The 65,478-nt window shown below is 38.8% G+C and overlaps 1 protein-coding gene across 1 annotated transcript; it reads right to left on the minus strand.

Moving 5' to 3' along the window:
* Nucleotides 1–1,924: 1,924 nt before the first annotated feature.
* Nucleotides 1,925–41,641, minus strand: LOC139739978 (uncharacterized). Its single transcript, XM_071650576.1, has 3 exons — nucleotides 41,110–41,641; nucleotides 14,608–18,644; nucleotides 1,925–2,071 (listed from the first exon to the last, which is right to left on the minus strand). The coding sequence occupies exon 2, from the start codon at nucleotides 18,602–18,604 to the stop codon at nucleotides 14,639–14,641; it is 3,966 nt and encodes a 1,321-aa protein (XP_071506677.1). The 5' UTR covers nucleotides 18,605–18,644; nucleotides 41,110–41,641; the 3' UTR covers nucleotides 1,925–2,071; nucleotides 14,608–14,638.
* Nucleotides 41,642–65,478: the final 23,837 nt, after the last annotated feature.

Genomic DNA, 65,478 nt, shown 5'->3' on the forward strand with positions numbered 1-65,478 from the left:
CTATATCCATCGATATCATGGCCGTCCGGGTATAAATATTAACATACTCTGAAGGTTGCGTTGAGTACCTGCAGCTACGGTGATGTGCTTGTTAGCCGTGACAGTCTCTTGAGGAGACAGGCCTTGATGCAGGCAAGGGACCCACAGTGGGTGTAACGCTCGCCTGCCTGCATAATATGTCACTTTCACTTTCGGCAGGTCCAACCGCCACAGACGTTTCCCGCATTCAAACAGCGGAAGACTTTTCCCGGAGATTAATAATGCAAGTCTGGGAAAAATTCAGAGCAAACTTTTTAACAAAGAAGATGGGTGAAATGTATTTTCCTTGTCCTCCTTCCATACATAAAGGTGGTTTCTAATTTGATGGATTTGAGAGTTCCCTTCATTGGGGATAATTCCTATGAACATTTTCAAACTCCAAATCAAATCCCCAAGTTAATTTAGGGTGGCTCAATAAGATGAGGGCACATGTAAAAGTAAAAGTTTTAAGAGTCTGGCGAGACTGGGCACATCTTCACTCCATGCATGCTTGCTACATTACCTTAGGAAGTTTTCAGCTTACCTTGTTTCTGGAAAATCTTTGTCATCTTTATTTTACACTCGACGGAAAACATGATCCGGAATTCATAAATGTTTGCATGATAAACCAACTCTGCAGAGCTAAACTCTGTCTGTTCCTATTGAAAATTGTGCATGCAAAGAACACACACAGGTTTAAGTAATGATCCTTATCTCTCTATTAGTGTGTAATATTTTGTCAGTGTTTTACGTGTGCTTCACAAATAGGTCTCAATTTCAGCAATGGTAAGTTCCGATATGCAAGGAAAATTTGAGGTTAGACCAAAAAAAAAATCCAACTTGTTTGCTTTGACCATGAAATCATCCACTGACGTGTCGTAACCGATAGTCATAATTTTGTCACCATCTTTACCTGTTCAGCGAATCCTCCTAGAAAGACTGATTCAGTGAGGGATATCAAAGCCAGGTTGTGGTGAGCATTGATTTAATCCACTTATGGCGCCACAAATCAGCTCCTAGAAACACTGGCTACAGGTGATAACGAGACTACGGCTGCAAGAGTGACAAACACCTGTTGATGTCCAATGTGTGGTTTTGCATTGAGTTTTTGGAGTAACCTTGACCTAATGAAGTATAATACTGTCATAGCAGCAAAAGGCCCTGTCGTATTCACACTAATTGATGCCATATTCCATGCCATAACTTCATTGACAGTTGCACTAATCATTCCGTAAAGTAACATTCCTTTAAAGTGCAAAAGGTAAGCCAGGAAGTCTTAATTTCTCTACATTCTTTTCTTCTTCTGTGAAAGTGCAATCAAATTTTGAATGAACCATGAATGCATACATGCCATTAGATGACAATGTTATGATTGCTTGGAAGTACATACAAGCGGATTTCCTCATCACACACATTTTACAGTTAAAGAAAATTGAACGTGTATAAAATGTTCACTAGCAATTCATGAACAATCACAGTATAGCTGCAGTTATCGCCTAGGAAATCAAGCAATGCAAAACGGAATTTGTTTTTTTAATATAATGTTAATTGTGCCTGACACAGTATTTTTTCTCTCTCTTCCACTCAACATCACATCATGCAAAGGGTACTGGAAATAATCGTTTTCAGCCAAACGCAACAGGTCCAGAGAAGATAGTGGAGAATCATTTGAGCATTTACCCAATGCTTTCTTAATACATCAAACAAAAAAAGAATGAACAAAAAGGACTCCCAGCATTGCCCGGTCAGCTAGATGCCCGTTGTGGCCATAACTTTTTTGGCGGTCTGTTCGTCCACTCCACTTGAGAGCCGGTCAGTTCGGCCCAGGTGTGCATCCCACGGTCTTGACTCACTTCCCCCCATCCAATCCTTGTCCACTCACGAGAACGGTGACGAGTGTCCGCTACAGGCTGTCCACAGGTCGTCCGAGTCCACTCCCAAAACAGGAGAACACGCGGGGGAGATCAGGGGGCCAGCAAAGATCCAACGCTGAGCTAGCCGCTGCTGCATTCTTGCACCGAAGGCAACCGTTTGCATAGATCTGAGAGTTCCACTGAGCAAAAGAAAGAGGGGAGATATGGAAGAAGTGAAAGGCAGGTTTAAATATGACTTTACATTTTAACTTCATGCCTACGGAGACTATGCCATTTCTCTTCGATCGTTCAAGCTACAATGTATATTGAAGAAAACCCTATTTTCATCAGCTTTGGACCTATGTGACCCGCTGCAACATAAGGATCCGAAAGTCGGGGAGGAAAATTTTCTGACAATGGCATGACATTATTTTCTTACTCTTCTACAAAAATGTCATATATAGCACAACTCATAAAAGTACTCGGTTGCGGAGATATCAATGATTTTATTAGCGCATGTCAAGTGCTTGTGGAAATCAAAGTTTCGAGAAAAACGCCTTCAAAGTTTTCCTTCTGACGCTATTATGATCAAGGGGAGGCAAGACAGTTTTCACGGCTTGACAGTAGAAGGTATACTCCTAGCGACCTCCGCGATGACGACTAATCAGCAATCAGGATGCCACACACTGACCAATGAGATCACTCCTTCGTTGCTAGGGGCGGAGTCTAGCTGTGGCGCTAAATCCAAATCTTCGGACACGTTTCTACGTTGAAAGTCAGAAAATCATAGCCCAGAAAAAAACTGATTTCTTGCCTTTCCTTTGATCATTTAGCTTAAAATTTCGGCAGATGATAGGCAAAACATTAGACTACAAAATTATGCCAAAAACAGAAATCCGATTGTTTTGACCAATTTTGATGATGTGACTTCAAACTCGATTTTCTTGGCTCAGCCGAGCGACTTTAGGATCCTTTTGTTGTAGCGCGTCACATATTATAAACTTTGCCTTTGATAGTTCTCATCTCATAAACATCTTCATCCCATTCATTACAAAGTGAAAACAAAGTGAAACAGGCATTGCATTCATGACATTTGACCTTGTATGGAGCTGATTGAAATCTTTCAGACACACTACAGACATGATGTAAGACTGGAATAAGACGGACGCTCATGCCGTTTGACAAAATGCACAGTTTGGCTGGCAGGGATAGAAGCGTCAGGTCTGTGTCAATGGGCAAGGGGCAGGGTACAGGCTGTACGCAATACTTGCTCGCAACAAGTTCTGATTGCCAAAGGCAAACAGGCAGGGGGGTTTAAAGCATTTCACCTGCAATGAGTTGGAGTAGGACCATGAGTATGAGAAATATAACATTTTGAGTGAGAGAAAAACTCACATACAAAATGCACACATGATCTAGATGTGATTCACACATTCTGCAATAAATGGACGTCACGTAGAAGCAACCTCACTGAAATTGTAACCATGTCATCTAGAATAGTTCTTCTCAACCGGTGGGCCAAAAGTAAATGAAAAAAAAAAATCACATTTGATCTATCTAAGTCTTGAAAAAAAGAATTGCAGAAGCTTTAATAAGTGGGTCTCGATTTAATAGAAAACGATGAGAAGCAGTGATCTACAAGTCACAAGATAGAAGTTTTGAGGTCAAGAGATGAGATAATACTTGAGACACGTTCTGCACTTGTAAAAATGTTGCAGAAATAAAGAAAATGAAGAACGATTCAGAAAAATAGCAGCAATATCACGGTATCAGTTCCAAGGAGCTGCTTGAAATGGATCATAGCTACGAGGTTCAAGGTTGATCTTGATAGGAGTCAAATCGCCTATCAAAAATAAAAGATTTTGAAGATCCACGTCACTGCTATATTGTTGGGTCCTGTCATAAGCTTGTGGGGGCAAAGTCACTGTGGGAAAGCGAGGATTAACTTGCCTAAATCTCTTCCGCGACATCAACATCGACCCCCTCCCCCCCCCCCCCCCACCAAAAAAAAAAAAAAAAAAAAAAAGGTGAGTGCTCCCTTCCTCTTTGGTGCGGTCAGCGAACAGGTGAACTACAAACCACAGGCCACCACTAAGACCGGGATCATTGTCTTTGGGAAGTGTGACCTAATGATGTGTTCAGAGCACAAGTCATTGATGTGGCCAAGGCAGGGCTTTGACGGGACTTTGTCGATCGCCATTGACTGGGGTGTGAAGCTTGTATATAGCCATCTGGAAGAGGCGTGGCTATGTCTCCGTGTTTTGAGAAAATAGATCAATTTAATACCTAGCGTATATACCATTTACAACACAAAATTTTAGACGTAAAATCCTTTAAAAAATACAAAATAAAATAAAAATGACACATTTTTTATGTGAAATATTTGAGATTTACTTCCGACAGTCACTGAATGCGAAATATCATGGAATTCAAAGGGTGGACAAATGACATATCCCAAAAAAGCACTTCACCACACTTTGACTGTAGAATAGATCAGTATATTTGCAGGCCAAATCTGGAAGGTCAATATCTTCGTGAGAAGTCCATAGAAAAATACAAATCTTGAATACATTCAGCATGATATTGTGATACATTGGTATACAGTATGATTTTTCAGATCAACCAAGAGTAAATAAGTAGAACAAAGTTCATGAAATAAACAAACAAATGGCATCAAATAAAGACAAAGTGAATGATAATATTCACAATATAATTTTTGCTTGAAGATGTGATGGGCAAAGATGCTTATGAATATTCCTACTATGATTACTACAAGTTGTCCTGATGATAGAATAAAAACTGATGGGGGGGGGGGGTTGCGGCAAGTTAGCTTTCTGATACGCTCCCCTGGAGCATGTTCCCATTATGCTCTGTGACCAGATAGGCCCTTGGCAAGCCAAAATGTCAACCCCCGATTTGAGGCAAGATGCCCTGTGACGTAGAGCTAGGCCTCATCATTGACGTTGCGGCAGCCATCGAGTCCGCCAATCAATCAATTTCCAATGACGACATGTTGAACGCAAGCCAGGAAATTTGCTTGTCTTAATAAAACAAAAACGGATGTCCTCAGACCTTTGTCTCAAGTGTGACGTATTTCAGCATTTTACTGGCACACTTCCTTTCAGAGTAATGCAGCCACACCTTCTGCGTAGGGTGACACATTCGAATGAAGTGGTCGAATTGTGGCAAATTCTCTGATGGCGGTTTTGCATGAGCGGGAAGAAATTTATAACGAGTCCCGGCACAATATAATTCAATGGAACACAATCGGAACCACAGAGCAGCCATGGGTGGAAATAGTCTACGTAGTCTATTGAGGAAATGGCGTTATTTGGGGGACTGGAACAAATTTCAGCAAAAGTTCACCCACTTTCGACTCATACCATAATTATGATGCACAAAATATAATGCACACTTTCCTACAATTAATGCAAAACTACAATCACATGATGTCAAATGAAGTCTATGGCATTATCACCATCATCAATATTTGGTCACAAAGTTAGCTCTTTTGACACAGCCTGGTAGCATTTAAGGCTTCTATCAATCCCCAGCCCCCCCCCCCCTTTAAAAAAAAAAAAAAAAATCTGATTAGGTTTATCCATTAAAAATAAAGACAAGACCAAGATAAATGAACCTTACATTTGTGTGTTATTGTGTATCCATCTGTTTTCCCTGATTTGTCAATCTTCTACCTTTCTACCTATCTGTCAATCAATTCCTTTCCCGTATTGCTATCTTGCTTGTTCTTGTCCCAAAGCATCAAGAAAAAAAGGAAAATCAGAACCGTCAATCACAGCACAGATATACACGTATTACTGTAAACGTTGATATATTTACATGATTAATTTTTTTGCACTGAATAGCTCAAAGACATATTTGCAGGTTCTTGAATTAGCGCTGCGCAATAATTACTTCCTTGGATATAGAAACTAATGCATACACACATGCGCTCAAATGCATACCTGTATGTAGACCTATTACGTATTGTACTAGGGCACGTCACGCACGTGCACACACACCCACACCCACACACTCATACCACGGAGGCATCACTGATGAAGCACATGATTCATCCTGTTCAAAATGTGCAGAGAAAAATGTGAAGATACTTTTGTAAGTTATAGAATTCGCGCTATTAAAAAATACATGAAAATTAATGTTTTCAACTCAAACATTTGTGCATTTACAGTATAATGTATTAAAATATTAAAGTATGCATTAACATGGCATTCAACCATGCTAACTTCTGTGTCACCTGGAGTTTTCAAATTTGTAAGAACAACAACAAAAAAAAGACTCATCTCCCCTCAAAAATTATCTCAATATTCTAAAACAAGGCAAACAAATGAAAAGGCAAAGCAAAACAACCCAAAACAGAATGGCAAACATGTCCACCTCATTTCAGTTCTGGACAACCCAAAAGTTGAATGAGTTTGAAAGTTTACTTGCCCCACTGGGCACCCTGTGGGATAATTTAATTTGGATCACTGGATTAGATTACTCCCCAGGTAGAACAGTTTACTTCCTGCTTGCATCAGACACTTCTCTCTGTGGGAATTCATTAACAAGGAAGTGCCTGCTAATTGTGCAGTAAAGGGGGTTTTAACACTTACCAGGAACTCGTTGATACTGTAATGGTATTAAAACATGTTTCTATGCCCGATTCATACTATAAATTACTGTGATTTTTCTGTATGAGCTGAATGCAAACTTACATGTGTTACAAAACACATGATTGTCTAAAAAAATGCTGATTGGTCAGTTATATCAAGGGGGAGTTTTCCAGTGAAGCATTGCTCAGTTCTCAGTGCATTCTTGTAATATCTAATCATGGTCTCCCCCCCCCCCCCCCCGACACATACTGTAAAATGAGGAACGTTCGCGTGCATTTTAATTTCGCCAATTTCGCAAGCGCCAAGATTCGCGAAATTAAAATGCACGCGAAATTTCTTGTCGCCACTATATATGCATTGAACGTCAGTTGCAATTCGCGAAAATTTCATGCCACATAAAAGGCTGTCGGCTCCAGTTCGCCAAAAATTTTGTGCCACGAATGTACATGTTTTACAGTAAATGAGGAGATTGGATTTTCACTTTCATCTTGGTGCATGCATAAATGCGTACAATTCAAGACAGAGAGAAGACTGGTTGATTGATACTTAAAGATGTTTCTGACTCTGAGCTGTTGTGTAGAATGACATCAGAGTGGTCTGCAGTAGCCAGGAAGGAGATTCATTTTCTCTGTAACTCAGTAACTCTTAAAGGACAAGTTCACCTTCATATACACGTGGAATGGGTGAATGCAGCAATATTAGAAGAACACATCAGTGAAACTTTGAGAGAAAATCGGACAATCCATTCAAAAGTTATGAATTTTTAAAGTGTCTGCTTAGTCACTGCTGGATGAGAAGATTACTACAGTGTATGATGTCACATGCGTACGACGAAACAAGGAAAATAAAAAGAGAATTTCACAAAACTTAGTTTTTTTAATAAAGTGCACATTTCTTCAACTTGTTACTGATGTATATTAAGGGTAATATTATTCCCCCTGCCTTCTGAAAAAGAGAAGACGAGTATTCTTTTGTTATGCGAGAAAAGTGAAATTTATGTTAATTTTGCTTTCAACTTTCTTTATATCGTTGTACATATGTGGCATCACGAGCTATAGTAGTCTTCTCATCCAGCAGTGACTGAGCAGAAACTTCATAACTTTTGAACCGGTTGTCCAATTTTCCTCAAACTCTCACTGATGTATTCTACTAATATTGCTGCATTCACTCAATCCACATGTCTATGAAGGTGAACTCGTCCTTTGACATGTTTAGAAACTTGATCTAGAAGTATGATTATAATGTTGAGTTCTTCTCAAGCCCTTCCCATTCTTTGTCCCTGCCTACCAGGGTACTGTAAAACGAGGAATGTTTGCGTGCATTTATAATTTCATGAATTTCACGAGAGCCACGATTCGCAAAATTAAAATGCACGCGAAAGTTCTTATTTACACTATATGCACTGAATGTTAGAGGCAACTCGTGAAAATTTCATGCCGTGAAAAAGGCCGTTGGCTCCAATTCGCAAAAACTTCATGCAGCGAAAATATCGTGTTTTACAGTACTCATTTTCAACTACCAGCCATACCATAGATTGGGATTCCCCCTTGATTATTTAAAGGTGCTGTTTACCATTGGGAGCAGTGATTTAAAAAAAAAATGTTTGAGTTATAACATTTGCTGCATATGTGAAGATTACAGTAGTTGTATCACAAAACATCCTACGATATAAAAATTTTGCAATGAAGCCTACAATATAAGGAGATATCACTATTTTTCTGAGTTAACCATGACTGTAGACGGTTTAGTCTAGAAACGTTACTATTTTACCTATTGTTCTCATTTTGTATATTTAACAATTACTCATTATTGATTATACTGATTAACATTTTTACATTGGTTGTTTCTATCCCTAACTCCCATTTTCACATTTTAGAACTATTTTTAGAACTATTTTAGAACTATTCTTTTTTGGGGGGGGTTTTGTTTCATCTTCAAATAGTAAATAATATGCAGTTCATGGGGTCTGTTATGCTCCATTCTGAGAAAAAGCTATTTTTGCGAACGTGCCCTGCGAATTGTTGAAAAATTACAAATTCATATAGTGGCAAGCTGTTCAGCATAATTATGTGATGTTGCATTTATGCTTCCCAAGTAAATATGGCTAGAGAGAATTGCTGATCGTAAACGTGATCTGCGTTAAAGGGACATTCCAGACGATTTTCATAATTTCACATCATGTAGTACATAAATCGACAACTCCCTGTATACCGTAGATTTGTGGAATTTATTGTGGTTCTTGAGCAGAGAAACAATACTTTGAAAAACCTTAAACAAATTACACTGAACAAGGATGATGACATGGAAGGTTCACATATTTCAGAAATGATAGCAGTGTAATTCCATAACAATACCGCTTGCTTGTGAGTTCACCTGTCTGTAATCTATGCATGCCTTATTCTTTTGTTCTGCTTCCTTGAGCCCCAACTCATGCATTCTTATGGTGACTCTGCCATGTCATCATCCTTGTTCATTAGCAATTTGTTCTATTTTTTGAAAATATTTTTATTCTTCATCCCAATTATCACAAATTCTGAAACTCTGTCCTCAGTATAACTAATTCATAGTTGTACAAATGTAAAAATCTGAGAATCACCCGGACGTCTCCTTTAAGTTTATGCTTCCCCAGTAAATGTGATTAGAGAGAATTGCCCATTGCAAACTCACTTTTTTGTGTTTTGATTTTGCGTTTCAAAACAGTGTTAAATATCAAAGTGAGTCTAGCCTCAACCATGTTTGGCAATATAATCAAGTTTCAAACACTCATTGTCACCATATATGGAATGTAATGTTGTTGTCAATTAACAATAAAAAAAACCAACTTACTACATACTCATCCCTCCCCCCCCCCCCCCCAAAAAAAAAAGAAATTGTACCTCAGTCTGCAGTATTACACAAACTATATAATACTGGTCATAAAAAAAGCTGATGAGTCAATGTGGTGCATCATACATTTCATATAAAAGTTATGACCAGCTCATGATGAGGTTAATCTAAATATTTTCTTTGCTCCTTTTTATGTGGACATTCGATGATTTTCACAAATATTTTGCTTTCTGTGTTTCTTTGGTGCTGGTTCACATACAAACATGTAGCAATCCTTCTCATTGCTTTGTTCTACCCTCTACAAATAAAGTACATCAGCCTCCCACACTGAGCTCAACTTTCATATGAACCTCTTGATTAAACCGACTTCTTTATCCTTTCCCGTCTAACATCCAGTCACGCTCATTTACACTATCACTAAAATAGAAATATCTAAACCATTAATCACACAATTTCTCACAAAAAAAAAAAAAAAAAAAAAATTCTCACACCACATGGAAACATGACTCCGGGCTTGTAAACAAGGAAGCTCGTAATCTCCCGAAATTTGCGCCGTCAGGAAATCGCAGCGAACTGTCAGCAAACGAAAATAAAACGGAGCCCTAAGCCCGGCTGATCGCTGACAGAGGAGGGAACCCACCCTCTCAAACAACCGGGAATGGAGCCCTCTGACTCACTCAACAAAAATTTGAAATAGCATTGTGTTTCTTGCTTTTGGGTGTCTATATAAATGACAAGATATTAACTATGTGATGAGTCTCTGGAAAATTATCTGTGGTCCCTGTTAAATTCTCACCCAGAAAATTACTCAACTGCATTGTTGCTTGATATTAAACACATTGCACATTTAAAATGTCAAAGAATTCATTTTTTTTTTAGAAGACCCAATACGAATATCAAATTTTTTAACATCCCTTCATCAAAATCAAATATTATACTTTGATGATTTTGTGTATAAAAATGGAATGACAACACAGAATCTGTAAAACTGGTTTTATATCTTTGTTCATGAAAACAAGACTACTGATACTATTGTCATGGAATTTTTCACTGAGAACTTATAGTTGTGTAATTCCTTCAAAAGTGTATGTTACCATTTTACATCCTTTCCCCTTTCCCATGGTTTGGCTTGTCAAATTATGTCAGTTCGTCCAAATTTCTGCTTCAGGAACATTTCTCTTGGACAGTAAGCTTCTGCTTTAAGCACCTTCTTTGGGATCCTGTCTTACATATTGTTATTTATGTTTAGAGGCTTTTTAATTTCTCAAGTTTTCATACAAAATTCCACTCTCGACAATTTCACAGTCACTTTCTCACGGTGCTAAAATCGTCGAGCTACAACAGTTGAGTTATTCAATGTCATCATTTCACTGTGTCAAATTCATTGACAGTACAAAACTTGAAAAGGAAGTGTAATTCAAGCATAGGAGGATATCAAAACCTTCAGTGAAGTACTCCTCTTCAAAGAGGAAAATATGCATAAATTTCACACAAAAGTTATGATGGTAAGAGTGTCCAGGGAAGCTACTGATGAATGGGATTGTGGAACAAACAGCTCTTAAAACCAAAACACAACACAGAAAACATACAATCAATACACACACAGACACACACACACACAGACACACACACACACACACACACACACACACAAAACCCCACAGTGATAAACATGGCCCTCTTCCCATTCAGTCAATCTAAAGAAACAAAAACAAAGTATTAAACATGAGGAAAGAGTTTCAAAAAGGAAGAACAAAAGAGAGCATGACAAAGCAGAGATGAAAGAATCTTACTGCAAAAGAGAAAACATTGCAAACAAGAAGAACAAGACACTAGAGACACCAACAGCACAAAGGATCAACAAAGGAGAAACTAGCAAGAGAAACTGAAAGTCATTCTTTAAGATGACAAAATTACAGACACTTGAACTATATCATCCCTTTGATGCTAAATACAAAAGCGGCAGAAGAGTTACAAATGACAGGCATTAAAACCCCTGAAGAATTCCTCCCATGAAAAAGTGCAAAGATAACTCTCATTTCCTCAACATGGATAGTAGCAACAACAAGGGCATCACACCAACGGGGAAAAAATTGTTTGTAATATATATGTGAGTCCGATACATAATTCAAAACATGCATATTTAGAGTTACAGTTCGCATGCTTTTTAGACACCAAAATCAAGTGTCCTTACCAACTGTTAACTCGAGACAACATTCAACACAATAATTGTGTCACAAACTTGATAACCTGTCAATCAATCAAACATTATGCTATGTTTACACCATGTTCCCAGTGGCCACAGCAGCCCCGTTTGCCTGAAACGTAGTGCGCCATGGGCAGGAGAGATATTCTGCTTTTTGTTTTCCCTCCTTAATTTTAATACTAATAGTCTTTATATTCATTTAAGTCCTTCCTCTAAGGCACATTTCAGCTATTAGACACCATTCTCACGGTGTCTGGTCAGGCTAGACTACTCTCATGAAGAGGACTACCAAAGAAACAAGCTAATTTTGGTAGTGTCTGTTTATAAAGAGTTCCTCACAATGAACAATTAATAAAAAGGAATATCTTAAATTCTCCTTACCATGGACTATTATGGTACTGTATTTCAACTCCAATAGGAAAATTCAAGTTATTCTCTACACATTGAAGGATACACACTCATCTCAGAACTATCTAGTTTTATAATACATTATATTTGCTTCACATTCTCATTGTATTGTATATTTGTTGGAAGTACTTTACCCTGTAATGCTGCCATCGTTAGAATCAGAAAGACTGAAGGCAATATTCCACGAGACAGAGGCAGGCATGTATTCTTTCTTAAAGATGAAATTATAAATTAATCCATGCTTAAATGATGTTATGAGCTTGCCCTACCAGAATGTTTTACATTTCCCTTGAAAACAACCAGTACATACAGGTTACAAGTGAACTACTGTTGTCATACCCCACTTTAAAAATACCCTACTCAAATGGGAAATTGAATAAAAATCACCTGCGTCTATCAAACCCTACTTGAAAATACAGGTATATATAATCTCTTTTCCAGTAAATCAAAATCTAGTATGCTTTGAGTAAAATTGCCAAGCAGGCTCCAGTTTCAAATGTTTTTGCCCGAAATTGTGCTGTAGAAATGTGCAGACTGACAGTCCAGGGGGGAGGGGGAGATATCTGGCATTGACAAGCTTTTTTTGGATTGCCCTCTGTCTGGTGTTGGTTATTGATACTTCTGGGGTCAGACAGGGACCAAGTTCCATGCATTCCACACTTTGACATCTATTCTTCTACATTAACAGCGCAAAAACACAGGCCCCCTGCCATGCTTTAGGCCTTTGCATACAAAATGAATTCCTCACCTATTTTTGTCTTTTACATTCCCATCTGTTTTCTTAAATAAAAACAAAACAAAATGGATGAACCAGCCAGTCCCCGCAGGAAATTAAATGACAGCCTCCAACAGACATCTTTGCAATTATTGTTCAAACATGAATGTCAAAATGCCAACTCAAGATGGCTGCTTACAACACTACTAGGACTTATTAGAAATGGTGGAATATGCCCGGTATGGGAGACGATCTACATTGTACAGGTCCCAGGGGCCATCCAAACAGTTTGTAAATATAAATACGTGAGAGTTTAACTCACATGATTTTACGCCTCTGTCTACACTCAATCACAAACCACGATATCTGTCAAAACCTCCAGCTATTTCAAACACGTACAGTGCTGTGTGTCTCAAATGGCACAGATGAACATTTATAGTCCGCAAGAACTCGCACAGGCAGGGCATTAACATGTGGGCACATATCATATTCCTGGATTCATGCTTAGAAGACTCATGAGTAATAGCTGGAGAGCTCTATAGAAAACAGCAAGACGAGGAGCTACTGATACAAAGTTTTGCATCGCAATTCTGTATCCATGTTGGAAAAAGTAATCCAAGTAAGAGTTCTGACACTTGGACAACTTTAGGAATTATTTTAGGATATCAGCATGAGAAGCTCTTATCTCAAAATCATAGGAACATACCTTGGGAAACTGAAAAAGATAAAGCCTGAGTCATACCATATAATTTGAAATAAAGCTCAAGAGAAATAGGTTTTTTAGATCTCTTCTACAAAATGTGCTAGAACCTTTTACCAGTAATCCACTAATATATGATTTGTACTATTCCTGGAAATTAGTTGCATGACAGTGTTCTACACATCAAAGAACAGAAAAGATATGAGCTCATGAAACGAAGGAATTTTAGATCTTCTTTTTTTTTTCTTTTTAGTCTTGTGCTGGTTTGGGATTCTTTTTTGTTTCTCCTCTTGCATACTGTTTTTAGATTGGTGATGAATGGCTCTACTGCAATCCAACAAGCAGATTTCACTCTGCACCTCACTGTCAGCATACAATAAAGTTTATATTTGAAAAATCAATGCAAATACTATGTCTGTTTGAATATCACACTACACATTGTGCTTCATGAGTAAGCTCAAACTTCTATAGCACATGACTGCTAGAGGCATATACTGGTGGCCCTGGTACAAAAGTATGATACAACCCATGACCACGTAGCAAATGTTGTGATATGTCAGCTCAACCAAGAAGCTTTTTCTTTGTTCTCTGACACTGCCAAAGATGACTCTAGGATTTAATCTTATTAAATGGGATATCATCTTTATGGTCAGTTACATGTATGAGAGTACTGGTCATCCTTTGAGTCACTGGAAACCTTCGGCCAAAGACCTGGATCATTCTGTCATCAAATGCTGGTATCATGTTAATGATGAATGTTTGTACACCTGCTCTCTCTGCTCTCGGTCACTCACCTTCCAAAACTTCACCATCACATACAATGTATGCCAAGGAACAAACTACTTTAGATTGTAAAAATTTATATCTTCATCTCCATGTATCATGCATTTACTGTGTGCATATGAATCAATTATGGCAAATCTGACTCAAATTTGACATTCACTTAATACTGTAATAGTGGAAATTTTTGTACATTTGTGACAACATGAGTCTAGCAAAAAAATAGTACATTATTAATTTTTTTGCTCGGTGTATGATTTATATACTACTACAATTGTATTTCACATTTTGGTTCTGTGGAATTAAGAACATGTGACATTCATCCTATCCAACCAAGTTAAAAAGAAATACTCCAGCAAAAATTTCCACTTTTACATTATGTGAGTTTTCTTTGTTGGGTTAGCCTACTGTAAAATTGCAATATTCAGGAAGAATTTACATTTATAAGTAGATTATGTGCAAGTTAGTACCTGGGTGATACTCACAAAGAGGTATGACTTAGGGCAGCACCAAACATCACGAGACACTCTGCTTCCTGGCTTTGGTGCACTGGCAGAGCCACTTGATGACACGGGCGTTCTTGGTCACAATCGACATGGATTGGTCCGGGAGCTGCTTGGTAAATTTCCTCAGGTTCATCACGCCGTCCTCGCTGACGTTGCTCGTTTCCGACATGGCGTAGGAGGTGTTGGAGTCGTCGCTCTCAGAGCTCTGCAGGGTTCTTGTTCGCCACACATGCATGTCATGAAACACTTCCTCCTCGTCATAGATGTGGGGCTTGCCAACGAGCTCCAAGATGGCATCCTCCAGACCCATTTGGTCGAAGAAGCTATTGAGCTCGCTAGCCAGAGTGGCGTTGCTGGGTTCAGACTTTGAGCGATGCATGGCTGACTGTGTGTCTGCAGATTCACTGTCACCATCAGTTGCGGCATTCTGGTCAGTGCCAACAGTCTTCTGTTGACTGCTGGGTAGGTCCAGCTGAGCCTTGGTCTGCCAGAACGATTTCCTTGTATGCTCCTCAGGTATGACGTCTTCATCACTGCTGAAGTTTTTATTCCTGAAGGGACGGGCATTGTAGGGTTTCAAGTGTTTTACCTTACCACGTGACACACCCAGCCCACAGTCATCAGACCTTGAGGAAGTGTCATACTCTCCCTTAGCCACAGCATTTCCAGAAGATGAGGTCCCACAACGTTGCTTTACATCCGACAGTCCTTCGCGGGTAGCGGTTCTGTAGTCATGTGTTGGAGATGTGTCTAAGTCCGTGCTGACTGATGCTTTTCTGAAGTCAAGAAGCTTAGAACTTTTCAGCGCATCACCAGAACGAGCACCTTGGATATCCTCAGAAGCTGGTTCTCTTTTAGAGCCACTTGAGGGTTTTGGTTGCAGAGAGGATTCATTACTGTAAATATTAGACATCTCAATATCATCGTACACACCCTCCATTTGTTTGCCATCAGTTGATTCTATCTCATCCTTGGGAATACCTTCGTTCTTTTCACTTTCCTTTGGCACAACTGCATCTTCCCTAACTCTTGGAATTTTCTTCTCTGCAGGGGCACTGTCAACAGTTTGAGGTATCGCATGTGTCCTTGGAGTGGCCAATCGGATAGTATTATTGCGATCGATAACTATTGTTTCCTCAACTTGATCTTTATGCCAGTCTGTATTGTACTCAACCACATCATAATTCAGGCACAGTGGAGTGATGGAGACCTTTCGTGTGTTCCTCTCACTCTGTTTATCTGTCGTGTCTGCAGAAATGCTTGTATCGTCAAAACTCACTTTCTTCTTCAATTTTCCCGAGTCACATGATTCCTTGCTTGGAGATTCTCCACCGCTTTCATATGCTTTGCTCTGCTTGAGAAACATTTCAAGCTTCTTGCTCAGCTCCTTCTTTTGTTTGTCATGGGGCATGGTGAACCGTTCGCTGGAAGACGGGTCCTGATCTGTTGACAACCCTTTCTTGACTTGGTCATCATTGGCTGATGGCAAAGACACACTCTCTGATAATGGTGGCTTCTCTGCTTTCTTGCTAATGTCATCCAAGCTAAGAGATTTCGCATGGATAGGCAGCATGAGTTTTAAATTTTGATCACTAGTTGGGTCTCCTACCCTTCTGGTCTCATCTTCCTCATTCAAATTACAGTGCTGCTCAACAGATGTGGAATTCTCAGTGTAAATGTGCTCATCCTGGATACCTTCCACCACAGAATATTTATTGTGCCTACCTCCCTCCCGCTCTTCATCACTCTCTATTCCCAACTGGGCTGCAAGTTTTCTTTGCGTTGGGCTGTCATACTTCAATCTCTTATTCTCACTTTTACCTGTGCCACTCTTAAAGACATCATCACATGCCTTTCCTTGTTCTTTAGTCACGTTCTGCTGATCTTTGTCCCTCAAAAGAATGCCTTTTAGTCGCTTCATGTGACTGCTCAAAGAGGACAACATTGAGCCTTGCTTTGGTCCTTCCTTTCCTGCATGCTGCTCTTCACTAATCACAGCAACATTGTCAGGCCCAGTGTTGCCAGCAGCTGGCCCAATGCTACTGGCAGTTGGCCCCTCTGTGAATGTACTACTAGTCACTACTTCAAAGGAGTCCTCCGGATCACTGAAGTGGGCAGGGTTTTCAAAGACATTGTCTCCAGCAGCAGCTGGTGCTTCCCCTTGCCTGGCCCTGCTGATGTCCTCAGGAACCACTTCATAGATGTGATATGAGAGCCGTGAAGCTTTGGCAAACACTGATATGTCTGGTTTCCTTGGGAGTTCAGGTTTGTTGAGATGAACTGGTCGCAGGGCACTCTTTGACACTTCTTGCTTCTCCTGAACTGCTGCATCTGCTGACCTTGTTTGAAGCACTGGTTTCTTTGCAACAGCTATACCACTATCACTTGACACATTCTTCATGCTCCCAAATTCTCCTTTGGCAATAAGGTTTACTTTTTGTTTGACACTTGACCCAGAACTTTGGCTATTTTCGGACAGCGCATGTTCTTGCACCTGCTCTTTGGATTTAACTGGGTCTTTCAATGGAAGAGCATACATGTTTGATGAATCAAGCATAATGTTGGTCTGCTTGCCCAGAACAGGTTCACTCCTGCCATCATTCAGCTTTGAGTTGCTAGAGTCTGTTTTTGAGAAGTGGGTTTTGGGAGTTGTTGAAGTAGATTGCCTCTGAGTCAGTTCCTCTTCCACTTTGGTCTCACCCTGTGTGTCTTTTGCAGAGCATGCCTGCTCATGTAGCGCTTTCATGACATTTGAAAGAGTTTTTGATATAGGCTTTGGTAGAGAAAGTTGAGCCGATGTCCCCCTTGGGGACTGAAGTGTCCTTATCCTTGCTTTCACAGCAACAAAGTTTGATCCCTCACTGTCAGTACTTACAAAGTTTTCCAAGTCATTTAAATCTTTGCTGCGTGGTCGGCCATCTTCTGCATCCTTCGCTAATAAATCAGCCAAAGAGGGTTTAGTACGACTTGTTGGAGGACAGGACTTTCCCCTGATTCGGGCACCACTGCTTCTACTGCTCCTTCGGGGCGTGTCATCATAGGAAGATGATGAAGTACTTGTCTGTTGGTGCAGGACATTGAGTATGTTTTGAACATGAGAGCCTCTGGGAGACTTCTTCTCAAAGATCTTGCTACTGGGTTTGGCTGGTAGGGAGGGTTTTGACCGTTCTCGACTCCTGACAGCGGAAGGTCTTGATGATCTTGTGGCATAATTCATCTTCCGCGGCAGAATTGGGCTCGTTTCACTTGACTCGCTCGATGCCAAGTGAATGGCCTTCTTTGACCTCTGTCTACCACTTTGAACTGTTTTCTGGGCATAACCAGGCTGATCCTGGTTTTCCAGTGCTGCATGTCCACCTAGCTTAGAAACAATTTCCCTCACAGAGGGCCTTGGTGATCTATAACCATGGCTTCGGGTTGGGGAATCAGCATTATCAGTGGGTCCACTGGTGTTACAATGTCCAATACCCACCAACAATTCTGTTTCCTTAACCCTGCAATCATACTCAGGTGAATCCAAAGATGCCTTCTCACAAACATCCAGTGTGTCTTTATTTCCATTCAGGTCATTTGTCTGACCTTTTCCCCTTCTACGCCCCCTTTTACTGTCTCTGTGTCTATCACGCCCTCTCTTGCTTTCTTGTTTCTCAAATTCAATGACTTCAATCCTTTCGTGCTTTGAGGCATTATCTGCCACTAGCGCAGCATTTCTATCAGTGGCATACTGCCTGCTGTGAATAAGTCTATTGTCTGTGACATGATTGTTGCTGTTGTCGTTGAGGAGCTGAGCCGGCGGCGACAGGTCCCGCTTGAGGTACTGGGAACGGGACTCGGCAAGCTGCTCGGCCGCACTCTTTCCCTGCCGGCGCTGGTTCCTCAGTGCCTGCTGCCGGAAGTACTCTGGGCCCTTGTTCAGAATCTGGAGGGGAACACTCCGGCTGGAGTCATGGTGCTTGGTTACCTCAATGATAGGCATGGTGGTGGGTACCCCCTCAGACTGATTTGCATAGATCACTCTGAAAGCAGAAGAGAGAAAAGAATCCTTAAGCAATTATCATGTCTGAAAATGAATGATCACTGGTATGGGAGATAAAAAGCATGGTATGGTAAAATACCTCATCACAAAATTCCACAGGATGTCAAATTGTATTCCCCTAAACACAGAATGAAAGGAATGTCCAAACACAAAGCAGTTATTCTGACAATGATCAATAGTGATGATATTGCAAGAATATCATTGATGATAAGAATAATGATAGAATCATTTTCATGTCCCTGGAGAAGCCTGCCAGTAATTCCTCTACTCTGCTAAAGGCCCTGCAATTTTCACATACCCACACACTGCTAGTAACCCCATACATGTACTCATCAGTCAAGAAAGACATCATGAGTCTTGTCCACAATGGACACATAAAGCAGGATCCAAAACTAAGAAACTCCCATCTGATCACTAAGAACCAAAGCCACTGTACTAGAGTGCTTCTACATACATTGTACCTTTAGGTACCTTGATGCGTAGGCACACAAAACAAATCAATCCTGCAATGATGTAGTCCTTTTCTTTCCTCATCTATGGTTGGCAAAATATGCTGCCTTTTGAATACATACTTTCTTTTCTTATATCAAGGCCTCGAATTCACTGGTTTCAGAACACTAATAGAACATCAACACTTAAGAACTGCAGACCTTGTCTTTACCAGAGCCCACTTTATCTACATTTGCATCTGATTAATTACCGTTAACTAACTTTCTATCATCAATAATTCATAGTTAAGTCTCAACCCCTAAAATGCTGGATGGTCTGTTTATGAAAACATCATAGAGTGTGATATTAATTGTTTTCTTGGATTTGGCACATGGTCATTGTCTGTGCCCATACTGTGGCAGATTGTCAATTAGGCACTGTAATCAATATAACATCCCTTTTTTTCATCTGCACTCCAAAGATCCCCGTTTTACTTATTCCCTGCCTCTTTCGAAATGCCTTTAATAGATGCTGTGGTCAAGTACCTCAGTACTGCACATCATCTATCTTATAAGACTCCCAACAGATTTGGCAGTGGAGTCTTTGCCAACTGGCATTACCCGACAACTCAGGGGGCACATCAAGGGTTGGTGACGCAGGATTCACAAAGCATCCTTGTGAGAAGAAGTAGGCCAGAACTCATGACCTGCCAGAATCTCCACAGTATCTTTAATATCATAGTGTAATTGATGATATACCATTTTCTATTCCACCACCTGAAAGTCATTTCAAAAGCAATTACATCACATGGGTTTGCTTTTCCGCTTAATTCTTTCCTCCACATGAGACAAGCATGTGCAGCTCATCTTCTATAGAAAAGACACTGCCTGATTGTTGAGAATGAGAAACATATTGTACAAAGTTGAAGAGCTGCTGACATGTAGCCAAATGTATAGGCCTACATACTGGCAGAACAAATAAAATCCTCACAAATTTCCCATAGAGGAAACGTTGTGATATTGATACAGAAACAGGGTGCTAAGAGGTGCTAGCATGTACTTTATTCAAACAGTATACATGTCTCTAGGATTGTTTAAGTCATATACCGTAGAGGAAGTATCTAAAGATGGAAGTTACACACTGTACTTGTAATGTGTAGCCAATGCACTCGGCTGCACAGGATGCCAACTGTGAAAGCAATTGGCTGCGAGTCAGGAGTAAATAGTGGCATTAACTGGTGCATGGCAATGGCACTTGGCAGGCTTGAGCACCAGGGGCCCCCGCCCTCTCCCACTGGTTTTGACTTTCTCCAAAGTGCTGTGGCATTTCAGTCATGTGTGTGTTTTGGCCAGCTCACGGTCTCTAATGGCTCTAGATGAAATTCGTTATGTGCAGACAGTGACGGAGGCGATACATTTGAAGCACAAAGGGAAGCCTCATAAGTAATATGCAGTGTAATAATTGCTTGATATCTAATTTGACGGGAAGAATTTGTTGGGAGCACGAGCGTCAAAGTGGAAGAGAACTAATCACTCTACTACGAGAAGTGGAGGGAGGTGACAAACTAGCAGCAAGTGTGAAACTGACAGCTTGACATTAACTGTACATACATATACACATATTTAATTTCCCACTAAAGAGAAATTACCTAAAAATATATCAGTTCAGAGCATGCAGAAATATCATTAAGTATAGGTCTACATCAAGTGATGTCTGAATAAAATAAAAATTAATTTAATATTTTGAAATTTTGAAAATTTTGACTTTTGTTATCCAAGAATTTATGTCAATCATTCTTCAATATTGAGTCATTCTAGGTTTAGTTCTCTAATAAGCTGAGATCTACTGCACATTTTACCTTAGAAAAAAAGAAGAAGAAATAAAATCTTCCTTTCACTGTACAGTTTGACAGGTTTTTTGAAGCACCCAATATTACAGTTCTAGCAACTGATGACCTGTATTAGAAGTTGTCAGCACAGCTGTGATAACGCATTCCAAATATACACAATTGCACTTCCTGCAGCGCCTTGTCAAGCAAATGTTTGTTGTGCATGTGTGCCAGATTGGCTTTTGAAGTACTCCTGTTGGCAGGGCTCACATCAGGATGATGAAGTGCAAAAATCATGTTTGACCTTTAAAGCAGTATTAGAGGAGCTACTCTCTGAATGCCTGTAAAACACAAAAAACAGGTGTTCAGTCCATGCATCTTTCAGTCAAATCCAACATTTTCTACATTGTGTGTCATATTTTGAAGAATTTCCATTACATGGCAAGTTAAAAAAAAAAAATCCTAAGCACAATATGCTGTTGGGGAATCCCACGAGGCCCTTCATTTAAATGATAATTATCTGTGTCATGTACACAGTGTAGACAACTGCAGACCACACATTTGATATGCATGGCATGTTACATACCATTGTACTTGTATCTTGGCAAAGAATACACTACAAACTTTACAGCATGTGCATCATCTCATAACTCTGACACAATTTTTAGAAACTACATCCCAAAATTTAATTCTAGTTTGAGAAATTTTGAAATGGTTCCAACTGATATTATTGTAGGCCTACATTATGGAGTTCTTTTTTGTTTTGTTTTGGGGTTTTTACATTGCAGCAGCGTTTGTTTTTTTCAGCTGTAGACATGTACAGACATACACAAATATGATTTAATGATGACTTATTCTAATCGTGCGTGGTTACAACAAGTTTTGATAATTAAAGCTGCAGAAATTCATTACTTTAAAATTTATCAAGTTGCACACATCTAAAGCTTTGAAATTTAAGCAGAAATTCTAGTTGGGCCCATCACACATTTGCTGGTTAAGGGATAATCCCCCTATGATGCTAAAGAAGAGGGCGAAAACACACAGTTCACCACAAACAGCTAGACAGTGAAATTGACAAATTGTACAATGTGTATGATGTACACGTATGCATGTGAGTGATATATACTTGTGCGTAAAGAACAGGCGTTTTTTTAAGTACACCATTCCAATCATGCATTGTGTGTGTGAGCAGTAGATGTGTCACAGTACAGTGTAGCTATAACATATTGCTGGCAGGATGGATTGTCTCCTACAGAGTATAGTTAGTTCTGCTAACAACGAAGTGTTCTCTCAATATACTGTGTACCTGTTCCTTAGAGGGTTATGGCTCATTGAGTATGAACTGTCCCATAAATGTCAAAGCACAAAATACCCACGCAGCATGCTAAGGTCAGGATGATCCATGACACACAATTTACCAAAACATTGCAGACTGTGTATTATGTGAACTATTTCAGAAATTTACCAATTATGTTTAATATTAACAGGGAATCTCATTTTCAACAACAGGTGGGGCCTACTCCTGGCCAAGAGCTACTTTTCACAGATTAAAACCTGTCTGGAATTCTTGGCAGATATGTAGCATCCGCCAAATAAAAACAAACAAACTAACAAACAAACAAAAAATATAAATCATGCTTTATCTCCCGGCATACTTCAATTGTGCAGTATGCATCCTTTTAGTAAAACAACTTATGAACAAGATGAGATAAAATACTTCTAATTCCTCCCCCAAAAAATAGCAAATAAATAAATAAAACAAAAACAAAACAACGAAAAAACAAACAAAGAAGGGTAACATAGAGGGGCAAGTCCAAGATAACGCGCACGTTACGTATGGGACATTCAGAGACTTTAATGACCTGAAAAGTAGCGTTAATGGCCTTTGATCATATTGAACTTCATCATGGTGATTGATATCTAGAAGAAGTATAATCATGTAAAAAATTGAGAAAAATGACCTTGACAATTATATTCTAGAAGAGAAAATATGTGCCGTTACGTATGGGACCAGAAAAATTTCGTTTTTTTGAACATTTTTTTCAACCTCAAAACTCTCTGAAAGTATATCATTCTACAACTTGAAACTCACTGTGATGAAAGTCACAACACTCAAGATTATTACAAGTAAGTTTCATGTCATTAGGCAAAAAGCTCTAATTACAGGTTCTAATTAAAGACAGACATGACGTGTTACGTATGGGACAGTTACGTATGGGACAGTTTGTCCCCCATTCATTTAGTGTGTGAAGAACCATGTTTATGGGTATTTTGCATCATTACTGAAGTAAAATCAGTTGAAACTACTCAAATACTGATCCAGATTGTCAAGGAAACAATATTCCCCAAATATTCACCATTATAATCATATTCAATCATATTTCTATATTTTTATGACCAACCTGGGTATGCATGCCCTTTGTCCCCCATTCATTTAGTGTGTGAAGAACCATGTTTATAGGTATTTTGCATCATTACTGAAGTAAAATCAGTTGAAACTACTCAAATACTGATCCAGATTGTCAAGGAAACAATATTCCCCAAATATTCACCATTATAATCATATTCAATCATATTTCTATATTTTTGTGACCAACCTGGGTATGCATGCCCTTTGTCCCCCATTCGTTTAGTGTGTGGAGAACCATGTTTATGGGTATTTTGCAAAATAATTTTGCAAAATACCCATTTCAACAAATTTTTTGCATAATTATTGAGGTGGAATCAGTTGAAATTACTCAAATACTGATCCAGATTGACAAGGGAACAATATTCCCAGATATTTACCCTCATAATCACATTCAATCATATTCTATATTTTTTATGACCAACCTGAGTATGTATGCCCTATTTTTATCAGGATAGTTACTACTGAAAAATTGAATAGTTTAAAGTGTTTACTTGCATTGATGAAGGGCAGTTTGCCATTTAGTTTCAATAAAAAACAACTTGACACAAGAAATATTAAGTTTAATAAATAAGCAATACCTGCTGCGTGGAACCCCAGTAATCGAGTAGATATATGATGTCTGTCTAGCAGTCAAGTCATTGATTCGAGTCACACCTCAGTATGTATACCCATGAATTTTGTTGTGGCTACTACTGAAAACTGAATAAGGACAATTTGTGTATCACTTGCAATAAAAAAAAAAATCATTTTACTTTTTTTTCCTTCTATATATATCACAACCATTTCAAATTGGATCTCCATGACATAAACTTTGAATTCCTCTAGTCTTAGGATTTTATGCTCTTAAGTAATTCATATAATTGGTTTCCAATCATCTCTTTAAATGTTGAAAACTGAATCCCCATTTCTACAAAAAACTATACCATCCCTTTAATGCTGATTTTTCATTGTGTATTTTGCCATTTTCCCCTCCCCCTTTCTGAAAATTGTTCAGTCAAGTTCATGTATTGTTTCAAGTGTCTATAACTCAAAAAGTAGCTACAATGTTGGGATGCTTTCTTCAGGATGATTGACCATTTGTGTACTGAGACACCTTCCCAGCTAGCTACATGCATTCACATGCAATATGTATGAGGATGTCCCATACGTAACGCATTTGTCCCATACGTAACATTATTTCAATGCCTAATAAAAAATATTTCTTTTACTTTTTTTTTTTTTCTCTGGTATTTAATTTCTCTAAACAATAAATTAGAACTTTCCAAAAGGGCATTAAAATAACCTTAGCAATTTAAGAAAAAACCTAAAAAAATGACCTCATTTTGTTATGTATGGGACATCTCATGATAGGACACGAGCTAATTTGCATAATCATTTGCATAATCCCTAAATTTTCATACCAAGTTAAACTATGTGATGAACTTCTTATGTCCACATATTAATCAAATATTATTTGCTTTCCTTTGAATTAATATGAATTTTTATAAATGTCCCATACGTAACGCTGTGTTTCACATTTATGCAAATGAAGCCCTTGAAATTTGCATAAATTTACATAATATCATTTTTTCCTTCACGGAAATCAAAACTTCAACTCATAAGCTTCAAAATGATACCAAACATGTCAATATTGAGCAAAGATGAAATTTTGCCTTCTGAGGGGACCTTATCTTGGACTTGCCCAGAGACAAACACATCAATCCAAATAAACGCAATAAATAGGGTTCACGGTGAAGCGAAGCATTTATATATAAATGTGAACCGCAAAAATGAATTTAGGTTCATGTATAGGGCAACTAACAGCTTTCCAGATAGTTCAGTCATCATCCTTGTAATTCTTTCCTTTCAGCGTTATCAAGTCATACTATACTTCAAAAGGTGTGAAAAGGCTTTCAAAATATCTCTCTAGTTCTCACATGCATTCTTTTCATTTCAAAAGCAATGTTTGCCTTTTTCTTTCTTTTAGGTGATTCTCTGTAGTGATTGAGGAATTACGCTTGAGTGGCAATTTATTCATTACAAACAGATAAATCAGGATTTCCAATTCATTTCAAAGGATATTGTTGTAAGTCCTAACCGTACATGAGGTATTCTAGGGGGGGGGGAAGAAAGTCTGTACTGGTTAACTTATTCTTCTGAAAATTTGCAAGCTTCAAAAGCTCTCATTAGAGCGAATGAGGAATAATAATCAAGCAATGTTGCGGTCACCATGACAGAAGCTGATAGTTAGACAGGTTCTGTACATAACTTGATTGACTTTATATTGGGGAATATTTTCCTGAGCTTTTATGTGCAAACACTTGAAGAAAGATTCACAGAAACATGCACATTAAATGAATCTTTACAGCTTTGGTTTTAAAAAAAGTCTAATATGCAACTATCTCTGGATACACACTCTAAACAATTCTTGATGTTACTGTGGTAGAATGGTGCTAAGAAAATATAATCATAATTGACGTTTTACAAAGCTCTTTCGCTTGTTCGTTTTGTTTTGTTTATTTGTATCTTTATTTTAGCTCATCTATAAAAGAGCACTCGATCAAGCTCTTTGCAGAAAGCATTGGAAAATAATATTTGCCCACAGATATCCCAGTAACAGGGGACGGGAATTGAAAGGTTTATGAAATTCCATAATATTTGCTATAATATTAGCGATGATATGTAATTTCACCATTATGACATATCACAAATTGTTGCTGAATTCCCAAGCAGCAAGGGCAATAAATGGAATGGAATAAGACTTTATGAAGATGATGATCATTCATAACATTTGAACAGATCATCTGATTATCCTCAAACTATCACAGAGTATGTCACTATAGTTTTTCCTGCATTTACTGGCTCCATACGAGTACATAACAAAACTTCTCATAACATTTTACACTGCTAAGTTTGTGAGCATATACAGTGTATGCCGCATATATTTCACAAGGTTTTTATTTTAGCAAATTTCACGAGTCAGGTGGTATTTGCCATAGATACCATTCAAAGACATACAAAAATATTGACTCTGATCCCGCCATGAATATCATGTGTACGCATACAGTTCTCTATTCAGTACTGTACTTCACCATCGCAAATTTAACAACTCGCAAAATCATTGGGAAGTCCCATTTGCAAAAATATAGACTCGCTAAATATATGGTGTATACAGTAATTACATATACCTGGTAATTTCACTTTCATTATCACACAGCTGCCTCTTCATTGTTTCAATTAGCTTCCAATTTGGATCACTTCACAAGTGCAATTCCTCAATAATGAAAGGAATCCGCAAGTTTTCATGACCTGCCTTTTGACAGCACGGAAACCCAGTGAGATCTATCTTTTCAATAGCCAGAGGTTCAGTAATAAAAGACTGAAATCAGTTCCAACTACATTTTTGTATCTATTTCCCACCATGATGCAACTGACTTTTTTTTTAAAATAAAACATGCAGTGCATGCAGGGTCAATGAAATTGAGAAACAAAAGCGTAAGGATAGATCTTGGGTTACACTCCAGAAGTGAAACCAGGAAAATGTCTCTGTTTGTGTCATAATCATACAGATTGCAGCAAACAGCAGTGAGACTTCAGTGGAAACATCCTACCTCTTCTCAAAATTTCTCAAGATTATAAACAGCAAACTTTTTATGAGTATTTACTAAGTATCACTTGCGGCATGCCTGTCATTACATTAATAGCCATTTACAGTTTTGAAAGGTCATTAGGAGATTCATTACACTTTCCCTTTTCAAACATTCACAATCAAGTGTCCAAAGTTTAAACAAGTTCTAGTGTATTATCAATACGTACGAAAACAAACAAACGAGCACTTCCACATCAACCCATTCTTGGTACTCTGCATGTGGCTCCCAGAACCATGTACAACATGTAAACCCCTTGGTTTCTATTCAAGTGTTATTTGTTTCAATTTTGTTTAAATTCTTGAATGTATGAAAATTGGTGAAATCATGCAATAACACGACTGACGCTCTTTCATTCAAGAAACAAACCAGCATGTCTAGCCCCCAAATACAAGCTTTTAACACCTACTTGTACGATGTAATTTCCATTTAAAACTGATTTTATTTTAAACGGTGACATTCTCCATACAGCATTCATACTTCAAAGTTAATTCCTCAATGCAACAAAGGATGAAAATTTGAGCAACATTGAATGCATGTGAACAGATCTTTTAACCATCTACAACACTGTAGATGTTACAATCTTAGCAAGTGCTTATAATAATATAAGCTGAACCTCAATTTACTACATGTACAAATCAAAAAGTCTGATGATGTCCCTCCCATCTAGCATAGGCCTACCATAGTAGACCCCTCACTTACCTATCAAGTTGTGGAGTATATTGTAGGTTGTAGTACCATTTACAATCGTTTGTACTTTTGATAGTGCAACACTACAGTGCCTCCCATTATAAACTTGTGGACATTTATAGGGTCAGTGATATTCTTATTAAAACCGAACATTGTTTGGGTTCTCTAAAATTTTAACTGCGCTGCTGGTTTTCATATAGACATGCATGTACTGCTCTACTGTAAATTGTTTTCTTTGTAAGTATCTTTTTTTTTCCATTGTGGGGTATGGAGCGACATCTTTTTATAGAATACTTATGCACAATACTGAAAGGAAGTTACTGTCTTTTACCTTATTAAAGCAAACTCAAGATATGTGTAGCAATGATTCACAGAGACTTTGCTTGTACAGATCTTTTTTTTTTTAATTTCTTTTAGACTTTTTTTTTTTGGAGCAACTTTGTGCTTTGGCTGCTGTCAAGGCAAAACTACTTCACTCAAAAGATAAAGCCACCTGAGGCTTGTGTGGCTAATGTCAGATTTAATTTACATGACTGTCCCCGATTTTGGTCCAGTCTAAAAATGGGAAGTTAGTCATGAGTACTACTTTACACTCACATTGCTCCAATCCTCCTCGTGTAAGTTGGAGTTTGGGAGTGGGAAAGGCGGACAAAATTAACTCACATTGAGCATGTGTTCTGGTCCTCGGCATTGCTACTGAACTCACCTTCTACAGTTGTAAATGCAACCCCATTGATGCTCATACTTTTATACTGTAAAAGTGGTTTCTTTCGCGGTGGTTTTATTTTCGCGCTTTTCGCGCTTTGAGGTTGAACCGCAAATTTAACATCACGCAAAAATGTTTTGAACTCGTCGCTTGTACAACGCTATCATTACCGACCGCGAATTTAAACACACGCGAGAAAGTCCGCACCGATGGAAACCGCGAAAGTTTCTGTACGCGAAAGAAACCACTTTTACAGTACACAGCAGCAGCTTGTACTACAGTGCTAGTGAACAGGTCTTGAAAACAAACTAGTGAAATCATGGTCCTACTATATATAGATGTTTTATTATTGCTTTAAATTACTTAATCCATGCTCCTGATTCTGTCAAAAGCATTACAATATTATAAAGTGCTTTCCTGCTTTGATGTCATCATTAATACCGCCAACAGCCAGAATGGATAAAAAGACAGCATTTTGAAAAAAAAAAATCCAAAACCACAAGCGCAAAAGATAAATCTCTAAAATCAAGAAAATATTGGTACAAATGTACCATGTGCAGTTGTCATGTTTAAACTGGGAATCATTGCTCAAGCTATTTCGTTTGCAAAATACACAATCTCATACTATACAAGAGAAAGCAAGTATATTGGTATGTTGGTTGTTATTTGTAATCTAATTTTTCAAATTTTTTGCACACTGTTTCAGAGTAAACATGGACAGTAATAGCAGATGGCATGTAAGTATTACCATTAAAATAAAAAGAGTTGTCTTCCAGCTCTAATTGTTGATCACTTACAAAATTGTATCATGTTGCATATGCACATTTTTATGGTTTTGTGTAATACATTTATACTTCAACAAGAAAAAAGATTTGATAAACTAAACTGATCAATGATGTCACCACATGTAACAGAGAATGCATGGCAATCTTAATTTTTTTTTGATGATTTACATTGTATTGGTACTACAGTATGGCTTTCTAATATCATTATTTCTTTAAAATTGCATATCATTTAGAATGCTTGAATATCTTGGTACAATTCATTTGCTGTTTAGTTCATGTCACACCTGTAGGGTTCTACTGAAATTTAAACCTAGAATATTACTTTGATATCATCTTCAAAAAGTTCGAAATCAGAAATGCTCAAACTGCAGACTAAGACTCCGTTTACAGTGAGTGAAAAGGCTGGGCTCGACCGTGGCCTTCATTTCACTGTAAACGCACAAAAGGCCAAATGCGGTACCAAAATCGCCACGCATTTGGCCAAGCTCTGGAGGTACAATTGTAGTCTTGGCCGCGGCTCGGCCCGGCTTTTTCTCACTGTAAACGCAAACTGGGCCAAATGCGGTACCAAATTGCGACCGGTGCGCTCCCAATAACAGTTAAAGCAGAGCGCCACTACGACAAAATATTGAAAGGTTTGAATTAAAAGTCCGGGCCCAGCCCTCTACTGTAAACGGACAAAATTGCGGGGCCGAGTACCGCAATTGAGGCCGGGCTCAGCCTGGGGTCAGCCCGGGCTCGGCCCAGCCCTGCACTGTAAACGGGGTCTAAAACGCCACTCTGTGGCAAACTGGACCGCCAGAGGAATGACCTCTCTCCTCTTTTCTCAAGTGATTACTAAGACCAGACTAAGTGGAATTAATGTTCATTATCCTGTCAAAATGAATTACAGCCGACGGTATCTTACTCACTTCGGCAAGCCTCCAGATCTAATTATCCCGCAGTCCTCCCTCCTCAGGTAGCCCGCGAGCCCAACACTGCAATGAGACTCCCCCGACTGGAGGGTCAAAGGCTCGGGGGAAGGGGGGGAGATGAGAGGGAGCAAAGGATTGGGGACCATCCCGAAGAGTGACCATTTCCGAGTTACCAATCTCGGCCCTTTCCTGCCCCAAGATGATGGAATGAAACAAGATTTTTGCAACTGTTTATTTTTTCCCCAGGTTCTAAGGTGACCACAGCCGATAGTCATGGTTAACCTATTGAAGACTAGTCCCGAGTATCTGGTAGGAGTCCACGGGAAATGCCTGTTACAGCAAAATCAGGTCGTCCTCAATGGGTTAAGCAGCAAGAGAAAAGAGGAGTGGGAGCTTGGGAATCTTGAGCCATGGACCTACAGCTGTACGCGTGTGGTAGGTCCATGCTTGAACAAAGACTCAAACCCCCCCGAATTATATCTGCTCAGGCTCAATTCTTCTTTCAGCCTGTGAATCATGCCATTCACACACTCACAACGATCACTGCACAATGTCAACATGGGGGGGGGGGGGGGAGGGGGAATGTGCATGTCACATGATGATAGTACAGAGTGTACAATCATGTAGCTAAAAATTTGAGAATATAAAATTACCATAGCAACAGCGTCATCATATTGGGGTGTCTACCAATTTCCATGGAGCTATTCAAAAGTCCATGTCATCATTAGAGCAACATGTGCTATGGTACCCTGGACATAATCACTCATGAGGGAAGTTTGAGTCAGATTTTAGGGGAATTCACCCTAAATATTCCTGTGGATTAGGTGAATGCAGCAATAGTTGCAGCAGGCCTGAGTAGTAGACCACATCACTGAAGTTTGAGGAAATTGCACAACCCATCCAAAAGTGCATTTTAAAGATAATATAAAATTTTGGTACCTCAAAAGTTTCCCTGAGTTTCCTTGTCTTAGTTTGTGTTACGGGTTAAAGTACCTTTCATATAACTAACACTGTGAGAATTACTCGCCCCAAAGTGCTCTCATGTCTTAGTAATCATGCAATAATGGTTTCGTACCAGAGCAGAGCGGGCTCTGAAAAATTCGAACGAGCCATTAGTTTGACTTGATGCGGTACCGCGACAATCAATATACACGTATTGTACGAAACCATTATTGCATGATTCATGAGAGCACTTTGGGGCAAGTAAGTCTCACAGTGTTAGTTATATGAAAGGTACACATGTACTTTAAGCTGAAACACAAACTAAGACAAGGAAACTCAGGGAAACTTTTGAGGTACCAAACTTTATATTATCTTTAAACGTATTGGTACTATCTTGTCCAGGAATATAAGACTATATACACACACTGTAAATGTACAATTTGCAATGCAACAGGAGGAATACAATACATAAAATATAACAAGAATTTCACAATTTTTTTAAATGAAAAGTTCACATTCCTTTGACTTGTCACATACTTGTATGTGAAAGGGATCGCATAGTTTGGGTTGAGACCTAACTTCATATTTCTATCATTTTTTTTTTTTTTTAAATGAGATAACGAGAATCCTCTTTACGAAAGAGCATGGTGTAATTAATTCCAAGAGGGATTCAACGTTAATTTGATGAAAATTTGTTTTGAAATGGCCGAGACATTCAAACAGAGCAATATGAATAAAAGGTGGGACCCACCTTTTATTAGAATCGCTTTGTTTTACTTTGTTTTCTGGATGTCTCAGCCTTTCCAAAATCGATTTATAAACTTTGAATTCCTCTTAGAATTCTCGCTATCGCCAATGACGTAAAAAGTACCCGGATGTGGCTTTTTCGTCAAGATTTAGTGCACTTCGTAGCAAGGGCACTTCCGGCACGGGGCATATGCACAGCCCTAGCGTTCGTGTACCTTACCTATAGCGCCGCGCCGACCACGGATACTAGTACAGTACATGTATAAAGGCGGCTGTATTATGTACCGCCCGAGCCATGCCAGCAAGTGGCCAGGCCTGTCATACTCGTACACTGTAGCCCCGGCATGCATTGCCCTAGGAGGCCAGCCGCCTTATGCATTATGCACCACTGCATGCATAAAGCCAACACATACCGGTACAGCGTACTGCTTGATCATGCGATCGATGTGCACATCACATCTCTGCATACGCTGAAAATATGCTGGAAAATATTCACCCACCTGGATATTGTCATGGAATGCCCATCTTTTTCTTTTTTTTATTTGTTCTCTGACGAAATGTCGTGAACACAATCAGGAACGAACCGTGATCTCAAACTTATCCTGTCTCCGAAGCAACTTCTTCCAAGTAAGTACGTATAGGCACTAGGCCTACTACATAGAGCTGCATCGTTACAGCTCTATGGCCTACTACCACTACTAGTAAATCGCGCGTACTGCACTGTGGAGTCACCCGCAAACTTCACCCACGCGGCCACGTCACGTCTCGCATGCCAGTAAGGGTCCTATTTCTGTAGATTTTTTCATTTATTGTCTTGCGAATAACACATGGCAGCTTCGCAACAACAACCAATAGTTGTATTAACAGCAATTTCTTAAGAATGGAGAAATTCCAAATCATACAATGTATTAAAGCTGTAATTCAAGCCAGGAAAACAGGAAGTACACGTAGAATACAGTCGGTTGTGAGTGTACGAATAGTCACGTATCACGCGCGTACGAACGGAAGTGACTTTGCTACTGGATTATCCCATAATGCACCGTAAATGATGCTTAAATCAACATCCGAGTACTTTTTACGTCATTGGCGATAGCAAGAATTAACTTTGAATTCCTCTTAGAATGGTATGCTCTGTATCACTTTATAATGTTGGTTTCTTGGTATCTCGCAAAATGTTAAAGGCCCAATCCTCATCACCTTTTCTCTATCTCTTATTTATTCCTTTAAAATAACAACAACAATCCTCATCTCCACCAATACTATAACATCCCTTTAACGGTAATTTCTCCTATCTTCTGAAAGCAATAAAAGTATTAAAGTCAAGTCCTCTTTCATTATGCTTCAAAAATGAAGACATCTTGATTTCTCCTTTTATTTTCTTTTAATATTATCATTATCCTACTGTGGCATCACACATCTGTGAGAGTCTCCTCACCAGCTCTACATACAACTTGTAAAACCTGAATAGCAGTCATACCTTTAATATGAAAGTCTGACTGCCTAACTTTTGAAAAACAATCTGTACTACTGATAAAATTTTTTGCATTTCCTGAATTCACATTTGGGGTGAATTCCCTTTTAAATGAACACTCACAAGTGGAGCGGTACAATGTACGGTTTCCCTTCCAATATATGACCACAGGCAGTTTTCATCTGATATTTGAGGCAATGATATAACCATGTCAATGTGCTGCGCAAACAGGAAGAGTCAGAAATAGGTTTCCTTCCCATAAATGCTTTAGGACTATCTTGACAACTTCCTGATAAACCCATAACACTCAATAAACTTTTACTTCACATCACACATAGCTCCACAGACACTTTCGAAAGCTCGCTATCTATTGGCTGCTTAACATTCAACCACAGTATCAGAAATTCGACACGTCTGCGCACTGCACGATTTCCAATGAATGCACGTACCATCCATTATGGATACTTCTTTTCCTTTCTTTTCCATCCCTCCCCCTTCATCTGCCATTCCTATTGCCAAAAGGATGAGCCATTTCCTATTACATGGCTTTCGGAGCTTAAAGAGTGAGGGGGTGAGGGACGGGGTGTCCTAAAAATAGAAAGAATCACAAAAATAGACATACAGTACTGACCACTCACTGTTTAAAGAAAGATCGACGGAAAATAAAGAGACATTAGTAGAGGACACTGAAGAAGGTGAAAAATGGTGAACAGCAGACAATCCGTCAGGGGCTAAATAGGGGTGGAGTCTGACTGTCTGATTGGCAGCCAACTTTCTATCTTTGCAAAGTTTTAGCTTTCTCTACTGATTCCTAGTAGCTACATGTACACTAAATGCTTCTCAGACTTTCCCCAAAAATGGGATCTTCCCCAGACATGACATGGATTATTAATAGCTGATGTAGAAAAAAAAATGTTGTGAAAATGTGAAAAAAAAAATTCAGAGACAGTTTGAGAAAAACTTTCAGTTGTTCACAGAAGTGTACATTCCCTTTTAAAGGGAAATTCCAGTGCAGTTGAAAGCTAGTCTGAAAAGAAGGAGTAAAATTTTCGGACATGTTTCTGTTTCGTGGACAGTCGGAAAATCATGGCCCAGAAGAAAGCTATTCTCTTGCCTTTCCTTTGACCATATAGCTTCGAAATTTCGGCAGATGATAGACGATACATAAGACTACAAAATTATGCAAAAAACAGAAAACCTATAGTTTTGACCGATTTTGATGATCTGACTTCAAACTCGAGTCTCTCAGCTCAGCCGTCAGTGACTTTAGGATCCTTTTGTTGTAGCGGGTCACAAATATTCAAGTAGTGAAGTGATGATGTCATCCCCTCACAACTTGCCAAATAATATTCAATGTAGTGTGTACATAAAATGTTTGAATTTCCAAGTTCTCAAATGCAATTATGCCCCATTCTCATATCCTGAGAGTATCTGATTATTATTTTAAAGTTATTCATTAACCAGGAAGTACATCATGTTAACAATCCAATAATCAGTACCATTGATTTTTTTGTCATTTTTTTTTTTGGTACAGTGTATGATTGACGGAAAATTGTGAGGTAGTGACATCATCAGCTCACTCATTTTATATTCACATCAATTGTACAAGAACTGTTCTGCAGAAATTAGTGAAACTTCACAATTTCATAACTTCCCTAATTGTAAACCAATTTTGATCAAATTTTCACTGTTGTAAATTTGTAAGAATTTACTCTTTCTTATATCTTAGACGACTAACTTAATAGCTGGACTGGAATTCCTCCTCTTTATACAACTGTAATCTGTAACTAATCATCCAGACACAAACATAAATTGAAAGTTACTGTACCTGGTGATTTTGTCACAGAATTTCGCATTTTGCAATGGGCCTCTAAAAGTTATCTTTCATCCCAACAGCCACTACACACGTGTTAACATTCACATTTTAAAATACACAAATGAGGGCTATTTTTTCAGTTTAATAAATAACGTGTACAGTATATGTGTCATCTTGAAAAAACAGACCACAATGCCTTACAAGAGGAAAATGAAGGAGACACCAGAACAATATATATCATGGGATTAGTTCAAAGTACAATGTTGTATGTAAAATCAGATGACATACTATGTACATTGTACCTGGCACAATGTGCGTGCAAATTGCATGTAGTTGTATATAGTGGTATGTACACTTGGATCATTGTACACGTGTACACTGTAGCTTTGAATGCATCAGTATGCTGCCACAAAGTCAGGTATACAGAGTAGACTAGATACAAAAGGGCCCAAATGATTATACATAAAAGTCATAAAAGATACATCACTTGAGTCGACACTATTTAAACTGCCAATTCAATTGAGGAAATCACTAGTCAAAGTACACTTGGTACAGTTTGGTCAAAGTACAGTTCGACCTCGATTATCCGGCCACATCGGGACCGGCCCTCATCCGGATATTAAAAGCGAATTGGCCGGATATGGGAGACACAATAGTCCAAGCTACTGTCCCAGTGCACTGGGAGCTAGGCAGGTAGAATACCCCGCAACGGTGGTGTAATCTATGCTAGCCTGCGCAAAATTGTAGTCCCGATAGATCATGACTGCTTACAGACTTTTACAATGATGATGTGGTGTGAATTTATGTTAGTTCTGTCGGGAATATTGTAGGTAAATTGTGTGAGTTTTGTAGAAATTTTAATTGAGTTTAATGTCATTGTTTTTTCTCAATTTTTGGAGGAAAAAGAAGTCCTTCACTGCGTGAACGCGTCTGGATAATAGAGATTTCTGGATAAAAGGAGGCCGGATAGTTGAGGTCGAACTGTACACTGTATTATTGCTGCACTGCATGCAGATGACAGTCGGTACTGAATACTACATAATTTATGTTATCATGTCACCTACATCATACAAGTGTGGAAAATTTGACCACATTTGAAAAATAATGCCATCAAAACCACTATTCGGTAAAATATTAATTTCCACTGAGACTGCTCCCTTCCATGCTATAAAAAAACCCAGACAAGCCAATTAAATCATTGCCCTAGCAAATTATACGTCACGTAGGTGTACATGTACATGAAATATTTGCCGATATGCGACTCTCACAACAATTATACTTCTTCCTTTACTCGAGGACAAATCTATTAGGTCATGTTGACTTCTGTCTGCTAGGCAAAAGATTTTCTGAATTTGCGACATCCTCATCTGTGACCAATCACAGTATTACGAGATAAAGTTCTAACTTAGCAAACCCACGAGCCAAGAACACAAAAATGTCAAATTAGGCAATATTGATGACAAGTTGAATCAAATTTATATCCTTTCAAAAACGAAGTTTGATGTCTTACACCAGGGAGATGGGACTTTCTATTAAAAGTCCCATCTCCCTGGTCTTCCATCTACTGCCAAAGATAATGAGTGTTTTCAAGTTCAAAACTTTGGACCTCTTCTGAAGCATGGTGCTCCTACCATGTCTTGAGTAAACCTACAACTTGTACTTAAGTGTTTGAGTGAGTTATCCCCTATAGCTACATACTTAAATAACTGAATCCAGGCATTTACTTTTATCAAGGGCAATATTTTTCTCAATGCTGCATTGATCTGGTGGCTGCCTTTCATGCCTTTAATACCAGTTTATAAAGACTCCCCCCCCCCCTCCTTTTTTTTTTTTTTTTTGAAAAACACTATGGAATTTAAATAACTTTTAGGAGACAGGAAAATCAAATAATAAAACCAAAAGAAGAATGGTTATAATGCATGCAGCAACTTCACCAGGCTTTCATGGTGAGGGTTCATAATTATACCTCTCAATATCTGACATGGGGTACCACAAAGAAGCACGTTTTGTACAGCTGTACATGATGGACTATTGACCAGAAACCACTCATGGGCAGGCTGCAGAGATAAAAGCAACTGCAACTGGCTCTATGTACAAAATAAAATATGCAAAAGAAAAATAATATTGAACCAAGTGAATATTAATACTGCATTGTTACCCTTTATACTAAAATCAGTACATGAAAACACCCTCCCCCCCCCCCACACCTTCCACCTTTTGGCTTTTGGCATGACACAAGTATCGGCATGATACGAGTATCGGCATGACGCAAGTGGGATAACCATCTTCAAATATTTACAAGATGATCAACGTGTTGCAGACCTCCTTAACTCCCTCGATATGAAAGCATAATTAGCATCATGTGAAGCTGATAGAAAAAACATGCATGACATGATTATGATTGGGGGAAGGAGGGGGAAGGGAGGAGTACGGAGGGGATGGGGGGGAGAAGGAGATATTTAAAGGGGAGCAAAAGGGAATGGAGGGGTGGAGAAAGGGAGGGAGAGGGGAAGGGGATCCTACACCATATGAAAAGAGATGGGATAGGGAAAAAGAGGGGGAAGAAGAGGGAAAGAGGGGGAAGAAGAGGGAAAGAAGGGGGAGGGGGGAGAAGGAAGGGAAAGCATCTAGAGAAAGGTAGGGGAGGGAGAGAGAAGAGAAGGGATAAGGGGAAGGGATGGGAGGGAGGAGGAGAGGGAAGGAAAGTGGAAGGGCTATTAAAGAATGGGTGGGGGAGGAAAAGGGAGGAGGGGTGGGGGAGGAAAAGGGAGGAGGGGTGGGGGAAAGGGAGGGGGAGGGGTAATGGAGGAACTTGGGGTATAGGGAGCAAGCAGGGAGACGGATTAAGGCATCTTCTGCCAAATTCAACTGGAGAATTCAGAGGCATCACTCCGAGGCTGTTACATCATCACAGGCTTTAAAGGGCTTTTGTCGCAGGAGAAAACGCATTCAGCGAACAAGAGAGGCGGAGGGCGTGTTGTGCTCGGGTCTAGCCCCCGATTCCTGTGAGATCAGCCGAGTGTCTTGCAGGAGGAAGTGACATTTTAAATGTGGATCATGGTCCAAAACTCTGAACACATTGGCACACACAGTAAGAAGTGAAATCTGAGTGCCTTTCAAACATCTTCAATTTCACAAGATGAAATGGGAAATGCGTCTTCGGTAAACGCCTTTAAAGTAGACTTTGTGAAGTGCTAATGCCCTTGTGTTACTCAGCAAATGCTTTTTTCTTAACATTGCACAAACATTATGACTGATAAGACTTCACACGTAAGACAGTTTAGAACAGGATTTGAAGGGGCAATAACTCCAAACTATTCAAATAGTACTGTAAAAGCGACTATATTTGCGAGGATTTAATTCTTTGCCAATTCTGCAAATCGCTGTTGGGCCGTGCATGTACATGTAACAACATGCGAAACTATTGTGAATGGACGGGCATTAGTGCATCTACCATAGCCTCGATGTCGAGCCGCAAAAACAACATATCTCGTGAAATGTCTGTAACCTCCTCATTCACTAAAACTATCTGTATGCGCGATGCGTCAGCTTTTAGAAGATTGAATTATTAGTCACCAAACAATTAATGATTCACTCTGACAATTATTCTATCATATTTTGGCTATCACGATGATTATCAAACATTTGATAGAGGTACACTGCAACAAACCTGCCAGCACGAGAAAAAGCAAAAGAAAAACTAACATTCATGGAATCTTCTTTCAAATTTGTCTGATTTTGACACCCCTACTAAAGTTTCATTATTGCTTCAGCAAAAGAATACAAAGAACTCTTTATTAAGTCTGTTGTAACCGTGAACTTCAAGCAGATAAAGTAATATGTGTCATCTGCAGCATTAACCTTGTACTTTCAGTAAAGACAGCACTGATGTGTCTGACACCAGCAAATTAACTTGCAGGCCTAAAGTGGCAGTGATTTGACAAGAAGTTTGTGCTATTCTCAATCGCTCAGACATAAATAATCTACTGCTGTTCGACCCACTGGCTATAAAATGAGCACTCTGTTCATGGGAGGTTTTAAATTAGCACCGATGAGATGACTCAGTTCTTGATTGTGGGATGGATGGATGGATGGATAGATGGACAGACAGAGCGAGAGAACAAAAACCTTGTCACAGTCTTTGTACTTGTATGCATCATGATCGTAAGAACATGTGTGACTTTTCCATCACATATTTTATATTGTCACATACAGTATACACTGTAGTCAGTTTTCCTGGAAAGCGGAGGAAGGATTTTCAAACAAGTTGATTTATTTGCCATTCATCACAAACTTAGGTAATTAAAATTGTATGAATATGCTGTAGAGTACACTGTATGTCCCAAAAAGAATTACAATCGGATTTTCAGAAACTCCAACCCAAAGAACCTTCTGATCTGGAGATTCTCCCGCCTTAAACCCCTAGCAAACGGGAGACTCCAAGTTGATGTACAAGTACGAAGCGCTAAGTTCCTAGATTTCTAGATGCTCTCTGGTGCTATCTAAGGATTATTTTTTCAACATACGATAGCAATAAGTAAGAAATCCTTTCCAACGGGAGACACAGTGCCAGGGCGGGAGAAATTAAATCTCAAGCGGGAGAACTGGAGATTTTGCAAAAATGGGTTTTCGGCGGGAGAGTTGGAGTCTCTGGATTTTCGCATTGAAAACTCCCAATATGATCACACTGTCTAAATTGTACATGTACTTGAGGGTCTTAAAATATAACATCTTAGCTATATTTCGCAGAAAACCCCATTCAATTTGGTTACACGGTCACAGAGAAAAGTGGCTTGTCGTATAAAAAGCATGTCATGAGTCTGATTCTTCCAAGTTTAGCACTTGGATGCTCAGAGATTGGACTGTGAACACAATGGACAGAACTTGGAGGGAAGAGATTCCTGACATGCTCTACAAAATTCTTCATTTCTCTTTAACCACAGAATCAAATCGAAAGGGGTTTTATGTAAGATGTGGGCAATGAGTTATAGTTTCATACCCTGAAATTGTATTTGGATTGATTAACTATTTTTAAAGTTATCATTGCGGAAGGTCCCGTTGTAATTCTCTTTTTTATTGGGGGGGGGGGGGACTACATACGGTACTGGTTTTAATGGTACACTGTATTTCATCAGAACTACATTGCAGATTGACCGTGCTCAGTGTCCTGATTAAAACTGCCTATAATCACATCCATTATAGATGCCAAGATATTGGCATCTTTAATGATTACAAAAATTGTATGCTAATAAACTGACATTGAGTGACAATGGTATTTTTCTATTTTTATACCTTCAATTACAACCAAAATGGCACAAAGTGTAACAGCATCAAGATTGACTGTGTTCATCAATGTCAATGCACATCCCATACAATGTACATGAAGATGCCTACACGTACATGTAGTAATTGGCATCTTGATTATGGTAATGTTATGTTTATACTGACAATAGCATTCTTAATTTGTCTTGAACGTGTACAAACCCACACATTGCCCAAGATACATGTACTATTATACAACATGTACACAGAATGCATAATGTACACGTATCTGTACATCTACTTGTAGGTCAGTCTGGTTTTCTTGTAGTTTTTTTTTTTTTAATGTTCCCTAAGCCTGAATATGCTCCAATCACACACTCATGATAATAATGATAATAACAATAATAATAATAATAATAATAATAATAATAATAATAATAATAATAATAATAATAATAATACATTACATTTGTAATGCCCTTAATACAAGGCGCAAAGGGAAAAGACGAAAGGAAAAATGAAAAACGAGAGATAACAGATAAGTCAAAACACAAGTAAGAACAATATGACGTAATCATATTAACAAGCTTAGTGTGTATACTGGAATTCAAATCTCCAGACCTAATTAAAAAAAAATCACCTACAAATCAATAATATAAAATGCAGGAATGAATAGCATTTCTAATAAACAAAGAACAGATTATTATACAAATGAAATAAAGGGAAAATTAAAACCAAAATAACTCATTGTTCCACACAGTATCAACTTTAACAGAACATGTCCATGAGAGTAGAGTGAAAAATAATGAGTCAACCTACCATTAAATGTTTCACACCCTCCAATGGTTAACTCCTCGTATTATTTCCCCCATCGCAGGTAATCCATTTTAGTTCTCGCTGTGCTTCCTTTCTCTCTCCCTCTCCCCCCGCTTGGGGAACACAAGACGTCGGGCAGAGTGTACGCAAAGGATTGCTGTCCCTCCCCGCTATAGCGAACCCACACGGAAGCCGGGAGCTCTCTCGGTATCACGTCTGGCTCGCGGCGAGGCTCCCTCTCTCTCTGACACTTGACAAGGCGAGGCGAGGCATTCCCTCCTATCTCCAGCTATATATCACATCATCTCTGAGTCACCCGCAGCGATGTTTACCAGAGATCCGTTATCATGCTTCGGCTGTGGTGGCTGCCCACTCAGGCAATAGTCTAGATTTCTAACAGCAGATCTGAGAGTGTGTTTGTGCATGTGTGCGCACAAAACTGCGTGTCTGTGTATTTGTGTCGGTGTGTATATCCCATGGGAAGATGAGGAAGAGTCGTATCTGCGATGTCTTTTTTTTTTTTCTCCAGCAGACAGGTTCCTCTTTGAATGAGGGGGTGCAATCTGTGGAGAGATGAAGAGAGAGGCAGAGTTGAAAATCACATAATAATTTATATCATAAACCAAAGAGATTTTTTTTTTTAATAGTCAAAGCATCATGTTTGTATTTTCGGTGACCACCTCCTACCCATCTAAACATTTACATTGTATCTTTTCTGACAAGGTTCCCCTGGCCTCCCTTCCCCCAACCCCTTAATGCACAAATCATAATGTAGCAACACTTTATTGCAATGGAAACAAGATAGTGCTCGAAATGGCTGCTAAATTGATACAGATGGAGAGAGAGACAGAGTTGAAAATCACATAATAATCTATATCACACACCAAAGAGGTTTTTTTTTTTTTTTTTTTATAGTCAAAGCATCATGTTTGTATTTTCGGTGACCACCTCCTACCCATCTAAACATTCATCCTTTCTGACAAGGTTCCCCTGGCCTCCCCCCCCCCCCACCCTTTAAATGCACAAATCATAATTAGCAACACTTTATTGCAATGGAAACAAGATAGTGCTCAAAATGGCTGCTAAATTGATACAGTGGGGGAATATATTGTAAGATCTGCATCTTCTAATCTATGAGTGGCGTGTCTGTTAACTGTTGCTCGTTTGGAGGCACGAGTGTAGCGCTCTTCTTCATAATGATCATCAGGGCCTGCGCTGGCAAAGGAAAAGTGGGGGTGACATAATCGTAACATGCTTAATTGAGGTGGGCCCACGCGGAGTTCATTTCAACCATCGAGGAGCAATCTGAGGTGGGGGATATTAGCAACAGAAACTTGATAACTTCATCGCATAATTCAATTTTCCATCTCTGCTCCCCATTCGTAGGCAAACACACACACACACACACACACATACTCTCTCTCTCTCTTTCTTTCTCTCTTTATTTTCATGTCATGTGCCATGGATGTTTGCTGTTCACACACTTTGCTCCAAAACAATCAACAAAATTCAATCCTAATTTCCATCACTGTCAGGCAAAAGGTCAGTGTCAGGTTCAGTGTCACATATTTTTCAAATACAAACAAGAAACATACAGCTTTCTACAATTACCTAACTGGAATTCAGGTTGTTTTAATCATTAACTCTTTTTCCCCATTGGATTATGTTGTCCACACTACAAAATTGTATGTTGATTTCATCATCATGTCTGGATGTAATAGTAATTTAAAGAGCAATTTTTCCCTGAAGCATTGTTTAAATTAAAAGTGAACTGTAAAGCAACTTCAAACACACATAGCTGACATGCTTACTATACAAAAAACCCAACTATTTCTAACGTGACACAAATTTAAGAAGTGCAGCGTGCCACATGCAATGAAACCGATGTTAGGTATACTGCGAGATTTGCGCACAGGTGTTCAAATAATTTGTAGGAAGTAATGCAGTATCTTAACCGGTGTCACACTTGACCACGAACTTGTTGCTACCAGTGTTCACAGGGGCCAACTAGCGATGACACTTTGCAGGTGCCCTCATAAGTGATCATCCTGCATGCTAACCGCAAGATTTTGTGTGGTTAGGATCAGAGCGGTGCTCTGACTTTAAGTTAGCTACAATGTAACTAAAAATGTTCCATTCACACAACCCCTAACTTACAGACTTTACAGGCCCTTGAGGTAACGTCACAACCGAGGTTTAAATACTGTATACTAATGTTTCGCAAGGTTTTTATTTTCACGAATTCGTGAGTCGGGTACTAACATCCAGAGGTCAACTCCCAGCTGTTTCTGGTTTCAGAGAAAAGCATGTACATCACTTGTGTTTTCTACCCATTATATGTGTGTGAATGATGAAAGCATGTTTGGTGGTATGCAGTTGACCTTTACTTCCCTGTTCAAATGGCGCAAATCAGCTGTGAAGTGACAACACTCGAAACACGATTGTGTGATGGTTAGATCAATTAATTTATTGCGTTTGCGTTTCAAATGGCGTTTTAAACTACTTTTGTAAACACCAATATTATAGGAGACATTGTATGCACATGTGCACTGCTTAATACCAGAAACATATGAATGAGAAATCTACACAACGAACTATCACAGTATTTATTACTGTGGCATTTTGCAAATGGGAAAGGCCCATACAAATTACCAGGCAATATCAAATGCCAGATACATCGTATGTGAATGCATCTAGTGACACAATCAAATTTGCCTTTGGTCCCAGTGTCATGCTTGCTCTTGCACAAGTTAGTGCATTTTCTTTTGCTAAATTTGGCACAGGCTTGGGGAACATACCAAAATGAGTTCAGTACCATGTGACTGCGTATAGCCTATTGATGACGCCTCGCAGACGCGAACACAAGATGAAAGGACGTCAGGTTCATCTGTTCTCTCATACAACCCTATCTCACTTCTGCTGAACCTATCATGGCTGGCACACACCAGGGATGTAGAGCAGGCAAGGCAGTCTAAAAATACATACCCCGATAATGAGCCCACATCTTTTAATCATCTATTTCAGGAAATGCACACCCCATGTGCATCTTGTCTATTAAAAAAAAAAAAATGCATATAATACCAAGGGGAAGGGGGGAGGGGGTAGGGGATGATTATTACAATCATGCAGGGTACATTGTACAAAGAAGGGCTCCTACATTGTAATTCTCAGAAATCTGAAGTTGCTTAAAGGGATGGTACAGTATTGGTGAAGATGAAAATTGGGCTTTTAACATTTTGTGAGATACCAAGAAAACACTTGTGATATAGTACAGACCATACCATTTTAAGAGGAATTCAAAGTTTATTTGATGAAAATCGGGTTTGGAATTACTGAAACATCCAAAAACAAAGTAAAACAAAGCAATCGTAATAAAGTGTGGGTCCCACACTTTATTAGAATCGCTCTTTTTTGGATATCTCAGCCATTTCAAAACCAATTTTCATCAAATAAGCGTTGATTTCCTCATAAAATTACATGCTCTTTCATATTTCTTTAGAGGTTTCTCATTATCTTACAAAAAAAAAATGTTGGAAACCTGAAATTAGGTCTCATCCAAAACTATACAAGCCCTTTAAAGGGGAATAATCAAAACCAAAATGAATGGACAGAGTAAACATAGCAATATCAGTAGAACATATCAGTGAATTACAAATGTAGAACTTTTAATTGTTCAAATGTTATGAATTTGTAAAGTTTCGGTGCTGCCATATCTGGCTGAGAAGACTACAACAGTTTGTGATGTCACACAGGGCCAACAACATAAAGAAAATTATTAAGAGAATTCCACAAAATGTTGTATTTTGTGACAACAGCACATTCCCTCCTCCTGATACTGACACACTTGTAATGTTACAGGGTAATTCAAACTGAAAGTGTCAAGTCGAGTGCTTTTTCAATTTATGCTAGAAAATGAAAGAACACGAGACAAAATCGACATTTTCATTAGATACATTCTAAAGGTATTCATCTGATGATTACATATTGCACTATAGATTTTATTTCATAATTAACTTGTAACCATCTCCTGCGAGTGAGATAAAAAAATGAAGATGACATGACAGAGTTGGGACACTATTGGCTTCTCCGAGTACTTGGTGGCATTTGACAATAAATTACTATAACAGATACAGGCTTCTTCTTTTTTTGTATACTTACTGTAAAAGTGGAAATTTTCGCAGTGTTGAAATTTTCGCACATTTCGCGCAACCAGAAACTAGCATGAAAATAAAAACATGTGAATGTTTTTGCTTGCCATATGTTCCTGTGCGTGATGTCTTGATTCCGCGGATGTGAAAACACGCAAAACTCTTCTTACCCGGCCAAGCGCGAAAAATTAGTCACGCGAAAATATCCACTTTTACAGTAGTGCTCACCTGTGAATCAATTTTTCAACACTGTACGATTTCAGTGGCAGTGGCTAATCACACCAGTCAGTCAAGGTAAGATATGATAAACTGCAATACTGTCGCTGCACAAATTGTAAACAATATCTTCCTCTTGTCCTAACTGCGCCACAGGCGAGAATGATTAATGTTTCTATTTCCATCCAGGGACAGCTAGGTACAATGCACGAGGAAACATAACAACTCAGATTGGAAGCACAACGGCATAAAATATCTTCAACCATGGACCTAGCAAATAATTGCTGTTAAATTTGTCTCTTTATCTGCAAATTGAGGGCAGTAAATTTCACAACTCAAAGTGTAGATACGGTTCCTCTGCTAGACCTCTGTCTTGAAAAATATCGGCTAAATTATCATTTTTTCAATTATCAATCATGCAGTCGCTATGTTGAAAAAAACAACAACATATTTTTAATCAGCATGGAAACATATACGGTGTGTGAATGGGGCTACATGCAGTTTGTTTATCAAAGAAGACTGTCTTTTTTTTTCAACACCAGCCTACCCCAGCAGGGCCTAACCCAGCTGAGATAACGGTAGCCTAATTTTTTCACACGATCTGACTCAGTGTCACGCCACGGGCCGCTTCTTTGACATCTCGGGTAGTGTGGCTGCCATCCGATCAGGGTTTGGCGTAATCACTCACAGCCTCCACGTCCCACGAGGCAATCTCCGAGACCTCACTCCAAACCAGAAGAGAGACCTGGGAAATCCAGGCTGTGATCTTTGAGCCGAGACTAATTCTGCGTACATGTTCCCTGGGCAGGGAGGAGGGGGACAAAACATGGAAGCCGTAGCACGGGGATACCATATAGTGGGAAGGCTGGCCCAGCTTGGAAATATTAGAGGATCCCCGTAGCAAATTGTGTAACTGTGTGTGGCTTTATCGCTAATCTCTTTGGCAGTACACACACAGCGGAAGAATCTCTGTTGGAGTCCACCATTACCGATGATCGCATGCTTCGACACATTCGCTGACCACCAAGACGGGGCCCTATTCGTTGTTTTCGAATGTACCCCAGTCAGCAGCAGATGAACATTGATCCACTCACGTTTCCTCATGAATACAATGGGTCTCAATACCTACTGTGTACATTGTATCAAGTTGGTATCCGAATCGTTACAGCACGACTCCACACTATAGTATTTATAAACTTTTTCTTCTTTTGTAAGGCAGCCTGTTTGGGCCACTAAAATCTAATCTGAAATTTTTGTGGCCCAAAATACCAAAATCAAAGTAGAGAGTATGGAAACCCATTTTGAATTCTAGGTCTTTGAATTTAATAACCTTTTAAAAGTTTGTTGACCCAACATCTATTCCTAGTGGCCCTTGGCCATCGGTCCACTGCAAATGTTAAACCCCGATTACAGCATACAAAATGTGTACCGGTAGTAGCAGAAGATTCAAGTCATGTGTAACAGTGCACACAGTAACCATATTTGTACATTTTACATTTTACAATGCTTACTCCTGGCTACCATACCCTGTACAGTAGGTCTTGTTCCACACAACTCTAATGGTATACATCCAGTCTTGAAGAAAGACTATTATCTTGTTCATTCGCTTATTGCTGAAGAGCTGGACATCCACACATGTACATAGATGAGCATATGTTTCCTTTGCCTGAACTTGGGCACTTTCATAAAAACATTATACATGTACTTGCAGGTGCACTCTGGACATGAATATTTCCTGTACGCACCAGAAAAATTCTGCAATACTTGACTAAACACGCAACCCTTCTCTGCCCTTCACGGTATGAAAAAACAAAACAGCAACATTAGAATGCAAACCTCATAATGTCATCAATACCTTGTTAATCTATGATACCATCTGCATGAACAGAACATAAACATACAAACTTTGAGATGTGCAGACACCACTGTACATCAGGGAAATGAAAGCCAAATATATTGTTATGTGGACTGAGTGAATGCAGCAATTTTCAGTGTAGTTTGTGTGGTTACAATGTATGTGTGCTCAGGTGAAAAGAATTTGTGCCGTCACTACGTGATCATGATGGCGGACAGCCAATCTGCTCAGAAAGGTTGACCCTCTGGGCGGCTTCTCTGTTCCTAGAACTTTGGTCGAGCTTGCTCAGCTCTTGTTAAAAGCTACTCCGGAAAGAATGCAAACAGACCTTCTCAAAACTATCACACAGTGACACCGAAAACTCTTCATACAGTACATTTAAGAACTTCTAGTACTGCAATCGGGTGCTGTTTGTTATTCCGGAGGGTCGTTAATCCAAAACACACAAATTCCCTATACCTAGAGGTTCGTTAATCCGAAAATGAAAAAGGGTTTGTTGATCCAAACATTTGTGGCGTTATTCCGAAGGTTCGTTATTCCAAAGATTCGTTAATCCGAAAATGAAATTCGGAACAATGAACCTTCGGAATAACAAATCTTCGGACTAAAGAGCCTTTGGAATAACGAACCTTCGGAATAACGAGCTGTAACCCTGCAATCAGGTGGCCTAAATAATCATTCTGAGATGTCCATGTACTTGACATGTTCAATGATTTCTTCGTACTGTAGGAAGTTATGCAACTACTTTGATGCAGCTACAGAACGGAATGTTCAATTTGTTGTTTACATAGCGATCAGCAAAACGACTCACAAGGAGACTTGTTTAAATGTCCCTTAAGCCCTATTCAACTCTTTCTCTAAAAACAATGTTTTCAACAAAAACAAAAAAAAGGCATGATTACAGACAAGTCTGAAACCTCTCCTTGTGTCATCTTGCCCATTTTCATGCGACTTTCATGTTCTGCTTGGATGACAGGGAAGCTCTGAAACTGAAACTTGTCAGTACGTGCTATTAAAGTCATGACAATCACGAATGTATAAAAAATGGCTTTACCCTCCTCATCTGATACATCATTTTAGTGTAGCAGAACAAAGCAATCAATAAACTGGCATCGATCAGATCATCTGAACGATTCGAAACCTAGAAACTTCATTTCTCTGGTTTGGTACTGGATGTTTCCCATTAATAATCATTGGCAGTGTTTTGTGGTGTAGAGTCAAAATGATGATAAAGATTGCTTTTATATGAGCTCTTCTGTGGTTACAATTGTGCATCTGGTTTGTTTCAGTGGCAGAACTTTGGAAAAGAAAAGCCTCTTAATTCAATAATTGCTAAATTTTTAGAAAATTATTATTGCCAACACATTTCAGGAGATTAGAGTTACTGTTTTCCTTTCAACGATTAAACTGCTTACCTCTAGTAATACTGCACAAAATTCACATCGTTTCCACGTAGATTGCACATTGTATCCCACTGGTACTACGAGTGGTAGGCCTATACACTCCTAACCTTTACATCACCAATAGGCACAGAGTGATTGAGGCATGGTATACGAGGCTGATTTAGTTTGACTATTAAACAATGATTTCTGGTGACATCACCCATTCCTGACTTCCAAACCAATAAAAATGTCACTCATCGTCTGGACGACTGGGCTCTGGACTTGTGACTCACAATGAGAAAACACGTTCAAAGTATTCAGCTGTAGACACTGGCTAAATCTTATGCATGCCACCAGCTTTTGCATTCTGACCACTTCCGCATGAGTACTGGCCCTACAATGTTGAATAATTTCTCTTCAGAATCACTTCTTTATCTATGTCATTTATATCATCAATTTCATGGCCATGAAATTGATGATTAGATAAAGAAGTGACGGGTCAGCATTTTGTAATAGGATAATATGTCCTACTTGTAAGTGATGTAGTGGATGTATGCGAAGGGGTCCGCATACACTGCGGTAGACTGAGCACGTTGGAAGATACAGCACAGTAAATCAGTGTAGTCATGTAGCTCTTTCCAGTACTGCAGCCATACAAATGTGCAGGAGTTCCGACCAGCACATTATTCACATTAATCATACATCAAATACAATCATAAATGATGATTGCAGAGCTATCCAGCTGATAAATGAACTCTCAAAAACAGGCACACTCCGCACTGATCCTATTAACCCGTTGAGGACGGTTTGATTTTGCTACAACATGCATTTCCCATAGACACCTGCCCGAGTATACTCGGGACTCGTCCTCAACGGGTTAAAATTCTTCTTCTTTTTTTGCATGTCTTTCTTTCTCTCTTTCTCTTGCCCCCCCCCCCCCCCCCTCTTTCTTTGATGCCTTTTCTCTCTATTCCTTTTCTTTCAGCTATCATAACAAAGGTGTATGAAGAATCTATGCCTGCAATGCTAGTCAGCATCACATAATGGGGTACTACCAATGCCAAGACAGGAATTACAAACTGTACAAAGCAGATTACACACAGTGAACACCATAGCATCTCTTTTAATGTGGCATCCAAGGATACATCCCGTTTAATCATCCCTGAAAGTGACAGCCAATCTAGCCAGCAAAAATCAATTCCGATGCATTCCTTCCATAGATTATCTGTTCTCTTTTGGCCGTCTTTTCCCTGGTAGCATACATGTACACACATACATGTATTTACGCACACACGGAGTGTACATTGTACGACAGTTTGTACCATTGAAAAGTCCTATTCCGAGGTCTGACCGCTGACTTCAACAAGTTCTCATTTACAGGTGCGTCAAGATCTGTGGGGTGTGAGTCATGGAGAGAGGACCAAGGGGGGAAGGCGATATTGGGGTTGAGAACATGAACAAACATCGCTGGTGTCTCCAGCTACTTGACAGTCACATCGTGTCTGACATGGAGGGCATTGGAGAGGGAGAGAGGGGAAGGAGGGTATTCTTCAATGCAGTGCCAGCCGTTGGTTTCATTCATCGCAGCTCTCCCCCCCCCCCCCACTCTCTGAGATTGAAAATACTACAGAAATTTGTAAAATTATTGATAAAAGGCATTGATTGATTGACTGATTGATGTTTTAAAAGCATGATAGAAAGCTATAAACACAGTACATAAAGATGTAGTACTTTGCATGAACAATGTATTCAAACAAAAAGCAAGATAATTATTGCTACAGCAACAAAAAATCATAGCAGGTTCATTATCAAACCTGTTGAGGACGCGCAGACTTTGCTACAACACGCATACTATATCCCGTAGACCCTTGCCCGAGTAGGCTTTACTCGGGACTTGTCCTCAATGAGTTTCAAATACCAACTTATCAAATACAGGTATACTGTTTTTTATACTTTTATTTTTATTGTTGTTGTTTTTTTTAAGTTAAACAAAGCTCTGTTTGAACTCTTCACCATGGATTTTCAATGTAAAAACAGGATATAAAATGGATTTGGTCTTTTGAAAAGCTATCTTGCAATACCGTACAATATTGTTCTGGTCTTCTGGTCCTTTTCACTGACCCTGCCATAAACACAAACACGATGCAATCCAAGCCTTGTGAGTCACACACACACACACACACACACACACACACACACACGACCCTGCCATATAACACAAACACAATGCAATCTAAGCCTTGTGAGTCACACACACACACACACACACACACACACAATAGACTCAAAAGGAAACTACACACCGATTATGTGGTTGCATATCATGATGTATTATCATCTATTACACTTATAAATTTAAACCTCGCCTTGAGATGATGCATCATTTATTCTGACCTGATTTTAATAGCTTTCACTGGCCAGTCATGTGATCCTCATGTTTTCAATGACACTTTGTGACATGTGACATTTTATTTATCTATAGACAAAATTTAATTTCTTCTCATGGTTTTGTTACGTTCTGTGACTTAAACCTTCAATAGCTAGAGAAGGAACTGGATCATCATCTCACCACTGAAACTAGAAAAGCACTCAGAGGGTGCAGATCTTCGCCAAGCAACCAACTTGTAAATTCCATCCGTTCATGCATACAATCTATTTCCCAAGATAGAAGTCTTTTGCTTTAATACGTCATTGCACGGCACCTTATGCCGGAGCAGAGCATGCACTTTAGTGCGCATATGTATACACACCTCCAGTACGCACAGCTTGAACCCCAAGTTCGTTGACCTTACAGTACAATATATGCAAAGATGAAAATTCTTCAAAAACCCATAGAAATTCCTGGATCATCCCCAAGATTGAATGAGGTGTTCCTTGAGTCAATATTGACTTTACATGCAAGTTTCATTTATTCCATACACAACTTTTTGAGTTATTTTGCCGACAGACAAACCTACGCCGATGATCACTTTAAATACAGAGGTTGCCTGTAATAAATGCATAATACCCCATTTTAACACTGTAAATTTGGGCATAGGAGCGCTCCTCAAATGCTTCCACTTGTAAAATGCAATCGTATGTCATGCCCCTCTGAGTTTGTTAATAAAGAGAATAGAATTGCATTCACAAAGACAAAATAGCAAGATAATGGTGCTGATCCACATCTCGAGATTTTTTTTGTGCCAGTTCAGACGTACAGAAATATCTTGCTAATTGCCAAACACAAGAATTTGTCGGCCAAACTGTGCATGCTCGAAATCTACCAAAATGGTGACCCTTGCCCTCTACGTGTTCGCACACTGTTCAATCATGCATGTTTTGTATGACAGGCCAAAGAGTTTCTAGATATTTTCCTACAGTATTCACACGCGTGCTTGAGTCTGAATTATCACACTATTTCTCAAATTATCAAAATAATTCCAAAATGATCCCAATGCTGATCGCACAATGTGTATGTACTATATAGCGGATCTTGATATTTGGGATCGCGATGCAAATTACGAGATTTGTATCGTACTATTTGCATTGATAATGTGAATCCCATTTAATACTAAAATGTCATGGTGACCTTCATGTTCATGGGAAACTTCTACACTGTAGCATGAATTGTATGCATGGCACATGCCGCATACCACTTTCAGAGCACTCTAAACATAGGTGACTGTTTAAAGAGAGTTTACAGCACTCCAGAAAAACTCCAGAACCAGCGCGTCTGTCTTGAAAGGGTCATATGAAGCTTTAGAGTCTTTCAGGTCCTGATTGTCTGTTCATACTGAGTTTCTAAAGAGGACGTGCTTCAAGAGCGCTCAGAGCACTCTTTTATGCCCTGTATAAATGGGGTAATAGAGGTTTTATTGCAGGCACAGCATACTTTTACTGCGAAAACAATGTGACAGTTTTATTACATCATAGACCTGTATATTCTCAAGTTTTGATAGGATCTATCAATTTGACTGACACTTATTAAAAAGCAACTGGTACAGTACCAGGCTGCAGACAAATGTACACTGTATCACAGCTTTTACAAAATAAACATCACATGTTTACACAATTTTACAATGTAGGTGTCCTTTAATAGAACACAAAAACTTGGAATAGTACACCTGTAGAAGCACAATGTAGTGCCTGAGTCACGTTGACCTCTATGCTGCATTATCATGAAAGCTTTGAAGTCACATCGCACAATTCAGACAGGCATGGTCATTGGATATCACCAAATGATATTCACAAACGAACGTAGTAACGGTACACATTTTCATTCAAGCTGTAAGCTGCTGTTTGAAAGTCTGTGAGTAAATACAGCAAATTCAGAAGCAAGGGCTACACTTGCACATACAGTGTAGGCTACCAACAGCCACTGAACAATTCGCTAGATACCATCCACTCTTGCATACAAAGAGGCATTGCCAAGTGTAATACACGTAAAGCCTACACGTAAACTATGGAACAGGCAGTGTGAGTGAACTGTCCTCTGGAAATACTTGCTACTGTATGCCAAAGCTCTGTGATAAATGATACTTTCAGAAGGTAATACATTTTGCTGAAAACAGCACTTGTGACCTTTATGGAAACTTCTACTTTCCTATTAAACCTTGTTCCCTCCAACAACTTGTATCTAGACAGTGCTTCGTCCCCCCTCCCATGGTAGGGAGCTTTCAATTTTTAGCTCTTAATGGTGCGATCTGTTGCATACTTAGGTGACTATTTTTTACTTATTTTGAAAGACAAAAGGAAAATTGCGATGCGATGCGTAAGAAAAATGGGTGCCATGCGTGAGATCGTGAGACGGACCCTAAATGCGTGAGTCTCACGCAGAATGCATGAGACTTGGTAGCTCTGGTCTTGTGACTTTTGAAAAGCGACCATTAATTTTTGTCTAAAATGTGTGCCCACTCACGTGTGACTGAACAGATTGTTCTCACCTTCACACAAGAAGTTTGTACTAACAGGTCAGTAAGTGTCGGACTACCCCTGGCAAATTATTTTGCTTTTAAAAAACCTATTCATTAAAAAGTTATGCCTCTTTGTTTGTTTGTTTGGTGGTTGGTTGTTTGTTGTTTTTTTTTTTTTTGCTTTTTTTTTTTTGGAGGGGCAGGTATTCTTTTGTTCAGTGTGTGTGTAGTGACCGTGCACCTCAAAACGAACATACACATGTAAAGTCGCACACACTGATTTTGCGTGAGGACTGAAAATAAGTGAAATGGGTCAACCTAGCCGAACTTGACTTTTTCATATTTTCTGAAAGAGCGGGTCTTCTTTTACATTATGCTAAAATTTGGTATCATAAAACGGGCAGGAAAGTGTGTTTTTTTAGCAGTTTATCTCGAACATTTTTGGTAGAATAGTGTGATTAGGTGTGTCTTTAGAATCCCTTTTTCATTTCTGAAAAACCTTGTCCACACTCTTCACTTTCAACTCTAATAACTTTTGAAAGGATAGTGCTACTGCTTTGAAAGTTGGCATTAATTATGGACAGAATGTGTGAATGAGGCATGCTTAATTTCAGTTTAATCTGATAATCCCTTCATTGTTGTTACTCTGGTGGTTTACTTCCTGTTTTTTGTCCCATTCATCGCACAGCCAGCATGGTTTGGTAAAGATTAAGCGCTTGAATAGACACTGCACTTCAGAGCCTCTTTTCTCAGTTCACACTTTTCCTGAGTTTGCGCTTTCTTTCCAATATTTAGATAGGTTAGGAGAGTCCATTTGATTTGAGTTATGGGTAATTCCGTGAAGTTGGGGCACAAAGTGTGACATTTTAGCATAACTCAATACTAATTATGCTATACATACATTGTTTATAGGTTTTACTTTTGTATTGAGACCATACATTTTCCTGGAAATGTTGTGCCATTCAGACTCAATTTTGATGAAGTTATCTTTAAAAAAATGTAACGGTGTCCTGTAGCATCGTGACGTGTCCATGTAACATCGTGATAGTTAAAATCTGGTCCTAAAAGACAAATTAATGGAATTAGCTTGACCAAAATTTGATATAATATGCATAATTACTCGATTAATCTGAGAGCTAAATATCTTAACTCTCCTTTCCACAGTTTTACTTTAACAAGAAAATTACACAATGTGTCACTATGCTACGCGGTGTCCACCAAATGTCACAAAAAAGGACACCGCGTAGCATCGTGATACATTTTGTAATTTTCTTTTAAAATTAAAATTGTGTACAGGAAATTTGAGATATTTAGCTGTCTGACTAATCTAGTAAATATGCATATTGCATCAAATTTTGGTCAAGCTGATTGCCATATTTTGTCTCTTAGGACCAAATTTTAAAATATCACGATACTACATGGACACTGCCCCAACTTCATGGAATTACCCATATAAATACATCATTTTAAAGCTTAAAGTCTGCTCTTTCAGAATATGGTCTTAACCAAAAATTCATGTCTGGCGACTTATTGTTTGTTTTGAGGTGCAGGGTCACATACAGTGGTGTATGGTGTTGTATGTAGGCCTACTGTGCAACAGGTGCTGTATACCACTGAGAATTTCCTAGTTCTATTGGTAATATTGTACATTGTATAAAAGACAACTTTACAATCTGTACCCTTACTCAGGAGTATATGTTTTAATGGACAAGCATGTTCAGCATAATAGCTGTACAGCAATGTGTAATAGAGCAGGGAGGTGCCCATCTCCCTGAATAGAGTATCTGATGTACACCTTGTACTAGAGTAGTTTGTGTAATTCTGCCTTCCTAGACGGAGAAAACAACACAGCAAATAAACAAATCTCAGGAAGGGAGTGTTCAAAATGACAAGTTTCTGTTTCACTAATAACAATCCTTGCATTAACGATTTGTTTTCTTACATGACCTCCTTTCAATTGCATCCTGGTGATGGAATCTTATGTAACTTTATAATGTGCCGATTTTTACAGACTATCAATTGGGCATGAGCCATGTGCGACATGCAGGACACAAAGAGAATAATGAGAATGGCCTGTGACCTTTGACCAACAATCGCATTTAATAGCTCAGTGATCTTATTTCTCGCAACCTGCAACAGTAGGTACTAACAATGCTTTCATGGTCAATAAACATACAGAGATGTAGCAATTCAAGAAAAGTTGGGTGATTTTTTTTTTTTTTTTTTTTTTTTGACAATACAGTATTCATTACTTGGTTGAGTGGCTGTCCTATTGTAGTGTAAAGCACTACATTAACCCATTGAGGTCGGTTTGATTTGATTTTTGTTAATTGATTTTGGTTTGATTTTGCTGCAACACGCATTTCCCCATAGACGCTTGCCTGAGTATACTCGGGACTCGTCCTAACGGATTAAAAAACAAATGCACGCCTAGTTTGTATGCCACAATATTAATGCGGTCCATCCAGAACTGAAGTTTTCAGTTTGCTGTCCTCAGCCACTGAAAAAGGACGGACACACATGATTGATGAGGGTATGTCCGCAGTCATGTACAAATTTGTACAGTACGTAGAATTTGAACCAAATTCACACAGTGCCTTCCCAATATAGTATTGTACACAGCTCTACTGGTATGCTACATGTGCATTGTATGTAAGTGAAACAATGTGGAAAACAATAACGTACTGACACCATGTCACAAACTTTCACAAGAAAGCTGCGCTGTATGTTTGTGTTACAATCAGTAGGTATTAATACTCATGTAACACTGTAGAGTCATGACATTGTACACCAAGTTCTTAGTGGGCAATACACATAATTTTACACAACATGCGTAAAAACTGATTCAATACCAACTCGGATTAAGGATTTTACCTGAGAATACATACAGAGTGTAGGCCTACATACACTTGATAGTTCATACACAGTGAACACCCTGTTATATGTACAGTAGGCCTTCAGTGTGTATACAGTACCTTGCGTGAGATCAAAAAACACAACAAAATCTGCTTTGATAGATGTAGTAGACTCCTACTATGCAATGTACTGTCATTCAATTTTACCCCTAAACAAGGTAACAAAACATCAGGCAATCCACGAGTATTTTGAAGACCATACAACTTGTACCTCCAATATATCACATATCAATAGGAGAAATCAAACAAACATACCAGTAGAAAGTTCAGTCTCAAGATAAAAAGAAAAGAAAAAAAAAAGAAGATCCAATTAATGTGGGATTTTTGAAGGAGAAAAGGTAATATTGCAAGATAAATTTGATTTCTCGTTCAAAGGAAAAAAGTCAGGATAAGATTATTTACGATAATAATCTACTATGAAAATGTATCATTTAAATAAAATTATTATTAATTAATTATTATGCAACTTGCATTTAATTATAAGTATTTATAATGTGAATATTCATCTGTGATTCTTTCCATCTCCCCCAGTTTGTTGCCATTTCATTTCATTTCGCAGAGAAAGTCTCCAATGTCGCATGAATCTTTTGTAGAACATCCAATGTGTGTTAACTTTCTTCCGTCTATCATGCTCTTTGTATGAAGGCGATGCTGGCAGTCTGGCAAGAGCCTAGGATTGCTTTCACACCAGTCAAGAAATGTAATTTTAATGCTGAATTACAAATTTCACATTTGAAAGATTATTCAAATACATGTAATTGTCTGGTCACATGATCAAAGAAGGTTATGCGGATCCTGAAGTTTTTAATTTCTGAGCGAGGAGGGGGAAAGTGTGGCTTCTTCCACAACTCCCCTCGGTCACTCATGAGGTAAAAATAGTGCATGCTTTGACTGCAGTGCAAGCATTTGGGGAGTGTGGCTTTTCTGCCGAAGTGGTTAAAAGGTCACCATAAGCTGCACAGCCCAAATCTTAAAGGACAAGTTCACCTTCATAAACATAAGGATTGAGAAAATGCAACAATGTAATTAGTAGAACACATCAGTGAAAGTTTGAGGAAAATTGGACAATCGATGAAAAAGTTATGAATTTTTTAAATTTTTGTGTTGGAACCGCTGGATGAGGAGACTACTACAGCTTGTGAGTCATATGCGTACAACAGTATAAAGAAAATGTAAAAGAAAATTCAACATATTTTCACTTTTTTCGCATAATAAAAGAGAACTTGACTTGCCTCTTTCTAAAGGCAGGGGGAATAATATTACCCATAACATTTGTCGGTAACGAGGCAGGGGAATACAATATGTGTACTTTTTTCAAAAGATGGAATTTTGTGAAATTCTCTGTATATTTTCCTTATATTGTTGTACGCATGTGACATCTAAGTTATTCATACACTGCAGTAGTCTTCTCATCCAGCGGGTACTGCACAAAAACTTCAAAAATTCATAACTTTTGAACGGATTGTCTGATTTTCCTCAAACTTTCAATGATGTGTTCTACTAATATTGCTACATTCTCTCAATCCTTATGTTTATGAAGGTGAACTTGTCCTTTAACTTGGAAGTCAATCTGTTCATACATCTGTTACGTTCTGTATTCTGGCAAACTGTGATTGGAAAACACCTCCGGACCATCAATTAAAAACATGATTGAGATTTACAATTCAAATCACCCTCCATGATTCCAGTTTGTCTTCACAAGGCAATTTGAATCATGATACAAGCTTGTATCATGATTCTAGTGATTTACATCGTTACAATCATGTCTCAAATTACAATGTACATGACATGTATCCAGGCGATTACCCCCCTCCCCCCCCCCCCCCTGCTAAATACTGGTTAGTGATATGGTTAGAGTAAAGATTAGGGTTAGGGAGAGGTTTAGGATTACATTGTAGGAGTTTGGGTTAGGGTAATAGGATTAGGCTCAGGATTAGGATTAGGGCCAGGGGAAGGGTCCAGGGCAATTGCCCATGGGGTAATTCCCAACCTACTGACAGGCTATCCAATCACCTGTTCCTTTTCAAAGAGTCATCATTGATCATATTGCTGAAAAAAAAAAATGTGAATGATGCCACACAGAGAATAAATCAAATCAATCAATTCAATTTCATCATCCATTCACGTACATTTGTACATACATTGTACACATTGTATGTACAATCAATTCTTCAATCTGTTGGAATCTAATTTGTGTGCATTATTTAAGAAAAAGCATTAAAAATGTTAAATTTTGTCATAAATGAAGCAAACTTTAAGTTAAACTTCATAGTGCATTGCTGGTTTGTTTGCATCATTCACTCTTTGCGTCCAGCCAGAATTACAGTTTTACTCTGTATGTACAACACAGACAGGCCCTACGCTAAATTTCAACGCAATGCAAAACGACAAAGTCACAGGTGCAAACTGGGCTCCTAGCCTAGGTAGGTGTGGACACTTATTTTGATAATTACTGTCAGCTGCCATGCAGGTGACATACAGCTGAGATCTGACGCAATTTACACATTTGCCGATCATCGCAAAACTCTCCCTTGCAGTTGACCAGCGGGAGGGACAGGAAAAGAAGCAGCCTACCGTTTAATAATGCCAACTGTCGCGGCTTATCAACTCGCTCAAAATTGCGCCCAGGCGGAGAAGTGGCACAGTGGAACCAATGATGGGCCTGTTCCTTCCTTCCAAATCATTGATAATTTCCCGTACATCCCTTTATGAGACTGGGCAAACGATGCCAAGTGTGACAGGCACACTTCACTGCTACTTGGGGGTGGGAGGGATTGCAATTATATGCCATCTGGGCCAGTTACAGCAACTTATCTATTTTTGACCAAGAAGTGAAAGTTTCAGGGTTTGATTTTCTGTTTATTTTCTTCACTTCCCAGAATAGTATTACAATGAAAACACTACAAGACTTCTGTCATATTTTTCAGGTAAATTTGTGGTTGATTGTTCATTCAGATGTACAATATTAAATAGTTGTGCGTGTTTGTTTTTTTTTCTCTCATTCTTACTATTTTCCTGTAGATAGTGCAGAGGGAAACATACTGTAGAGGAGTCAGATCTCCATATTTCTTAGAATTTTTGTTTCAATCATAATCAAAAGTTACATAATACCAAACTGCCTGCCAGTACTTTCTCTGAATGTGAATGTTTGTTTTTAAAGAACATCTCCCACAAATCTCTTACATTTCACAAGATACAGAATGTGTCTCTACTGTGCACTGTGTACAAAGAAGCTCATTTCAGCATTTGAAGCAAAAAACACTTGGGTCATGGATAATATGAGCCAGATACTTTTTTATATTCTTTTTCTTCATTCTACTTAGGATTCTCAATAAGATACACTGTACAGTGTTGATATCAATACTTTAAGAATGATCACTGATAAAAAAAAAAAAAAAATAGTACAACTGTACATTGTACATTGTACATTGTACAGTACAACAAGTATGTGAACTTTAATAATCTCCTCGTAATGTTTACCATTTCATACACTCCTCAATGTACAGATGAAGATGAAGTACCACATTCATGAAACTTTTATTGCAATGTCAATGGGAACTCTTTACATTCTCTGAGCAGGGATGATATTGAGGTTTGTTGAAAACAAATGGAAATTAAAATTTTCAGGTGATTTTGATACATCTGTATGGAAAAACCAAAGTGTATTGACTTGAGAGGAAAAAAATCTGAAATCAGATTTAAATCTACAGAATGTCATGCCTGTCCGTGACAGCAGCACATCATTAATATTGCAGACTTTTCATCCTCAATTGTAACAAGACTAAAGATAATTAGGGCCCGAATTCACGAAGGTGGTACAATTGAAACCATGGTTTAACCACGGACAAAGACCGTTGTTTTGTATGGGGCGCCAACTGTCGCATGGCCTATTTCGTTTACAAAATCAGTCATTTCGTCGACAAAATGTTCGTTTCGAAATGTAAACATTACACTGTACGACGACGAAATGACAGATATATCACAAAAATCTGAAAAGGAAATCTCACAATTGTTGTGTAAATCATTTATGTGTCTATAGAATCTATGGCAGATGAAGTTCAATAGTTCAAAATGTCATATTATGAGAATAACACACAAGAGAAGCCCTCACCACCACAAGTATGTCATGAATGACTCCGTCCTACAGGAAGTGAAACATCATCCTTACCTGGGCATTGATCTGACAGATAACCTTACCTGGTCAAGACACATCAATCAGACAATCTCTGGCGCAAACAAGATCTTAGGTCTCCTGCGCCGCAACCTCTGGAGCTGCACTAAATCTACCAAAGAAATAGCTTACAAAACCCTTGTACGCCCTAAATTAGAGTATTGTTGTGCTATCTGGGACCCTCATCAAGTCACCCACATCACCAACTTTAGAGAAAGTCCAAAGAAGATCTGCTAGGTTTGTCACCAACGACTTCAGGAAAACCAGCAGTGTTACAGACATGCTCCAAGATCTAAAGTGGGACTCTCTTCAAAGACGACGTACAATTGCCAGGCTTTCACTGATCTATAAAGAAACTCATCGTTTAATCCCGTCAAATATAAATCATCTTAAGGGCAATTCCGCGGTTAGTAACGTTACATTTGAACAAATTTAGATATTTGTTTTTACTACTAAATTACCATTTATTCATTTCCAGCCAAAATTATGTCAAAAACATGTTCATCATTCCCAGGTTTATGAAACAGAAAAGAATGAATACAATCCAAGAAATAATAGCATTGCTATGGCAACTTAAAGGGCTGGTTAGTAACGTTACGAAAAAAGGACATGACAAAAAAATCAATGTCTTGTAACGAAAAGTGTGCAAAAATTCAAGTTACTTCAAATAAAGTGTTGCATTAATTTCAATTATTGCATCATGACAAATGTTCACACAATGTTTTTTAGCAGTGCGACCAATAATTTCTTAGCTAGACCCCCAAAAGCATGGTTAGTAACGTTACGGTTAGTAACGTTACATTTGTCCGGAGTAATTCCGCAGGTCATTTCACCCTTTTGTAATTGACAAAATGTCACATGACTTCTGGAGTATTTAAATGTATTTATCTTTTACCCTTTAGCAAAACTTTGAGGAAAAAATTTCAAAGGAACCCACTGTAATTTGCATTTAAGTGAATTTCAGCATCCCCAGTCCCACATGTACATTTTAAATGATGGTTTTAGATCTTGCGAAATCAATCAATACGAAAGATAAAATCTACTGAATTTGAAAGACCTTAATGATTGGTGAACATCCATGACATTAGTTGATACCTAGATTAAAGAGTAAGATAAAGAGGCACATTTCTTTTATCCATGTCATGTCCACCTAACTGCGGAATTGCCCTTAAAAGGAATGTCAGAAGTGGACCAGCAACCAGGTTAAATCAACCCTTGAATTACAATACTATTCAGACCAACAAAGATTGTTACCACCATTCACTTTATCCAAGGACAGTCCCAATTTGGAACACACTGCCAGCTGAAATAAAATCTGCAACCAATATTGATATCTTTAAATCTCGTTTGTCCAAAATGAGATTTTAAAGTGCTGCAACTGTATGCATGAGGGACTGCACGTTTATAGCCCAGCAGCGGCGGTTGGTGCAGTACTGACAAGACAAGACTACACGATCACTGACGATAGATTTATTAATGTCAATCCACTGCATAGACCTACACTATGTAACGGGTTTAGGTCGTAGTTTTCTCACTTTCAGTTTCACTCATTCAGTTTCAAGGAAAAATTAAAAAGTAGGCATTAATTTGATCAACAACTTTTAGCACGCGCAACCTAAACAAACAAAAAGCATTCACTCTTTACAGTCATTCATCCATTAAATTCAAAATAATGAAAAGCCAAATTTCCTAAACTACTACTTTCAATGTATCACTTCAACTTGGTAAAGCACCACTGCAATTCATGAATTGCACTGGCAATATGTAGCCCGACCAGACGCCGCCGTGCACAGCGATTGGGCTGTGCATACAAATGTAGTGAACTTTTTAGATCTGTACTGGCAAAGAACAACTTCTATTCTATTCACTCAACTTACCACTCTTCTCGTTGGATCAAGCTATCAAGGAGTTACAGTTATCACAGAGTAATAGCTCTTTGGTTGAGTCGGAGTCTTTATAATCTAGTCCTGTTACAATCAGTCATATTACTGGCTCATTACTAAACGATGGAATAAAGATGTTCATTGTCATCGCAGTCTTCACAGCCGTGGTGATCGGTGAACAAAAACTTCGACTTTACCATGTTTATGTAAAGGCAACTGCGTTCTCAACGCCCTGGGACTGAAGAATACCGTCCTTTTTAATCATCGCTATTCAAAATGATGAGAGCAGCGTTGGACGTTATTACTGATCAAGGTCTCTTTATCGATTCAATGAATTCAATCACGTACGACGGTGTTTGCTCCTCCTAGCTTTATGTGTAGGCAGACTCCAGTACCTGTACTGTGTACATGTTATCCCTATGCGCCTGCGAAATCGAGAGCCTGGCGGATAGCCACTGTTCGGGAACGGGATCGGTAGGAGAGCGCTTCTGTGTTCGGCTGCGCTACACTGTAGCTCGGCTCTCCGCCGTGCACCGTGGTACGCTAACGGCACAGTACCGTTACTTTACCGGTTGGCGTTGAGTGTCGACTGTCTCCACGCACTGTCCATCAGTCTGCTTGCACACGTGCTGTGCTTGAAATCCCTACAAACAATGTATACCGACAAGGGTTTCCCTGTCGGATTCACAGCGCCGTTTCAGCTGTCCGAGGAAGAAGAGAGACAATCTCACTCCTTCTTATTCATCTCAATGGTGGCACTTTCGAAAAATCATTGGAAAACAAACTTTTGAATTTGATTTGGAAAGATTTTTTTATCTTTTACGAATACAATAAGCATTCATTTAGGCCAGTGTAGGTGTATTGTGTATATTCTGTCCCTCACAGAATGCGCCTTTTTTATTTCTTTCCCAAAAGTCATCGAATCATCGAATACCCGAAATGAGTAGGCCTACTGAGTACTAGTATACAAGCTTGAGCGACTTTATGATTATTTCAATAATCTTTTGGCGTTTGGGTGATGTTAAACTATCATTTAATTCATTTCTTTATCATTCTTTTTATTGCTTGGTCTCTTCGTGAAGGCAAACATATCATATGAAGAGTGAAGCAATTGTCAAATTCATTATATAATCAATTATCACACTTATAAAAATTGTATCTAGCACTAGTGCATATATATTCCGTATCACTGAATCTTTGGATACTTATAGGTATATGTTTTGCCACGTTCGTTAGTAAAGAGGCGACAAGTTGGTAATTATTACTGAACTTGTTTTTATTTTTTCTATTGTGTAAATTTCTAAAATTCCAATCTAATTTTCGATGCTAGGAATCCAAATTTGGATGCGCAAAGACGAGTTTCTCCGGGTAATTTCCAAGCAAGCCTCATTATGGACGGGTTGACAGATGATCAACTTTCAGGAATTAATTTTTAGTGAATAAATAATCATGTGTATAATAGTCTAATTAATGCGTTTACCAGTCCTCTTGTCGATTCTATCTTTATAGGCCTATAGGTCTGTTAAAACAATTTTTATTGGGTTACCTTTTTTTTTCTCCGTGGAATGAGGGAGAAGGAAAGTGACCTATCACTGCAAAAAGTCCGGTGTTAAATAGTGAACACCGAGCTGGTGTTAAATTTTCGGTGCTCATTTATGGTGTTAAATTAACACGTCCGGGTGTCATTTCAAATTTTAAACTGTTTTTTGAAGAGTTTCTTAGTAACTGCACTTCTTGTTGATTTTTAATTTAAACAAGACGATCAAGAATTTTACATTAAAATACTAGATTTTTGAAAAAATGTGAAAATAGATTTACACCAAAGTAACACCAGCTGGTGTGGTCTCTTATTGAAGCTGGACGGGTGTTAAACCATTGATATTAACACCAACAAATATCAAATCAACACCATGTGGTGTCATTTTTGAATTAACACCAGTACAGTGTCAAAATAACACCAGGTTCAGTGTCAAATTAACACCACGAAGTGGCAGGTGAACACTTTTCAACACCATCACAGTGCATTTTTAACACCTGTGGGTGTGGTCCTTTATTGAAGTTTTATCGGTGTTAGATTTAACACCCGTGGTGTTAAATCTAACATCGATGTTTTTACAGTGAAGCTTTCCACAAAATAATTTGAAAACTTGGCGAAAGTGATTCGTTATGGGTCAAAATCCCAAAACATGAGCCAAAAAAAATTGAAGAAGTGCGCGGATCGAGTTGCAGATGATGATATCTAGAGCTATTATGGCTATAGTGACCGAGATGTGGTAAAGGTGATCCAGTTTTAGTTATTTCTCGTTTTGATTTGACTAAAATACCAGAGACTTGCAGTCAATAGGCAAAATTTGCCAGCTTTGTGGTCCGAGAGCGCTAGCAGTGATGAGTATTAGGCCTATACCCGCTTGGCTGGACCGCCTTCAGCATCTGCGTATAGAAATATATACAACTTTAGTACCGCGTATTACAAAATCGACCAGCAGGCCTGTGCTATTTACCGAAAGAAATCCGTTCTGTTATTTAGGTTGACTTAAAAAGAAGAAAGAAAAAAAAAACAGCGCAAACAATGGATTAAAGTTGTGACCAAATAAGAAAACTAAATAGAACTTTCATTTTACCTTTCGAGGAACAGTTGCGCACAATTAAAGTTACACTAGTCAGTTAGATTTTAAGTTTTGTTAAATGCTTGTGAGGCCTACGTGATTTTCAAAGTTTTACGGTTAAGGGAAGCAAAGAATGTTTTGATATAAGGCAACAGTGAGACGGACGGCGATGGGAATAGGCCTAATTACCTGTTAGCGCCTTACCTATCGTGGCACAACCGTTGATGATGTCAAATACTAGCGCATTCCTATATCAAAATAGTTAGTTTGGTCTGCACCAGGAAGTTCATTTTTTGTTTTGATA

This window comes from Diadema antillarum, unplaced genomic scaffold, assembly GCF_040938485.1.
Source record: "Diadema antillarum isolate AM-2024a unplaced genomic scaffold, OU_Dant_1.0 seq00000823_RagTag, whole genome shotgun sequence".
NCBI lineage: Eukaryota > Metazoa > Echinodermata > Echinoidea > Diadematoida > Diadematidae > Diadema > Diadema antillarum.

Bases quoted from the DNA above. Each gene is read 5' to 3' on its own strand.
- LOC139739978 (XM_071650576.1), bottom strand. From the start codon at position 18,604: ATGCCTATCATTGAGGTAACCAAGCACCATGACTCCAGCCGGAGTGTT.